The 72,089-nt window shown below is 43.9% G+C and overlaps 1 protein-coding gene across 3 annotated transcripts; it reads left to right on the top strand.

The window, feature by feature from the left end:
* The first annotated feature begins 43,932 nt into the window (after positions 1-43,932).
* e2f6 (E2F transcription factor 6) lies at positions 43,933-66,353 on the top strand. 3 transcript variants are annotated; one of them, XM_078213159.1, is made up of 6 exons: positions 43,933-44,243; positions 49,997-50,201; positions 55,279-55,437; positions 60,089-60,203; positions 61,379-61,547; positions 64,559-66,353. In XM_078213159.1, exons 1-6 carry the CDS (start codon positions 44,201-44,203, stop codon positions 64,570-64,572), a joined length of 705 nt encoding a protein of 234 aa, XP_078069285.1. In that variant the 5' UTR covers positions 43,933-44,200; the 3' UTR covers positions 64,573-66,353. The 3 variants fall into 3 exon arrangements, with proteins under 3 accessions (XP_078069285.1, XP_078069284.1, XP_078069283.1); XM_078213158.1 differs by having other exon boundaries at positions 64,556-66,353; XM_078213157.1 differs by lacking the exon at positions 64,559-66,353 and having other exon boundaries at positions 61,379-62,456.
* The last annotated feature ends 5,736 nt before the right edge of the window (positions 66,354-72,089 follow it).

Raw genomic sequence — 72,089 nt, 5'->3', positions numbered from 1 at the left:
GGTAGCATCTGTTGTTGTTTGGCTGGCTTCCCACCTCTCAATGGATTTATAACTGATGGTATTTCTCATCTCAAATAGCTTTATAAGATGCAAGGTGGAGCGTGATACCAGAGGATATTGTGATTCAAGTGTAGGCAATCTAATAGTATTGGGGTATGGCTAACACATCAGGAAATTATACTTACCAGTAGAAACTTGTCTTTACATTACTTTGGTGTAACATTATACACCTTAAAATATGAAAAAACACATTGTTCTACTATTCCTCAAAAACTAGGGCCAATTTATACATTAGAGATATGAAAAATTAAGGTTTTTTGGCCAAATGTCAGGGTTGACTCTTACACAAGGTGAACTATTACTTGAGTATATTTATCCATACTGAAATTCATCCGTTATTTCTTAGCCTATCTCTTGAGTCGAATCAAGCTCATTTGAATGTCAGCAGCCTCACTTATATTTCTCACTCAGTTACATAGCTTCCTGCAATTAATGCTTCTTATTTTGCTGGAAATACAGTTCTTTGCGCTGTTTCCCAAATAGTTTCAGCAGTAGACATTGATATGGACTCACAAAATGTCACTTATCCTGATGGAATTTTAAAACATTTTCCTTTTATCATTATTTTCTGAGTTTTTTGCTAAGTTCATTTTTAAACCAGCTAGGTAATTTGGAACTAATTTCATGAAACCTAACTTCAAAAAAAGCCATGCAGTTCGAATAGTTCGAATAGTTCAAATAATTTCTGAAAATAGAACCAGTTTCAGGGCTTGTACATACTGCAAAAGCATTACCGTGAATCACGACTATAGAAGTGGCAGAAACCAAACAGCATGCGAATAAATCTAACAGGGAGACAGCAAACAGAAGTTTTTCACACATTCCACATAGCTCTTTCCAAAGGAGCATGTCATAATTTTTACTTTTCAAAATACAAAAAGCAGATTTATTTATTGTATTTTTTTCACCTTGTAGTGTTTAAATCTCGGCCCCAAAATAAATTAATTCCAGAAAACAACAAACATGCAGACACCTAACTTAATGAGGAGCAGACTATGGCCTTAAATTTACCCAGTTACTGTGTCCACTCAAGATCTCCACGAGAACACTAACACAAACACACAAGGCAATATTTTAAGAAATAAATTGAAAGGCACCAATCGAATTTCTCCTGACATTGATCTTTCATGTTCAATTTCTAAAGTCACGCTCAAGACATTGTTTGATAACATAAATAATTGGGAATCCCACCCACCAGAGTTCTGGTTAAATTTATTATCTTTTTTTCATTCTTCCATAGGATGTGGGCATCATTGGCTGGGCCAGCATTTACTTCCCATCTTTAATCGTCCTTCAGAAGGTGGTAGTGAGCTGCCTTCCTGAACCACTGCAGTCCATGTAGTGTAGGTAAACCCACAGTGCTGTTAGGGTGGGACTTCCAGGATTTTGACCCAGCAACCATGCAGGAACGGTGATATATTCCCAAATCAAGATGGTGGGTGACTTGAAGGGGAACTTCCTGGTGGTGGAGTTCCCAAGCATCTTCTGCCCTTGTCCTTCTAGATGATAGCAGTTGTGGTTTGAAAGGTGCTGTCTAAGGAGGCTTCCTGCAGTGCATCTGTAGGTGGCACACACTGCTGCCACTGTGCGGCAGCAAAGGAGTGAATGTTTGTGAAAGGAATGCCAATCAAGCAGGCTGCTTTGTCCTGGATGGTGTCAAGCTTCTTGAGTGTTGTTGACACTGCACACACTCCTGACTTGTGCCTTGTAGGTGGTGGACAGGCTTTGAGGAGTGAGGAAATGAGATACATGCTGTAGAATTCCCAGCCTCTGACCTGCTCATGTAGCCATGGTATTTATGTGGCTAGTCCTGTTCAGTTCCTGGGCAATGGTCCTCCAGGATGTTGATAGTGGGGGATTCAGTGATGGTAATGCCGTTGAATGTCAAGAGGCAATGGTCAGATTCTCTCTTGTTGCATATGGTCCTTGCCTGGCACTTGTGTGGCGCTAATGTTAATTGTCACTTGTCAAACCAAGCCTAGAAATTGTCTGGGTCTTGCTACATTTGGACCTGGACTGCCTCAGTATCTCAGGAGCCCCAAATTATGCTGAATGTTGTGCAATCATCAGCCAACATCCCCACTTCTGACCTTATGATGGAAAGAAGGTCAGATGAAGCAGTTGAAGATGGTTGGGGCCAGGACACTACCCTGAGGAAATCCTGCAGAGATGTCCAGGAGCTGAGATGATTAACCTCCAACAACCACAACTGTCTTCTTTTGTGTTGGGTATGATCCAATCAATGGAGAGTTTTCCCCAGATTTCCATTGACTCCAGTTTTGTCAGGGCTACTTGATGCCGCGATTGGTCAAATGCTGCCTTGATACCAAGCACAGTCACTCTCATGTGACCTCTGGAGTTCAGCTCTTTTGTCCATATTTGAGTCAAGGCTGTAATGGCATTAGGAGCTAAGTGGGCCTGGAAGAGTCAAAACTGAGCATCAGTGAGTGGGATATTACTGAGCCAGAGCCATTTGATAGCACTGATGGTGATTCCTTCCATTGCTTTACTGATGATCAAGAGTAGACTGATGGGGCAGTAAGTGATCAGGTTGGATTCATCCTGTATTTTGTGTACAGGACATATCTGGGCAATTTTCCATATTGCCGGATTGATGCCAGTGTTGTAGCACTACTGGAAAACTTGGCTAAGGATCCCGCAAGTTCTGGAGCACAAGTTTTCAGTGCAATTGCCAGAATATTGTCAGGGCCCATAACCTTTGCAATATCCAGCACCTTCAGCCATTACTTGATATCACACAGAGTGAATCAAATTGGCTGAAGACTGATATCTGTGATGCTGGGGACCTCCAGAGGAGGCTGAGATGGATCATACACTCAGCACTTCTGGCTGAAGATTGTTGCAAATGCTCCAGCCTTATTTTTGCACTGATCTACTGGGCTCCCCCATTATTGAGGATGGGGATCTTTGTGGAGCCTCCTCCTCCAATGGGTTAGACCTTAAGACCATAAGAAATAGCGAAGTTCAACGTAGGCCATTCAGTCCCTTGAGCCTGCTCCACCATTCAATGGGATCATGGCTGATCCGACATTCCTTACATCCACTTTCCTGCCCTTTCCCCATAACTCTTGAATCATTTACTGATCAAAAATCTATCTGCCTGAGCCTTAAATATACACAAGGATCTGCCTCCATGGCTCTCTGTGGCAAGGAGTTCCAAAGACTCACAACTTTCTGGGAGAAGAAATTCCTCCTCATCTCAGTCTTAAATTAGTGCCCCATTACTCTGAGATATGCCATCTGGTCCTAGACTCTCGCATGAGGGGAAATGTTTCCGCATTTATTTTGTTCTATGTTCTATGTTGTAATAATGCACTTGGAAAAATTCAAGGGAACCAGGCAGAGTCTTGATCTTGGTTTCAGATGAAGGTCGGCACAACATCGTGGGCCGAAGGGCCTGTTCTGTGCTGTACTGTTCTATGTTCTATGTTCTTATCCTGTCAAGCTCTTTAAGAATCCTATATGCTTCAATGAGATCACCTCTCATTCTTCTAAATTCCAATGAATAGAGTCCCAGCCTGTTTAACCTTTCCTCATAAGACAATCCTTCCATACCGGGGGTCATCCTAGTGAACCTTCTCTGAACTGCCTCCAGTGAAATAATATCTTTCCTTAAAATAAGGGGACCAAAACTGCTCACAGTGCTCCAGATGTGGTCTCTCCAGTACCTTGTACAGTTGCAGCAACACTTCCCTACTCTTATACTCCAACCCCCTTGAAATAAGGACCAACATTCTATTAGGCTTCCTGATTACCTGCTGCACCTGTGTGTTAGCTTTCTGTGCTTCGTGCATAAGTCCCCCCACATCCCTTTGTGTTGCAGCTTTCTGCAGTTTTTCTCCTTTTAAATAATATTCTGTTATTTTGTTCTCCCTTCCAAAATGAACAACTTCACATTTTCCCCCATCTTCTCCATTGCCAAATTTTTGCCCACTTCCTTTGCCTACCAATATCTCTTTGTAAACTGTACGTATCCCTCTCACAAGGTGCCTTTCCACCTATTTTTGTATCGTCTTCAAATTTGGCTACAGTACATTCACTTCCTTTCTCCAAGGCATTAATATATACTGTAAACAGCACAGTCCCAGCACTGATCCCTGTGGAATCCCACTGGTTACAGGTCAGCAACCTGAAAAAGAACCTCTTATCCCCAGTGGCTGTTACCTGCCCATTAACCAATTCTCGATCCATGCCTATATACTACCTCCCACACTATGGGTTCTTATCTTATAAGATAAGAAGGTACCAAGAAAGAGATAGCTTGTCAAACACCTTCTGGAAGTCCAAGTACAACACATCTAATAGTTCCCCTTTTTCCACTCTGGTTGGGACTTCCTTGAGAAACTCCAATAAATTAGTCAGACACGATTTCACTTTCATGAAGCCATGCTGACTCGGTTCGATTAGATTACAGTTGTTTCCTATCCAAATTTCTCACTCTCAAACTGAATATTAAATTCAATCATGTTATATTCATTGCTTCCTAAGAGATCTTTTACTCTGAGGTCATTTATTAAATCTGCCTTATTACCCACTACCAAATTCAAGATTCAAGTTCCCTGATTGGCTCCATGACATATTGCTCGAGGAAACTATCCCTAATGCATGTTATGAATTGTTGTTGCAGCTACCCTTCCCAACTTGATTAACCTAATCAACATGTAGATTAAAGTCACCCATGATTATTGTTCTATTCTTTTATGTGCTCTTATTATTTGCTGAGTTGTACTTTTTCCTACAGTGTGACGACTTTACTGGGGGTCCATACACTACACCTTACTTTCCTTTGCTGTTTTCTACCTCCACCCAAATGGACTCTCCATCAACCGAACCTAGATCATCTAATCTGTTATTAACAGTGCTATCCCACCACCTTTTCCTTCCTGTCTTTCCAAAAGGTCAAATATCCCTGGATATTAAGTTCCCAATTTTGATCTTCTTTTAATCATGTCTCCATAATGGCTATGATGTCATATCCATTTTACTCCATTTGTGCTGTCAGTTCATCTGTCTTTTCCCGAATGCTTCGTGCATTAAGATACAAAGCATTTGGGCTTGTCTTTTTGCCATTTTTAGCCATCCTAATTTTTCTTTGTACGGTTGCCCTATTTGCCACTTGCCTTTGATTACCTTGTCTACCGTTTTTACATTTTACTGTTCTTACTTTTATTACTGTCCTTGTTTCTCTTTCCCTTGTCACCCTGCCTAGGTTCCCATCCCCCTGCCATTCTAGTTTAAACCCTCCACAACCACACTAGCAAATACTTCCCCCAGGACATCAGTCTCAGTCCTGCTCAGGTGTAACCCGTCCAGTTAGTACTGCTCCCCTAGATCCGGCCCCATTGTCCCAGGAATCTGAAACCCTTCCCCTTGCACCATCTTTCCAGCAATGTATTCATCTGATATTTGCTGATGTTACTACTCTGACTAGCACATGGTACTAGTAGTGATCCTGAGATCACTATCTTTGAGGTCCTACTTTTCAGTTTACTTCCTAACTCTCTATAGTCGGATTTTAGGATCTCATCCTTTTTTTTTAACCTATGTCATTGGAACTGATGGGTACCATGATCATTGGCTGTTCACCCTTCACCTACAGAATGTCCTGCAGCTGCTTTGAGACACCCTTGACCCCAACCCCAGGGAGGCAATATACCATCCTGGAGCCTCATTTCATAGAATCATAGAAACCCTACAGTGCAGAAGGAGGCCATTCGGCCCATCGAGTCTGCACCGACCACAATCCCACCCAGGCCCTACCCCCACATATTTACCCGCTAATCCACGCATCCCAGGACTCTAAGGGGCAATTTTTAACCTGGCCAATCAACCTAACCCGCACATCTTTGGACTGTGGGAGGAAACTGGAGCACCCGGAGTAAACCCACGCAGACACGAGGAGAATGTGCAAACTCCACACAGACAGTGACCCGAGCCGGGAATCGAACCCGGGACCCTGGAGCTGTGAAGCAGCAGTGCTAACCACTGTGCTACTGTGCTGCCCCTTTTGCGGCCATTCATTTGCGGCCACATGAATGCCTATCCATTCCCCTTATGATTGAATCCCCTATAACTATTCCTCCTCTCCTGTGCAGCAGAGCTAACCATTGTGCCACGAATTCAGCCATTTCTGCGATCTCCTGAGAGACCATTCCCCCCAACAGTATCCACAGTGGTATATCTCTTCTGCAGGGGAATGTCCAAAGGGGATTCCTGGACTGCCTCTCTAATCCTCTCATTCTGCCTAGTGGTTACTCATTCCCTTTCTGATTGTGGAGTGTTGGCCTATGGTGTGACCACCTCTCTATACATGCTATCCATAATATTCTCAGCTTCATGGATGCTCCACAGTGTCTCCAGCCACTGCTCCAGCTCTGTAACTCAGGCCTCCAGGAGATGCAGCTGGAGATACTTCCTGCACACATGCTGGCCCTGGGTACTGGAAATGTTCCTGGCTTCCCCACATGGAGCAAGAGGAGTACACCACGGCGTTGAACTCTCCTGCCATGGCTTACCCCTTCAAATTAAACCTTTTAAATCAGTGACTCTCGACCCTTCTTTCCTGACCCTTATTACTATTGAATATACAAATATAAACCACAAAAAGACCTTACAAACTATAAGTGCTAAAAGTAGTAAATACTTACCCAACCTTACCCATTACTCTCCAATTAGCTCACTCCCTTGTAGTCTCTGATACTGCAGCAGGGCAAGACCACTCCCTGAAGACTTAAGAAGTTGGAAAGCAAAGGAAAAAGATGTAAAATGCACCTCTTCCCCTCTACACCGAATTCCCATTGTGCTCCAAATTCCTGATACCCACATTCACTCCGGCTCTGTCTCGATCAGAACGTGTTCTCTCCTGTGCTTGTCTGCAAGCTCACTGATGTTTAATTGTCCACCACCATTCATGGCTGGATGTGGCAGGACTGCAGACTTTAGATCTGATCCATTGGTTATAAGATCACTTGGCTGTCACCGAAATATAAGATGCGTCCAAACTGTTTTCCTTGATGATTGAGAACTCCCGGCCTTACATTAGGATTTCCTTTCACCTATAGGCAAGCCTCAGTATCAAGCTGTGAAAAAAGGAAGCCAACACCACCTGTCACTGAGCATCGAAGAGCTGAAGCCATCCTCTAGACAGGCATATCTGTTTGCCAAAGGCCTTCAAATGAGGATCCAGATTAAGCAGTTGGTGACAAAGAAACCTGGCATACAGCACTGGATTTGGATATTTCAAATGCCAAGCAGCTTGCATGTCACAAGCTGTCCTGTTCAGATCCTTCCACAATGCTGTATGCAGCTTTAATATTGTATATAGTTGATCATGTTGTAGGTGCGTGAATGTGTTACCTGTAAGCCACTTATGTGAATATGTACCCATATAAACAGGGGCCAATATATAGAAGCATCAGCACAAAAGTCAACTGATTATTCAGCACCTCAAGCTCATCCCTCCGTTCAATTAGATTATAGCTGAGCTGCAACTGAACCATTTTCTGCTACCCTTTTGTATGAGAAAATGCTTCCTGATTTCACTCCTGAATGGCCTAGCTGTAATTTTAAGCTATGTCACCTTCTTCTCAATCTCCCCGTTTCACAGTTAAGGATAGCAGTGCTTCCTCAGTACTTTTTAAATGTTCCTCTTTATTGAACATCTTAAGATGCCACACTCCAGAGAGGTTGCCTCATGACATAGTCACATGACTATGGCAAGCCAGATGTTACATTTTAAAACCCAAATATCCTCCTTTTCATAACAAACAATAGATCCAAACATTCCCTCTTCCAAACAAACAGAAGACATACTTGCATGCACGATCATGTGTAACTGTGAGTTACCCAAGTTACCCACCATATGCCCACGGTTCTCATGCATTAACAACTATTTGTTCTGCTAGTCCATCTTTGCAGCTGATTCCACACATAGGGCAGGATTTTCTGGCCGTGCTTGCCCCAGGGCCAGAAAATCCCGCCCGAGGTCAATGGACCTTTGCATGGTCCATGTCCCGCCCGCTACGATTCCCATGGTGGGATGGGAAATTTCCACCCCAGTGCAGGTTTCTTAATGATACATATGTACATTGTCATTGGCTGTTTGTCCGGGTAATGTTCCTTGACCAGAGAGTGTCATTCCCGTGGCTCTTGTTGCCTTGGTAACTGTTGCTGTTTCATTGCAGTTGTTGGGGTCATGTGGACCTCTGGGATTGTTGGCAGCTCTGTACCCCATACAGCTGGTGAGATCCTTTCTTCCTGACCAGCCAATTGCTGTGAAGGAACAGCTTTGCACTGTGCAGGAACAGCTTCACTAGATGTTCATGCATGCCTGCAGTTGTACCAGTATTTGGCCATTCACTTCCACCACGTACGACTGAGGTGACAATTTTTCTACTCATGTCTGAAGTTTCCACATGGGCTGACTCTTGTTGAGAGGGTTAAAGGTTTGTACCCAGACCAGCTGTCCAGTACTGATCTCTTGCAATGGTTTAGCAGTCTTGTCAAGATGAAATTTGGCTTTCTGCCATTTCACCTTGATTTTTTTCACTCACACCTTTTATTACCTCTGGCTTCAGTAGCTTTTTTGCTATTGGAAAAGTAGTTTGTGTGTGGCATGACATTAGCCTTTGGACTGGACTACTTTCCATGCTTTCAGTCACTGCATTTCTCCACTCAAGGGTTGCCTTGTTTATGTCTGTGCTAGATTTGCTCAATTTCTTGATGATTCCTTTGATGATTTTCATTGCCACCTCAGCCTTTCCATTCCACTGGGGATAGTGCAGAGATGGTGTGCAGTATTGAATTTCCCAATCCTTTGTGCATCAGCTAAACTCTTCACTCATGAACCGAGGGCCACTGTCACTCATTATAATGTCTGGAATGTTCTATTGAATGAAGTGTGCTTTCGGGCATTCTACTATTTCTGCTGTCTTCATTGAAGTCTAACTCCTAGTAGTCACAATAGTAATCTACAGTGACAAGATAACCAGTTCCTGCTATGGTGACAAGATCTACTCCCAGATTCATCGATGATCTTTCTGGGATATCATGCATCATCACCTGCTCTTTAACTTGTTTCACTCTCTAGTTTATTCTCCTTCTGCATTCATCATTCTAACCATCACAAATCATTTGTCACCTCTAGACTTGATGGAACCAACCTGCTGTAACATATATAGTTCTTGATCAGATTCTTGTGCTGGGATTCCAGGTGCAAAGGAAACTATAAATCAGTATGTGACTGCTGTAACACAGTTCGCAGAATTATGTGAATTTGGACAACTAAAAGATGGCCTGATTAAAAGTGGATTAGGCTTAGGCATTCGAGACCCCTCAATGGGAACAAATCTACTGAAAGAGGAGAAACCTATGCTCATGAAAGCCACAGACTTTGTGTAAAAATGTGGACATTGTAAAAGGTCACCTAGTGCATATGTATGGCAAAGCAGACCAGAAGACATACCATGCTGAGAGACATTACAGGCTGAAAGAGCAGAGCAACCGCAGACAAAGGGCGCAATGCAAATACTGTGGAGGACATTATGTAAAGGAAAATAAGAATTGTCCAGTGTGGGGATAACAGTGTTCTAGCTGCAAGGAGCCAAATCATTCCTCACACAATCATAAAAGGCCTACTGTGCAGAGAGGCCATTCGGCCCATTGACTCAGCACTGACTCTCTGACAGAGGGAGTGATTCTCCCATTCCAACTGCTAATTGTTTGGTGGGTCGGGTTGGGAGACACATGCATGCGCCAATTTGCTGGATTCGCGCATGCGTTCCCGATGCATGCATGTCTCCCACTGCCGGGGAGCAGGCGCGGTCAGGACCACGCTGGAAACCGGCGGTAAGAGCAGGTAAATCTATTTTGAATGTAATTTAAATGTGATTATCGGGCCCGGGACTGAATTCTCCGGCCCCGATGGCATCCCCTTCAATTCCCTTAGTCTCCCTCTGTCACTGAGCACCCTTTCCTGCTGTGCCTCCATTCCCCAATTTCTCCCTCCCCTGCAGGCCCTCATTCCCCAGTCACTCACTTTTACCTGCAATAATTGCAGAACCCTTCCCCCTCATTTCAGAGAGCTCCTCCACCCCCAACCAATTTCAAAGCTCTTCCCCCACTGACTTCAGGGGCCTCCCGACATTTCTGTTGCCTGTGCTCCTACCTATCAGAGATTTTCTAAATGGTGAGAAACTAAGTACTATGAAAGATTTTGGATATCCTGATAAACATATCACAAAAAACTGGTACACAGGTAGGTACAAAAGTTAGTAAAAATGACAATGGAATGTGGAACTTTATCTCAAGAGGGTTGGATTACAAAGAGGAGGAAATTATGCTTCGGTTGTACAGTTTCTTGGTCAAGTGGAGTTAAGATTTGAGTTTTGGGCACGGCGCCTAAGGAAGGATATATTAGCCTTTTAAGAAGTACACATTCACCAGAATGTTTTGGGGGTTTAGAGACTTAAATGATGAGTTTACTTTGCATAAGTGTGGCTTGTATTCCATTGAGTACAGGAACTTGGGGATTATAATCTGATCAAGGTGTCTAAAGGGTTAGAAGAGCGGCACAGTGGCGCAGTGGTTAGTAATGCTGCCTCAAATCTCCAAGGACCCAGGTTCAATTTGGTCTTGGGTGACGGTGTGGAGTTTGTACGTTCTCCACTTGTCTGCGTGGGTTTCCTCCGGGTGCTCCGGTTTCCTCCCACACTCTAAGGCTGTGCAGGTTAGATGAATTAGCCCTCAGTGTCCCAAGATGTCTAGGTTTGATGGATTAGCCATGGTAAATGTGTACGGTTACAGGATAAGGTGGGGGAGAGGGCCTGGATAAGATACTCTGGGCGACTCTCCCAAACAAATTCTAAGTGCTGAATTGGTGGGAAAAATGTTGTAATTCATGATTGTTTTTTCAGTGGGAGTTCAGTCTCGAATCTCCCACTCTGTGCAATGCAGAGGTCACAATTGTGAATATCATTAAAAGCTCGGGGGGCGGGGCCTATTCACGCCAGAGTGTGACAGTCCCGGAACTCTGCACATGCGCAGTGGCCCCAAACTGTCAGCCTGCACTTTGCTGGCCAGCTTGATCACTGGCCAGCCTGGGACCCCAGCCATGCTGCCCCTCCAACAGACGACCCCCCCCCCTACCCCATGGCCCGATCGCGTCTCACGCAAGCATTCCCAGGCCAGCCCCGACAACCCCCCCCGTCCTGGAGCAGCCCGATCTCCAGCACGCCCCCACCCCAGCAGTGATGATTCCCCCATATCTCCCCACTCCGGCAAACCCCACCCAGAGGAGGCAGACCCCACCGGGAGGCAGACCCCACCGGGAGGCAGACCCCACCGGGAGGCAGACCCGCCCACAGACCACCCCCTAACCCACCCCGATTGCTGGCCTCCCTCCAGCCCTGAACGATCCCCATGCAGAGTGGCAGCGGGACCCCCACCACTCCCACCGATCGCCCCCTAGGCCCCTGCCCACAATTGGCCCCACCCTTCTGGCACTGCCCGGTGCCCGATGGGGAGATAGGTAAGATGATGGTTCTCAAACTGAGATCTTTCACTACATGTGGCTATTAAGGTAGACATTAAAACTGAATTTCAAAGGGAATAGGCTAATTATTTGAAAATATAAAAAGATCTCAGCCATGGGAGGGGCGGTGGTGAATAAAGTTACAAGAGTGAATACCAGAGCCCATGGTCAAACAGCCTGCTGAGCTGTAATTTCCATAATTCTAGTAAAACTTTGCTTTCTTGTGTTTAAGTTCATGAAGTGGTTTAATGATGTTTGTGCTGAGCTGAGATTAGGATGGCAGGTAGTTGAGAAGTGCCTCAAATACTGAACCCTTGGCGTTTGTATGATCTCTTGGTTGGTCAACCCGTGCCATGCCAACTTGACATGTGAAGCCCATATACCAATCAGGAAGATAGGAACAAGAACATAGGAACAGGAGACAGCCAGTTAGCGCCTCAAACCCAGCATAACCTCAGACTCAAAAGTAACATTTCATCTAGCATCAATTGCCAATTGTGGAAGAGAGTTCCAAACTTCCACCTTGTTTTGTGTAGAGTTGTTTCCTAAATTTCCCACCAATGCCTCTACTTTCTCAGAAGACTAAGGAAATTTGGCATGTCAGCTACGACTCTCAGCAACTTTTACAGATGCACCATAAAAAGCATTCTTTCTGGTTGTATCACAGCTTGGTATGGCTCCTGCTCTGCCCAAGACCGCAAGAAACTACAAAAGATTGTGAATGTAGCCCAATCCATCACGCAAACCAGCCTCCCATCCATTGACTCTGTCTAAACTTCTCGCTGCCTCGGCAAAGCAGCCAGCATAATTAAGGATCCCACGCACCCTAGACATTCTCTCTTCCACCTTCTTCCATCGGGAAAAAGATACAAAAGTCTGAGATCACGTACCAACCGACTCAAAAACAGCTTCTTTCCTGCTGCCAGCAAACCTTTGAATGGTCTTATCTTGCATTAAGTTGATCTTTCTCTACACCCTAGCTATGACTATAACACTACATTCTGCACTCTCTCATTTCCTTCTCTATGAACGGTATGCTTTGTCTGTACAGTGCGCAAGAAACAATACTTTTCACTGTATGTTAATACACGTGACAATAATAAATCAAATCAAATCAAATGAATTCAGTTCTGAAAGGTCTGGCTCTAATTTTTAGGCAATTCACCCTAGTCCTAGATTCACTTTAACAATTCTATCTGTCTTACTTGTTTTCCTTAATATCTTGAAAACTTAAAGAAAATCACACTTTAAACTTTTAAATTCCAGGGGATACAACTCCAACTTGTGCAATCTCTCTTCATAATTTAATCCTTGGAGTACAGGTATCATTCTGGTAAATCTAAGCTGTACTCCAAGGTTGTTATATTCTTCCTAAGGTGTGCTGCCCAGATTGCTCATTGTATTCCAGGTATAACCTAGCCAGGGCATTATAAAACTGTACACCCTTGTATTCTGGTGTTCTCGATAGGAAGGTTTGATTCCATTAGTTTTTCTGATCCTTTTCTGCACCCATTCATGACAGTTAATGATCTGTGCGTCTGGACCAACACAAGTCTCTTTGGGTCTCCGCTGCTTGTAGCTTTTGATGCAGAACATACCCTCTTCTCTGCTTTTTAGTTCCAAAATGGATGACCTGATATTTGCCTACACTGAAATCCAGTTTTGCCAATCAACTTCATTAATATCTCTTTGTAGTTCTATGCTTCCATCTACATTTCATACAATGCTGCCCATCTTTGAGTTATCAGTTCTGATTGTGGCTCCCAGTTCAGGGATGTCACATTCACATAAAAGCAGAATCCAAGAAGGTAAGGAGAGAGATCAGACCTGTTAAAAGTGACATTAACTTGGGAGCCTGGCTGCATCTTGTGCAACACAGGAGGTTTCTAGCCATTCAAGGTGACTATCAGCAGGTTATAGGCTACTAGTTACTAAGATTACTACTGGACAGGATGTCAGAGGCTCAAGCTCATTGAAAAACCCATTATTTTGGGCATTACACTCACAAAGTTACACTATAGACTGTAGGAGAGTTGTATTACTGTTGATTAAGGGCCGGTTGTGAGTTATTATTTATCAGTGCAATCTCAGTGAGTTACCATTAGTTGTTACTGGAGAAATTTAATTTCCTCCCATCTCTAGTTCCCTGTCTGAAAACCATTTTCCTGCCCTCAGTTCCCACCTTCCTCATTGTGATGTGAATGTGAGAAATCAACTGAAATTCTTGGCATCTACTGCCACCTGCAGGGAGAGATGATCAGTTCCTTCCAGGCTCTTCATTGAAAATGAACAGGCTGATAGAGGTACCAGCTCCTCTGCATTGCTTGAGGTTCTGTTCAGTGCTTGTTTAACCACTGAGAGGTCAAAGGGAGTAAATGGACATAGACATAAATGATAATGGAGAATGAGAGGCAGAGATGTTGATGTGTGAATCCTAAGAAATAAAGCAAGGAGCAAAAGCAAGTAATCAGGGACAATGGAGTGCTTATGATAGGGACCAAAGGGAACTGACAAAACTAAAACTGAATAGGGGGAACGGGCTAAGGTTCATTTTTATAAAAAGTGTGTGTGTGTATTTCAGGCCTCAATGGTTGAAAGAATATTTAGCATGGCAGTTAAGTGAACTCCCCACAATTAATCAACATTAATCAGTTTATCACCCAAATAGATTATAGGTCGCTTTTCTCTATGAAATCTACAGATTGATCTTTCCTCATCTTCAGGACCATACAATGATATTTACCATTTGTGGTGAACCATCGTTGGTTCCCACCAGGTAGTACTGAGCCAGGGTCTGGCCAGTACTATGAGTCTGTATATATGTTACTGTTGGGGTTAGGGTTGGGCTGTTCTACATGTTACTGTTGGGGTTAGGGTTGGGCTGTTCTACCTGTAATATAGTTATTATGGTACATCCCAGTCGGGCTCCGCCTCCTGGGAGAGGTATAAAGGTCACTGCTCTGTCTGGGACCCCTCAGTCTGGGATCGTGTATTATATATGGTAGCTCTATTGTAGTAGTCAATAAAAGCCTTTATTTCCTCGAGCATCTCTAGCCTCGTGAGTTATATCGCGCATCACCATTTCAGTCCTTCATTGAGCAAGACTTGGGATATTTTGAGAATGGCAAGATTTCCAATTGTTTTGGAATTCAAGAATCTGCGGCAAGAATTTTATTGGACACTGAAAAGCCTCGAATGTCGATTTTCTGGTTTACATTCTCTTCCATTATGAAGTCAGAAAAACCCTTGGTAGGCTGGATCCACACTGCAGACTTTACTGATACAATGACTGTCGAGAGACTGATCACTGTGCCCACCCAGACAAGGAGGAGTACATCTGACAAAGTTCAATCAAGAACCTTTTCGTTCTTGTGGGAGGATGTAAAATTAACAAACGCGAACAAATCTGTAACCTTCTTTTGAACAGTTTCTAATAAAGATTGTGTGATAAGAGGCACAGTACGTTTTAACCTGCACTTGAAGGGAAGAATTGTGTAAGCATAAAGCATTAAATGAAGCGAGAGGTTAACAGCTGGCTGGAGACAATTATCAATTTCAATAAAGGGTGAAAGGGAGTCAGTAAAATTGATTATTTTTGCTTCAGCTGGCCCACCACCAGTTTACGGGCTATTTTAGGGACTGGATGTACAATCAGTTAAATACTATTGGGTTCAAACTGAGTTCAGAAAGATGGGAAAAAATATTTCTTCTGACTGTAAAGGTCTCACATCAAATGTGCCAGGGCAGGCTCATTACAAATGTTAGTGGACATTTGTGGCTGCTTTGCCATCAATAGCGGCTCACCCATGCTGCACAAAGGAGAAGGTGGTGTTTTTTTGGAAGAAATTTCATCTGAGGCTTAGTTAGACCTTAATCCAGTAAAGTTATCACATTTAGAGAGAAAATAGAATACAGAGCATGGAAGAAGCAACATGAATGTATGTCAGCAGCTTTGTATGTATTTAAGAAATATTCTAAGATACGTCTAGTGAATTAATTTTCAGTCCAATTGTCCAACATATCATTTTCTCAACCCAAAACATCAGTGGCATGAATGACCATTTAATCTATTTTTGTGGTGTTTGCTCAGAGATGAATGTTGGTTATCACTGACTGAACACTCTGGTTTGTTCAGTCAGTGCTAAAGGCTCCTCAGCAGCTATCTAAACAAGCAGACTAGATAACTAAGCCTCAGATGAAATTTCTTCCAAAAAAACACCACCTTCTCCTTTGTGCAGATGGGTGAGCCGCTATTGATGGTAAAGCAGCTACAAGCAAACAGATGAAAAAGAACAAGGCCTGCAGTCCTGATGGACTCCAGCTGAGGTCTTCAAAGCTGATTACTGTGGACTTCTGCTCACTTTAAGACTCCATGCACTCGTCCCACTCCCAGTACAGACTTACATATGCAATAAAGAGGAGCTCTGTACCAAATCTGAGCAGCACTGATCCCTTGTCCGGATGGGGCAGAGGAAATGATAAAGTTTTATACCACATGCAGTGGCAGTTTATTTCACAGTGCTACCTCTCACGAGGGTGTGATCTCCATTAGCTGACAGTTCACTGTCACGTTGCAAAATGGCACTAAGAAAAAAGCAGGACAGAACACAGAGCTGATTTAAATAACTAACCACATTACCAGCTTCATGAAGAAAAGCATTCATGTAGTTTTGGATGATTCCAGAATTTGAAACAAGTTTGTGTAAGAATACACTGCCCATGTATTTGCTATTCAGATACGTATTCGGTGAAGGAAATCAAAACAAAAACTATAAAGTGTTTTTGGGAATGTTCAAACTGAATCTCAACAATTTTCATTCAGAACAGGTCTTCTTATTGAGGTCTGGTGGCACAGTGGGTAGCACCCCTACCTCTGAGTCAGAAGCTCTGGCTGCGAGTCTCACCTCAGGACACGATGGCTGTGAAGGTGCGTTCATAAATGGACAAACAGGTTGATTGTCAACCTGCAAATCCTTCCAACGCCTCAATGGCTGATGGTAAGAGTGGGAGAGACAACTGGTCAGCCATGCTTGATGTGGAATGGGGCCCCTCCAGCTATAAGCCTCAGGCTAGCAAATTGTTCCAGGTGTTGTAGGTAAAATGATACCTCGGTACAAGTTAGTGAGTCAAAGTACAGTGGCTTTATTACAAAAGCTTTTGGGAGAATCCTGGCACCTAAAAGTGATTCAACAGACTTCTCATCGAGTACAAGTAAAAGCAGATATTTATACATTTATTGTTCCTGCCCTTCGTCACGTCTGCAGTTCTCCAGGTTGTCTGTCATTATTCGCCATCCGCCATGTGATTACTGCTGCCTCAGCGGTTTCTCCCTCTTTCGCAGCAGTCTCAAGGTCGTGGCTGTCTCCGTGTTGTTCCTCTGTTGTCTCAATATTGTTCCTCCTCTCTCAACAGCTGCAGTCTGTTTAGCTAGCACACAAGGTTGCACAAACAAGTTGCCATGCTCTTTGCAATGCTTTTGTACAGGTTCTAAGTATAAGGTTTAATATCATTAACCCATTCCCTTCTTCACAGGAATAACTAGCTATAGAAATGGATGAAAGTCTGCCTTAGTGCACCACTAGATGCGGGAAAAAAATTGGACAGATGGACAATTCTTGTTTTGGTGTCAGAAATCCATTCATGTCAGCAGAATGTGCTCATCTGTTTTGAGGTGATGAGCCTTTCAGTTTTTCTATACATCTATATTCCAAACAGCAAGCTGAAAATTAATTTTAGCAAAACATTTCTTGGTTAGAAAATCTAGTTCCTCCCCATTGAAGAGTAAGCTAGTAACTATTCTGATGGCTCAGAGATTTAAAACAAGCAGTCTGTTTCAGAGCAAGAAAATTATAACTTGGGGAGTGCACGGGAGTGTGGTGTTGAGATGGAGGATCAGCCATTTGAATGGCGGAGCAGGCTCGAAGGGCCAAATGGCCTACTCTTGCTCCTATTTTCTATGTTTCTTTGTAACTAATCTCTGCAAGTGCAGCTATAACACTACCGCAATTGGCCTTCATTAGTTGCCCTTGAAAAGGTGGCTGTGGGTCCACTGATTGAAATCATCTGGTGAAGGTACTGCCACATTGCTGCTTTTAGGTAGTGAACTGTATGATTTTGACTCAGTGCTGAAGAATAAAAGGTGGTATGTGACCAGGTCAGGATGTTGTGTGACATTAATGGGGAACTTGGGGGTGATGGTGATCCCATATAACTGTTGCCCTTGTCCTTTCAGGTGGTGGAGGTTGCAGATTTTTGGAAGTGCTGTCAAAGAAACCTTGGTGACTTGCTGCAGTGCATTTGTATATAATGCACCCTACAGCAACTGCGATTGAGGGAGTGGATGGTTCCCGCTGCCTCGGCAAAGCAGCCAGCATAATCAAGTACCCCACCCGGACATTCTCTCTTCCACCTTCTTCCATCAGGAAAAAGAAACAAAAGCTTGAGGTCATATACCAATCGACTCAAGAACAGCAGGGGCGATTCTCCCAAAAATAATTCTAAATATCGAATTCACGTAAAAACTGGGGTAAATCCCACTGGTTTTTAAAGTGAATCTCCCACATTCTATGCACTGCAGAGGGCTCCAGCGTGAATCTCGCAAAAAATCAGTGGGCGGGGCCATTTCCCACTGGAGATGCTGCACACGCACATCTCTGGGAGATCACTAAACAAGTCCTCCCAACACGGAGATCACTGGCCTCTCACACCCCCATAGACATTGCTGGCCTCATTGCTGACCTCTCACCCCCCTCATCCCCACAAGAACATCGCTGGCCTCCTGGCCTCCACATCCCCCACTGACCCAGACATCGCTGACCTCCACATGGCCCACTGACCCGGACATTGCTGGCTTCCCCATCTCCCACTGATCTGGACATGGCTGGTCTCCCCATCCCCTACTGACCCAGACATTAACAAGGCAGAGCTGTATATAAGCTGCAAAATAGACACACAGGCAGTCACACCAGGAAGATGGCACAGAGGAGAAATGCATCCAGATTTTCGGAAGGTGAGCAGGCACACCTGCTGGATGCAGTGGAGGAAAGGTGCCAGTTGCTCTACCCCACTCAGGGCCGTCAACTACTGAGTCACACCACAAGTGCATTATGGGAGGCAGTGGTTGCAGCTTTAAATGCCCGGACATTGGCACCTCGGTCCGGAGACCAGTGCCGGAAAAAGATGAACGACCTTCTTCAGGCTGCAAGGATGAGTGTACATCCCATTCTGAAACCAGTACATGTGCTCTGCTTACAATGTGAAACCATCCCCAGACACCTCAAGGGCAGTGAGATAGAGAATCTGGTGAACTGGTGCGGCAACAATAATCTCTCCCTCAATGTCAACAAAACGAAGGAGATTGTCATCGACTTCAGGAAGCGTAAAGGAGAACATGGCCCTGTCTACATCAACAGGGATGAAGTAGAAAGGGTCGAGAGCTTCACGTTTTTAGGTGTCCAGATCACCAACAACCTGTCCTGGTCCCCCCATGCCGACACTATAGTTAAGAAAGCCCACCAACGCCTCTACTTTCTCAGAAGATGAAGGAAATTTGACATGTCAGCTACGACTCTCACCAACTTTTACAGATGCACCATAGAAAACATTCTTTCTGGTTGTATCACAGCTTGGTATGGCTCCTGCTCTACCCAAGACTGCAAGAAACTACAAGCAGTCGTGAATGTAGCCCAATCCATCACACAAACCAGCCTCCCATCCATTGACTCTGTCTACACTTCCCGCTGCCTCGGCAAAGCAGCCAGCATAATTAAGGACCCCCCGCCCGCCCCACCAGATATTCTCTCTTCCAACTTCTTCCGTCGGGAAAAAGATACAAAAGTCTGAGGTCACGTACCAACCAACTTAAGAACAGCTTCTTCCCTGCTGCTGTCAGACTTTTGAATGGACTTATCTTGCATTAAGTTGATCTTTCTCTACACCCTAGCTATGACTGTAACACTACATTCTGCATCTCTCATTTCCTTCTCTATGAACGGTATGTTTTGTCTGTATAGCGCGCAAGAAACAATACTTTTCACTGCATGTTAATACATGTGACAATAATAAATCAAATCAAATCAAATCAATCGCCCCCTGCCCCCAGCATGGCCTTCAACCCCTGTGGCACCCCCCCAATCAGCTCACTCCAGTGGCGACTCATTTCCCCGAAATGGCCAACATGAGCTCCCCAACTCAGACACATATTGCAGCCCATGCCCTTCCATACATCATGCTTTCAATCCCCCCTCTGTCCCCACAGGAGAAAACTGCACTTAATCACCATGAGAGGGAAAAAACTGATGGGATGTTCCTGAGCTGCAGCTGCCGACGGGGTCTGAGCAGCGTGTCCTGGATTTGGCGGGGTGGGTGGGGTACAAGCCTAGAATGGTCACCAACAGCCAGATCGGACTCCGGCATGCAAGTGAGCATCAGTTGAGCCCTATTCTTCAGGTCTTCTATGAAGTAAGTGCCATGCTGTGTAGGCTGATTTCCTCCCTTCCGCTAACGTGTCCTTTCTTACTGGGGTGGTCACCGGGCCCTTCTGGTGTCGCCACCCCCCTGGTGCTCCTGAAGAAACTCCCCTATGGACACTTCTGACGACACCTCGCAGGGAGGACCTGGAGAATCCTCCGAGGACAGCACCAGTGAATCGGCACAGGCATCAACCACACAACCCACCAACACAGAGACTGCCACCACGGTGGGTCATGTTAGTGCTGAGGCTTCTGGGTCACTTACTGGTGAGCACATCACAGCCGCTGATGCACATCGGGTGGAGGCGGGCACATCCGAGGACTCTACCGGAGGTGTGCCGGAGGTGAGAATTCAGCTGACCCCAAGCCAGATGTGGAGATGCCGGCGTTGGACTGGGGTAAGCACAGTAAGAAGTCTAACAACACCAGGTTAAAGTCCAACAGGTTTATCTGGTAGCACAAGTCACAAGCTTTCGGAGCACTGCCCCTTCATCAGGTGAGTGGGAGTTCTGTTCACAAACAGGGCATATAAAGACACAAACTCAATTTACAAAATAATGGTTGGAATGCGAGTCTTTACAGATAATCAAGTCTTAAAGGTACAGACAATGTAAGTGGAGAGAGGGTTAAGCACAGGTTAAAGAGATGTGTATTGTCTCCAGCCAGGACAGTTAGTGAGATTTTGCAAGCCCAGGCAAGTCGTGGAGAGTTACAGCTAGTGTGACATGAACCCAAGATCCCGGTTGAGGCCATCCTCAAGGGACGGGGAAGGGTGGGAGAGGGTGGGGGAGCAGAAGGGTCATGTGGGTTGAGGGGGCAGCCTTGGGTTGGGGGGGTGTGGCTGCAGTGGCTCCTGGGGAAGGGTTTTGGAAGCAGCCCCATACTGTACGGCACCAACTAGGTGAAGCGGGCTACTAACAGGGCCTCCATTGCTGCCCTGCCTTGCTGGACACCCGCCATCGCCGCCTGCACTCCATCCTCTGGCTTCGCGTGTGGCACCTCCTCCACATCTGGTTGGTGCCGATCCTCTTCCTCTTCCTCCAGCTGGTCTCCCCGCTGCTGCGCGATGTTATGCAGGGTGGAGCACACGATGATGATGCGGGAGGCACGCACCGGGTTGTATTGGAGGGCACCCCCAGAGCGGTCCAGGCAGTGGAACCACATCTTCAGCAGCGCTATGCAACAATCTACTACGGACCAGGTGGCAGCGTGGCCCTCATTATAACGGGTCTCCTCCTCGGTCTCGGACCTCCTGGCATCATCAGCCATGACCTCAGCCCTTGTCCCCCACGAGACATCCCGGCAGCCTGGGCTGGTCTTCAAATAGCCCAGGGATGTCCGACCACCTCAGCACATACCTGTCATGGACACTCCCTGGGTGGTGTGCACTGACCTGCATGATGATCATCTGGTGGTCACATGCGATTTGTACATTGAGGGAGTGGAACCCCATTCTTTTAATAAAAGGTTGCCCCTCACCTCGCGGGGACCGCAGGGTGATGTGTGTCCCATCCACTCCCCCTGCACATGGGGCATCCCGGCAATGGCGGTGAAGCCTGCAGCCCAGGCCTCCTGCTGAGCCTGCCCAACGCCAGAATGGATGTATTGGCTTGCCAGGGTGCACAAGGCATCTGTCGCCAGGCGAACACCAGTCTGTGGACTGAGGCCTGAGAGATTCCACAGAGGTCGCCACTGGATGCCTGGAATGATCCTGTGGCGTAGAAGTTGAGTGCCCAACGTCAACTTAACTTTTACTGGGAGTGGGTGGCTTCCCCTCCCCTGAGGTGCCAGGTGTGCTAGGCCCTCACATAAGTGCTGGGCTATATCCTTGGACAGGCAGAGTCGGCGACGGCACATGGCCTCCGATAGGCCCTCAAAAGACCTCCTGGTCCGGTACTGCCTCAGCCTCCTCCTGCTCCTGGCCACCCTTTCGGGAGACTGCTCTTCCACTTCATGGCCATCAGCGGCAGCCCCCTGCTCTCATCCCTCCAAGTCTGCCATTGGTTGCTCCTGGAGTGATCTAGCTATTCTCTCCACCTCCTGAGCCGCCTCTTCCTCCTCAGCCGCCACATGATGGCCAGCTCTAAATCAATAAGACCAAAATCCATTCTGCACGGTGGGGGTTAGAGAGAGAGCGTGATTGATAGATATATGTCATTGCTTGCAGCTATCCCAGCACCACTCCTCCTCCCTAAAACCCCAGCACTCAGTGCAGTCCCTCACCACACCCCACAGCCAGTACAAAGGAACAGCCCAGTAGCTGCAGACAGCAGCCTGCCCAGCACTCAGTAAAGGACCCCACCCCACCCTGCAGAGACTACATGAAACATTCCTGGGCCTGGGGACAGCACTTCCAGCTCTCCAGGAACTTCCCCACTGCAAGCAGAAATTTTCCAGCCCCTGCCTCCAATCTCTCCCGCACTCCGGAGGCTGCAGCTCCATAACACTTACCTACTTACTCCTCTTCAATGCTGCCACGTCAGGTCCTGGCTTTTATAGAGCTGTTTTAAAGTCTGCCAGCGTCGCGTCACGCCGGAGAGGTGAAGGACGCTAGCGGTGGGGAGAATTTAGTCGCAGACCCACTAATGATATAACCTCGGTAACACATGCAGATCGCCGCCACGCTGATTTTCAGCGCGAATCGGATGACGCTGAAAAACTTTGGCTGGGAGACGTGCAGAGGCCCAGCCACCCAGTGGGAAGCCCGTGAAACAGCCACCGCTGGTGTCTCCCGGCCCGCTGCGCTATTCGAGCAGTGCAGCGGATGGGAGAATCGCCCCCAGCTTCTTCCCAGCTTCTTCCCTGCTACCATTAGACTTTTGAATGGACTTACCTTGCATTAAGTTGATCTTTCTCTACACCCTAGCAATGACTGTAACACTACATTCTGCACTCACTCCTTTCCTTCTCTATGTATGGTATGCTCTGTCTGTATAGCGCGCAAGAAACAATACTTTTCACTGTATGCTAATACATGTGACAATAAATAAATCAAATCAAAATGCGTAAATTGAAAGTGACTGGTCTGGTGCAGTTGGGAACATTCTCAGGCTGTCTTGGGTTGCAGAGCAGAGGCAATCTTAGTTTATGGAAATTCTGGTGCATAGCATGAAAATACTTAAGAGTAACAGGTCTCATTCTACAGTTTACATCAATGTGGACAATACAAACTCAATGTTGATTCTTGAAGGCATGTTTAAATGAAAATCTGCTAAAAAAAAGTCAGAATAATAATGCAATCAAATATGTTGATATCATAAAAAGGTTAGAAATATACATCTAAAATGGAAGAATAAGTACTTCTTAAAATATCTTATGCAGAAGCTAAAGTTTTACTAAACGTTTATAAACTGCATTTTATCCTTCAAACCTAATGGAGATAAGGACACAGAAATCAGGGATGTTCATTTGTATATTGCCTTCTTGAATTACATCATTTGGAGCTGATGTCTTCTTAAGTTTATTATGAAGTAAATTCCTTGCTAAAATATATTAAAGCAGAGTGTGGGGCTGACCAGCTGGATAAATAATGGATAAGCAACTGTAGCTTTATTAATCTGTCTGCAACTCCGCTAAATTGGATAGCTCCCAAAAACAAATGCCAGGATCACGAGGCACAGTTACTCCATTCTGTTCAGTGTGATGCAGGCAGCAGATTAACTTTGTGCTGCCTGCTCATTATAGTGACTGCTCAGTGCAGCCAGCATTGACTGTTCTGTTTATTGGCTTCTGGAATAAGTCTTCAGAGGCAGAAGTCCCTTTACCAAAATCCCTTTATTTACAAACTCTAACGGCAGCACACAGAGAAATATCAGTCAGCAGTCTACCTCCGGCGGGTGTCAGAGGAACTGACACTCCCAGTTAAGTACAAGGTAAAGACTCCCTGATTAGCCTATCAATTGACTCCTTAATCAGGGAGTCCAATCTGAATGGTCTGATTGAAATCATTACAGCTACAAGCATTAGCAAAGGGCTCAATACTATTCTTTGCTATCATTCTTCAGGCAAAGCTCGCATCATTTAAAGCTGGTTTGTACCTCTTAAAGTGGAGGAACAGTCTGGCTGCAACAGATGCTGGAAGTGGCTGGGCAAGAGGATCTGACCTACAAGAAGAGTGAATATAGCATAATAGGATAGAGAGCATGTCCTAAAGTTCTCAGATACAGCACTGGAGGTTTTGATACATGAGGTGCATGGAAAGAGAGAGGTGTTCTTCTCTCAAAGGGCCCAGAAGCCCTCCAGACGTACACTCAAAAGAAAACGGGAGCAGATAGCCAGCTCTGTCAATGCAACCAGCGTAAGCCCTGTGGACCAGGATGCAGGAAAAAGTTTAATGACCTCATACGAGTTGTCAAGGTGTAAGGATTCATCTCCAGAAACCTTATCCTTACAAATGAACCACTAGCCTGACACACTTCCCAATTCACCACACCCCCTTTACTCACCCACTAATATTCTCTTCAATCCTGACTCATACCTAATATTCATAAACCTCACCCTCACACACTTAACAATGCTGCAAGCCTTACAAACACATCTATGAGCTTACACGCACTGCCAGCTATTCAACCATGACAAGCATATCACCAATACAAATTCCACTGCTTCACCTAAAAAAGGCGAATGCCTGGATGCTTTTCCTTATTGGACACCTATGTTGCATCAGGAGAAAGTGAAGAGTTGGTCATGGACATCTTGCTGGGTATCACTCTTGCTCTGCGTAAGGAATTGAAGACAGAGATGAAGCCAGGCAGAGCAGCACCAACTACTGCAGGAAAGGTACCTATCCATGGCCAGGAAGTGCTGAATACAACAGAAAAAAAGCATGAGAGCAAAGATTGTCAACCTTCTGGTGCCTAGTAGAGTTGTGGGGCTAACAGAAGTGACTGTTGGTCTATCTTTCACCATGCATGATTAAGGTTGAATGTCTCCATTTAATGTTATTATATTGTTTCAAATGTATGTCTTTCAATACTAGGGTTTTTACACAAACAATCGAAGAAAATTGTTTCCTTTACTACTTCTCAATCTTATCCACCAACAGCTCCTGGTTAGCATAGCTGACTTTACCTAAGACTCTTAATTGATAAGCATCAACTACTTTTATTGAGTCATTTTCTGCTTTAGTCTGTGTTTCATTTGGTCAACACTATTAATCATGATACAGATAAAAAATTATAATATATTAGAGGAGGTGTTAAGGCCCAGGCCGGAAACTCCAAGGTGTTTTGTGAAGGTAGTCTAGACCCTAAGTTTTGCATTTGATTTTGGCATTGGTGAGCATAAGGTCTTTCACTCCAGGTATGATTCAAGTGACCCACTAGGAAACTATTATAAAACAAAGTTTATTTAAGAACACAGTTAGAATACAACAAAAAGAATTAGCATAACTTTTACCAATTACAAGACTTGAACATGACACAGTATAATTCTTAACAGCTAGCTATCTCTGTTGTTCCAATTTAAAACAATATCCCACAGATATACACCCTTCTTCATAATTAGTTAGCATAAACACAAGTATGCTCACATACCTTTCCCACACATACTTGTCTGAGAATAGAGAGAGACTGCTCTCTCTTAGCTCAAAATCAGCATCAAAAACAACAACACTTAGACTGCAAAAACTCCAACTCCAGAGAGAGGGAAAAACACTGCTGTCTCCCTTAGCTCCAAGTAGCTTCTGGAAAATGAAACTAAAACTGGACTTCTCTGTGAAAACATAGCTGTCCCCAGTCATATGATCTACTTGTCAATCACCTCCAATCACGTTCTACTCTGCCATCCCAGCGGAACACTAAAACAACAGAACACTGCATCAGTTCAGATTCGAACAACCATGATACCAATTATGCTGCTTCAGTAACAATAAAGGACACTGTCGGCAGACAACATGGCTCTGACAAAACCCCAGGGACTGCTAAAGCATCCTGCAGAGAAACATGATTAAAATACATTTCTTAAAGGCACAGTATCGTCACAGAAGCAACAGTTGTCAAGAAATCAAGGACTCAATCTCCAGCCCTTCTTTTACCCTCATCCACCTGACATAACACTACAGAAACAGGCCATTCAACCCAACCTGTGCTGATATTTATACTTCACATGAGTCTCCTCATATTCCATCTACCTCATTTGCCTTTCAGGAATTTATAAAGGACAAACTTACACCGGCACAGGCTTAACCACAAACATTTTTATTAACAGAAATATCACTCTTAACTCTGAATATAAAAGCTTTAAACTAGGGTAATGATGCCACAGAACACTTGAATCAGTTGACTTATTAATAAAAGCCTCCACGAAAAACCTCATATTTCTGTCCAAATCTCAACTCAAACTCCCCCTGGAGTTTATTTATCTTTAAACCTCAGCCCCAATATCCATCGGATCTGACTGATACAACTCCCCACACAGTTGGTCCTTCCACGAGGAACTATAGGCTGTGAGGTAGGGTGACCATTCCTGAGCCTCCTTTGTGACTGCAAGCCAAGACTCAACTGCCTTGCCCTTTTTGTTACAAAACTTAATCAAAGATATCAAAGCATATTCTGGAGACGCCCTGTTTGGATGGTCAGCGTTTAGTGCCTTTTAATTACTTTTAACCTCGCTCTTGCCTTAGTCCAGACAAATCATTCACCATGATGTTGTTTCCACATGGACCCCATTCAGGTGTAATGTCTCTGGCTCCCAAGTTGATATGCATGTCATAAAGTCTAATTCTCCTTCCTGTTGTTAATGCTTGGTTGTATGGCCATTGTCTGGGGCTATCAGTTCTAACGGTCTCCCAGTTTCTTTAATTGGATTTTCTGATGGCCACTGTTTTGTCTTTGAAGTGGTAATTATCCAGTGGCTTGGTTTTGGTATTAATGTGTTTTGAAGATCAACCCCTTACAGTACAGTTGAGGTTTGGCCTGTTTGCAGTATTCATGTTGATGAAGCTTTTGGCCATTTTAGATTTAATAAAAATCCAGTTGGAGGAGATTCCAATCCTGCATCTCCCCGGATCACTGCACCTGACACAACCAAATAAAACAGTGTGGTCTCCTTTGTGTGTGCATATCAGAGGCATAGAGAAAATGCAAAAAGACAAAGTCCTGAGCCAGCATCTCAACCAACACTCAATCATCTGCAGTAGAATCTTCCGGGTGAAGATCGGCCTTAGCGGTCGCCTACATACCAATCAGAACTCTACCAAACACTGCAGATGATGAGCAGGTTCATTTTCACTATAAAGGATGAACAAGAGAGCGTTATCACCTCAAAAAACGAAAATAGGTTCATTAAACATAACTTATCCTTTACAAATTCATGTTGGCTCTCAGTCTGATCAGTTCATATTTGTCCAATTGTTCCATCACTCTGGTCCTTGTATTAAGTTCTGGTAAATTCCCCACAACAGAAATTAGTTGACTAGGCTCATAATTTTGAAGCTTATCTGTCTTACCTTTCTTGAATAGTGGCAGGACAATGGCAATGTTACAATTCAATTCCTCAATCAAGAATGTTTGGGAGGACTATGACAATACAATTTCCCCATCAACTTCTTTAATGCCCTAGGATGGAAACCATCAAGGTCGTGAAATTTGCCTATTAAATCTTGCCTACTAAAACTTATAAATAAGTTATTTTTATTTTCCATCATATCTTTGGTACTTTGTCCTCATCCATTGTTGTGAAGATGAATACAAAGCATCTAATATGCTTGCCATTTTCTAATTTTCAATTACAATTTCACCCATCGCTGTCTTCAAGGGATCCAGAATATGCTCAGCCACCACCCTTCTCATAATTGTTCACTTCTCTTTTTGTTCAATTAATTGACTGGGGAGCTGGATATCTACTCAGAGAGGAGAAGGCTAAGAGGAGGTTGGATGGAGATACTTAAAATCATGGAGGGCTTAGAAAGAAAACTGTTTTCAATAGCTGGAGGGTCAATAACTAAAGGGCAGAGATTTAAAATGATTGACAAAGACAACCAGCGACAAAACATGAGGAAAAACGTTTTTAGGCAAAGGGTGGTTAAGATTTACAATGCACTGCAGTGGAAACAGATTCAATAGTAGCATTCAAAGGAGAATTGGATAGATGCTCTAAGGAGACAAAAATTGCAGGAATAAGGGGAAAGAACAGGAATTGGGACTAACTGGATTGCTCTTTGGAAGAGTGGACTCGGTGGACTGAATGGCCTCCAATGCAGTACCATTCTTTGATTCTACAAGGTACGCAAGTAGATCTCTTGCTTTTAGGGGTATTAATATGTCTTGTATTATACCAAAACTCCTTTGAACACCTCTAATCGTTCATGGATAGTTCTATCCATTAGTAGTACAGAGGGATCTAGGTGTTCTAGCGCATGAATCACAAAAAGCTAGCAGGCAGGTTCAACAAATAGTTAAGAAGGCAAATGGCATTTTGGCCTTTATTGTAAAATGGATTGGAGTTTAAAAATAGGTAGATTTTATTGCAATTGTACAGGGTGTTGGTAAGGCCTGGAATACTGCGTGCAGTTTTGGTCCCTTATCTCAAAAAATATATAGTACCTTAGAAGGCAGACCAAAGGAGATTCACCTGGCTAAATCCTGGGATGAGAGGGCTGCCCTGGATAAGTAATGGAAAAGTAACAAAGACTAAATACAGACCCAGATTAAATAGTTTGGGTCTATATTCCTTGGAGTTTAGAAGTGTGAGAGGTGACCTTATTCAAACATATAAGATCCTGAGGCAGCTTACCAGGGTAGATAATAAGTTGTTTTCACTAGTGGGAGAGTCTTGAACAAGAGGATATACAAGATAAAAAAGGCCTATCATTTAAAACTGAGGTGTATAGAAATTTCTTCTCGCAAAGGGTGGCGAATCTCTGGAATTCTCTGCCCGAAAGGGTAGTGAAGGCTGGTTCATTAGAATATTTAAAGTGGAGGTGGATAAATATTTAATAGATCAAGGAATAGAGAGCTATGGGGAAATGGTACCGAAAAGGAGTTAGAATGATAGAATCATACATTGCAGAAGAGGCCCTTCAGCCCATCGAGTCTGTACTGGCATTCAAGAAAGACCTGAATGCCCATGTAATACCATTTACCAGCGCTTGGCCCAAAGTCTTGAATGCTATGATGTGCCAAGTGCTCATCCAGATACTTTTTAAAAGATGTGAGGCAACTCGTCTCTACCATCCTCCCAGGCAGCGCATTCCAGACCATCACCACCCTCTGGGTAAAAAACGTTTTTCCTCACATCCCCCCTGAACCTCCTGCCCCTCACCTTGAACCTATATTCCCTTGTGACTGACCCTTCAATTTTGGAGAACAGCTGCTCCCTATTCACTCTATCCATGCCCCTCTGTGGTGAACCATCGTTGGTTCCCACTGTGGGGTTGTTCTAATGTTATTGTTGGGCTAGGGTGTTCACACTGTGGGATTGTTCTAATGTTGTTGTTGGGCTAGGGTGGGATTAATACACCTGTGGTTGTTACTGTTGTGGCACATCCCAGTCGGGCTCCGCCTCCTGGGAGAGGTATAAGACCCCCTGCTCGGGCGGGACCTCATCAGTCTGGGGTGGTGTACTTACGTTCTAGTAGTTCCATTGTTAGGCAATAAAAGCCTTCAGTTACCGAAGCCTTGTGTCTTGAGTTCGATTGACGTGCATCAATTTTATTGCCTAACACTAAGCTCTCGACGGAAAGGAGAGTATGGAACAAATCTTAAAGCCAGAGCGTCTGACGCTGGATCCACGTGCGGTGGGCGCCTCTAACACCTTCGACCACTGGCTGAAGTGTTTTGAGGACTACCTGGCAGCCTCTGCAGCGGTCATCACAGATGACGACAGACTCCGGGTCCTCCATGCGAGGGTAAGCGACACTGTCTACCTCGCGATCCGTGCGGCCACCACCTACCCGAGGGCCCTCGAGCTTTTAAAAAAGCGCTACACGAGACCTCCCAACGAGATCCACGCTCGTTACCTCCTCGCTACACGACGTCGGCAGTCGGGCGAAACCATGGAGGATTACGCCAATGAGCTCTTGCAGCTTGCCAGGGGCTGTGACTGCAAAGCTGTGTCGGCTGAGCAGTATATGTATGACCTCGCCCGAGATGCGTTTGTGGCAGGGGTAGGGTCTTCGTACATCCGTCTCAAGCTGCTGGAAAAGGGGAATCTCAACCTGACCCAAGCGATGGAGATGGCTGAAATGCTTGAGGCGGCTTCGAAGAGCTTGGTCCTGTATCCGGAGGACCACGTGGAGATAATGTGGCAGGAGCAGTCACAAATCCCTCCTCGCCCCACAGGCTCGAAGTGCAGTGTTATGGCGTGCTCCCATGTAGACCCGACGACGGCGGCAGCCCCATGCGGCCCGCGGTGCTACTTCTGCGGAGGAGCCAAGCATCCACGACAAAAGTGTCCTGCTAAAGCGGTGGTCTGTAATCAATGCGGTAAAAAGGGGCACTACGCGAAGGTGTGCAGATCAAAGCCCAAGAATGGCAGTGCAGCCTGTGACCCTTCAGAACGGGGATCATCACCATCGACGTCGAAGTACCCATGGGGTTCGTCCACGTGCGAGTCCAGGACGACGCCATTGTGGTCGACGGAGTCGGAGGAGGATGACCACCAGGAGTCGCTACGCTTGGCGCCCTCAACCATGTGCGATTCATGGGGGCGGCCATTTTGGTCGACGACGACCAGGAGCGACCAGCAGGGGTCCTCAGCATCGACCTCAGCTGCCTGCAGTGACGTTCAAGGGCCAACGGTGGCGTCGATCACCCTGAACCAGGCTAAGCACCACAGGCTTGACTGTTCAATGATGGACATAAAGGTAAATGGTCGTACAATTTATTGTCTGTTTGACAGCGGGAGCACTGAGAGCTTTATTCACCCTGACACTGTAAAGAGGTGTGGACTCCAGGTTCAACCTGCCAAACAGACAATCTCTATGGCATCACGGTCCCGGTCTGTCCCTGTTCAAGGACGTTGTGTGGTAACTCTGAAAGTGCAGGGCACAATTTACGAGCGATTCAGGCTCCTTGTGTTGCCGCATCTTTGCGCACCAATTCTCCTCGGACTAAACTTTATGGTCCACATGAAGAGTGTGATCCTACAGTGGCCCACTCCCTTCGCTGACAGTAGGGGACCAGCTGCAGTCTCCAAATTGTCCAAAGCGCCCCGCATGCAATCTTTCTACATTAAAGACCACCACACCCTCTTTATTCAAGAATCTGGTACCAGGCTGCAAGCCCATCGCTACTAAAAGTAGGCGTTACAGCGCTGAAGATCGGATCTTCATCAGATCTGAGGTTCAGCGGCTCCTCAAAGAAGGGATCATACAGCCCAGTGTTAGTCCGTGGAGAGCACAGGTCGTGGTGGTTAAGAGCGGGAACAAACCCCGGATGGTCATTGATTACAGTCAGACCATTAATCGATATACGCAGCTGGATGCGTATCCTCTCCCGCGCATATCTGATATGGTCAATCAGATTGCGCAATACCGGGTGTTCTCCACCATAGACCTTAAGTCCGCCTACCACCAACTCCCCATCCGCCCAGAGGACCGACACTACACGGCTTTTGAGGCGGATGGTCGTCTGTATCAGTTTCTTAGGGTTCCATTTGGTGTCACCAATGGGGTCTCGGTCTTCCAGCGTGCTATGGACCGAATGGTGGACCAGAACGGGCTGCGGGCTACCTTCCCGTACCTGGATAATGTCACCATCTGCGGCCGTGATCAGCAGGACCATGACACAAATCTCCAGAACTTTTTACGCACTGCATCTCGCCTGAATTTGACCTACAACAGGGAGAAGTGTGTATTCCGTACGCGCCGGTTAGCCATCCTGGGATACGTAGTGGAAAACGGGGTCATTGGCCCTGATCCCGACCGTATGCGCCCCCTTACTGAACTTCCCTTGCCCGCTAGCGCAAAAGCACTGAGAAGGTGCCTAGGCTTCTTCACCTATTATGCGCAGTGGGTCCCCAACTACGCGGACAAAGCCTGTCCGCTTATTAAGTCCACGACTTTTCCACTCACGCCAGAGGCCCAATTGGCCTTCAAGGCATTGAAACACGACATTGCGAAAGCCACGATGCACGCGGTAGACGAATCCATCCCTTTTCAGGTAGAAAGCGATGCATCTGATTTCGCCCTGGCCGCCACACTAAACCAAGCAGGCAGGCCCGTCGCGTTTTTTTCCCGCACCCTCCAAGGTCCCGAAATTCGGCATTCAGCGGTGGAAAAGGAGGCCCAGGCCATTGTGGAGGCCGTCAGACACTGGCGCCATTACCTGGCGGGGAAGCGGTTCACCCTGATCACGGACCAGCGATCCGTGGCGTTCATGTTCAATAACACGCAGAGGGGCAAGATCAAGAATGACAAGATCTTGCGGTGGAGAATTGAGCTCTCCACCTATAATTACGATATCATGTATCGTCCAGGGAAACTCAATGAGCCCTCGGATGCCCTCTCACGCGGAACATGCGCTACTATGCAGGAGGATCGCTTGAACGCCCTCCATAATGACCTGTGCCATCCTGGGGTCACTCGGCTCTACCACTTTATCAAAGCCCGCAACCTGCCTTACTCGGTGGAGGACGTCAGGTCAATGACAAGGAGCTGTCGGATTTGCGCGGAATGCAAACCGCACTTTTACCGACCTGACCGGGCACATTTGGTCAAGGCCACTCGCCCCTTCGAGAGGCTGAGTGTGGATTTTAAGGGCCCCCTTCCCTCAACAGATCGGAACGTGTACTTTCTGAACATAATAGACGAGTACTCCCGGTTCCCGTTTGTTGTCCCCTGCGCGGACACGTCGACTGCCACGGTGATCAAGGCATTCCGTGATCTTTTTACCCTGTTCAGGTACCCCAGCTATATACATAGCGACAGGGGCTCGTCGTTCATGAGTAATGACTTGAGGCAATTCCTGCTCTCATACGGGGTTGCCTCTAGTAGGACCACGAGTTACAACCCTAGGGGCAATGGACAGGTGGAAAGAGAGAATGCTACAGTCTGGAAGGCTGTCCTATTGGCGCTGAAGTCCAAAGGCCTTCCAGTCTCCCATTGGCAGGAGGTCCTCCCAAATGCGCTTCACTCCATTCGCTCCCTCCTGTGTACGGCAACCAATGCTACTCCCCACGAGAGGATGTTCTCATTCCCTCGGAAGTCATCCTCGGGGATATCTTTACCAGCCTGGTTGACGTACCCAGGACCCGTCCTTCTGCGGCGACATGTAAGGGCCCGCAAGTCCGACCCCTTGGTCGAACAGGTCCACCTCCTCCACGCCAACCCTCAGTATGCCTATGTGGCATATCCTGATGGGCGAGAGGACACAGTCTCGATCCGAGACCTGGCGCCCGCAGGGGACGTAGCAACTCCTGTCGCTCCCATACCCCCAGTGACGAATCCCTTATCCCTTATTTCTCCCCCGGACGTGGCGCGGACAGCACCGGGACCAGTGCATAACAGTTATACTCCAATGTACAGCTTGCCTGAGACCCGGAGATCGGCGCCATCGCAGAATGTACCGGGATCCCCTGCACTACCGCTTCATCAGGGTCAACCGGCCTGTGAGTCCACGAGAGGACAGCCGGACGCTGTTTTGGGGAGAACGCCACCGCAAGCACCTACTCCAGTGTCACCGCCGGTATTGAGGAGGTCACAACGACGGTGCGGTCCTCCAGACCGTCTGGACTTATAATCTGTTGACTTTTTTTTAGTCTGTTTTCGTACCCCGCCGGCCTTTGTTCTCAAAGGAGGGGTGAATGTGGTGAACCATCGTTGGTTCCCACTGTGGGGTTGTTCTAATGTTATTGTTGGGCTAGGGTGTTCACACTGTGGGATTGTTCTAATGTTGTTGTTGGGCTAGGGTGGGATTAATACACCTGTGGTTGTTACTGTTGTGGCACATCCCAGTTGGGCTCCGCCTCCTGGGAGAGGTATAAGACCCCCTGCTCGGGCGGGACCTCGTCAGTCTGGGGTGGTGTACTTACGTTCTAGTAGTTCCATTGTTAGGCAATAAAAGCCTTCAGTTACCGAAGCCTTGTGTCTTGAGTTCGATTGACGTGCATCACCCTCATAATCTTGTACACCTCAATCAGGTCACCCCTCAGTCTTTGTTTTACAAAAACAACCCAAGTCTATCCAACCTCTCTTCATAACTTAAATGTTCCATCCCAGGCAGCATCCTGGTGAGTCTCCTCTGCACCTGTTCCAGTGTAATCACATCCTTCCTGTAATGACGTGACCAGAACTACACACAGTACTCTAGCTGTGATCTCACCAAAGTTCTATACAACTCCAACATGGCTTCCCTGTTATGCCTTGTGTCCCTTTTCCTTTTTTGACCACCCCACTGACATGCCCTTCCATTTTCAGGGATCTATGGACAAACACACCAAGGTCCCTTTGTTCCATAGTTCCTGGTGTCATGCCACTCATTGAATATTTTCTTGTCAAATTACTACTTCCAAAATGTATCACCTCACCCTTTTCAGGGTTAAATTCCATCTGCCACTTATTGCTCATTTGACCATTCCATCTATATCTTCTTGTAGCCCAAGACACTCCGCCTCACTGTTAACCACCCGGCCAATCTTTGTGTCATCTACAAACTTACTAATCCAACCCCCCACATAGTCATTTATGTCATTTATATAAATGACAAATAATAGGGGATCCAACATAGATCCCTATGGTGCGCCACTGAACACTGGCTTCCAGTCATTAAACCAGCCTTCTGTCATCCTCCATCTCCTACAACTGAACCAATTTTGAATCCACTTCATCAAGTTACCCTGTATCCCCTGTGCATTTACCTCCTTTACAAGTCTCCCATGAGGGACCTTGTCAAAGGCTTTGCTGAAATCCATGTTGAGTTGAGGCCAGCATAGATCAGCCATGATCATATTGAATGGTGGGGCAGGCCTGAAGGGCCTGGTGGCCTACTCCTGCTTCTATTTCTTGTGTTTTTGTGTGTTGTGTAGGGAAAAGGGCCCCATTGTGGAGAGGGTAGGAAAGGCCTGGTGCGTTGCGCGGTGAGATGATCAGGGTCTCAGGGAAGAGCCAATGGGAGAGGGAGGTCTGAAGGTCAATGAGCTTTAAGGGGAGTGTGTCCTTAGATGGGAGATCGACAGGAGATGTTCCCACCACCTCCCCACATACCCCCCAACCTCTCTGCTTGAGATATAACTTTGATTACTACCAGCCTTCCCACCTGGAGGTTTGATGTTCCCATCAGTCTACAAATTGAGGGTTTATGGGAAATGGCCCTTAGGTGGGGATTAATTGGCCATTTAAGGGCTTCAATTGGGGCCAGGACTGGTTTATCATTCGAGGCCTTGCCCAAGGCAGCATAAAATAACAAGGGAATCTCATCACTGCAGTGTTAAGTTCCTCAGTTTGATTGTGGTGGCAGAGGCTACTATCCCTCAATTAATGAATATTCTATAACAATTTTGATTCTGTTCTTCTGCCCTTTGTGCAGCTTCCTGCTCCACAGTGCCGAGAGTAGCACTGAGGCGGTCCTAAACCACAACATCCCCCCTCAGCTTCACAGCATTAAGTATGTTGTACCTGTTGGACAGTATCAGTGTCTAGTAGAGAAGCATAACATTTGAGCCCACGTTTCTTCCTTGTCAGTCCTGTTGTAACTAATTAAGTTATTTTAGTATTTTCTTCACCTGGCATATCTATAATCACTGTTTGTTGAACTCTGCTCTTAACCTTCTTTAAAAATTTTAACTATAGTTTTTACTTATGTTTCAGTCAGTTTGTTTCTGACCGTGCCAACTCCCCATATCACCATTATCTTCCATTTATCAAAGGTCTTTTTCCCATTCTATTTATCCTTTCATGAGAGATTTGGACCCAGCTCGGTTCTGACCCAGAACTGTTGCCAGTGTCCCATGAAACGGAACCCTTCCTTCTCAGATCACTCCCTTAGCTACATGTCTATCTTTCTGATCTGTTTGTTTTGATCTGTTTGTCCAAAGATGTGCGGGTTAGGTTGATTGGCCATGCTAAAAATTGCCCTTAGTGTCCTGAGATGCGTAGGTTAGAGGGATAAGTGGGTAAATATGTAGGGATGTGGGGGTAGGGCCTGGGTGGGATTGTGGTCAGTGCAGACTCGATGGGCCGAATGGCCTCTTTCTGTACTATAGGGTTTCTATGTATGCCAATTTACACATGGTTTGGATAATAATCCTGAGACTCCCACCCTAGAGGACCTGCTTTGTAATTTAGTTCCTAACTCCTGATATTCCAAAGCAGAACCTCCTCAATTTCCTTCCCTACATCATTGGTCCTAACATGAAATACGGCAACTTGATCTTCACCGTACATATCTAAATTCCTTTCCAGTCACTTTGTGATATCCCTTACTCTGGCACTAGGTGGGCAACACATCCTTCAGGACCCTTGATTGTGGTGGCAACTACCCTCAATTAATGAATACTCAAGGTGGTGGAGGCGGACACACTGGGAACGTTTAAGACTTATCTAGATAGCCATATGAACGGAGTGGGAATAGAGGGATACAAAAGAATGGTCTAGTTTGGACCAGGGAGTGGCACGGGCTTGGAGGGCCGAAGGGCCTGTTCCTGTGCTGTATTGTTCTTTGTTCTCCATAACAATTTCAATTCTGTTCTTCTGCCCTTTGTGCAGCTTCCTGCTCCACAGTGCCTAGATTAGCACTGAGGCGGTCCTAACCCACAACTTTCCCCCCTTAGCTTCACAGCATGTTACACCTGCTGGACAGTATCAGTGTCTATTGGATCTTCTCTATCTCACCTGGTTTCCTCCTATTCTGTTTGCTGACAGTCATACTGCCCATTTCATACACCTGTACTTTCCTCTGGAAAAAACGAGCCAGAATCCTCCCCTTCCCTTATGTGTCAGAATTTCCCTCATATCTCACATTCCAACTCAAATGACTCCGTTGGAATGTCTCAAGGTGGACATTTCACACAAATGAGACAATCTGGGACTCTCATAGTTCACACATATCACAATCCAGATGCTGCCATTTAGAGATTTTATGCATTTGATTATGAATGTCTTTCTTTTATTTTCCTATTTATTACTGATTTATATGTGATTTTTATTCAATGCAACTCGAATCAATTTAATGTTAGTATCCACTACTTAATTCATGGAGGATTTGAAGATGAAGTTAGCGCTCCCTAATGTTCAGTGCTAGTATAACAGCTCTAATATCAAGTTTTTCAGTGCAATAAAACGACTGAGCAGCAGAGAGCAGTAACGAAGAGCCATTTAAACAAGTTTGAATGCAGGCTGAAACACTGCAATTTTACAAGTTTTTAAAAAGTGAATGAAATGATTATTCCGAACACTGAATGGTAATATAAAATATAAAAAGGAGCAATGCGGTGATCATGATATCCTCCAGAAACAGGTGGGAGGGAAAGTTTTAATGTAAATTATACACAAAGGATCTCTTTGCATTTATGCAGGATGCTAGTTCTGTAAATCTGTATAGTTGAATTGGTATAATGTAATGGTAATATTCTCTCAATAAAAAAATTAAAACGTCTTTTTTAAGAAAAGACTATGTTTCACTGTGTCAACCAGGCTGCACTGCAACGTCTATTCACAGGCGCGATCCGACTACTGATGGGCACGGGGGCTTTGACCTGCTCCGTTACCCGACCTGGGCCGATTCACCCCTCTTTACACGACCTGGTGATCCCGGATTCCTCCGGGGACACCATATCGATGCCCAGCTTAGTGAGGACACCTGATCGGCATAGTCCGCAGCAGCCCAGAACTCCTGATCTCAAGCAATCCGATAGCCTCAGCCTCCGAGTCGCCGGATTACAGGCGCGCGCCACCGCGCCCGGCGAGGATTCCAGCTCCCAGAAAGGATACTTCAACCTAACGTCACAGGGGCTGTGCGCATGATGTCAGCACGTCTGTCTCAGCGTCATCGGAGGGGCGGGGCTCCGGCGCGCCACGCTCATCAATATTAATGTAGGGGGCGGGGCTCCGGTGGCAGACCCGCGTTCCACTCATCAATATTAATGTAGGGGGCGGGACTGCAAAGACAAGTTTCTCAAAGGGGAGGGATATTGTCCTGACATTACTTACAGATTTTATATGTTCACTGGAGCAAAATGAATGTCGTCGGATCACGGAGGAGACACAAACTGTTTCCTTTCTTTTACGGCTGTGATTGTTATTTACAAAATATATTGTGAGAAAATACCTTTGAAGGGATCAACAGTGGGGAGAATTATTCAATCCCTACTAAATTATGAAAGGTTAGGCATGGCACGAGTATAGCTCGCAAGAAACAATACCTTTCACTGTACATGTGACAATAATATATCAAATCAAATAAAGCCAAGATGTGTAGAAGTTATCTTGATAATCTTTCTCTTTTACTTCGTCAGTTCCATGAAATGAAAATACAACCTCTGCTTCAATAGCCACTTGTATTAAAGTACTCCATGTCCTAATGACCCTTTGTGGGGGCAAAATCTTCAAACATTTCCTTCTGTTCTTCAAATGATAACCCTCAGCTTTTTGTTTCCAATCCAGCAATAATATTTCACTCCTTGAAAACCTGACAACATTTTGAAAACCTCTATCAAGTTACGCATTTTTTACAACTTCAATATTTTGAATATTTCACGATTATTTGACTGAGATATCTTGACGAAGGAAATTTGGCATATCAGCTACGATTCTCACCAACTTTTATAGATGAACAATAGAAAGCATTCTTTCTGGTTGTATCACAGCTTGGTATGGCTCCTGCTCTGCCCAAGGCCGCAAAAGACGACAAAAGATCGTGAACGTAGCCCAATCCATCATGCAAACCAGCCTCCTATCCATTGGCTCTGTCTACACTTCCCGCTGCCTCGGCAAAGCAGCCAGCATAATCAAGGACCCCACGCACCCCGGACATTCTCTCTTCCACCTTCTTCTGTCAGGAAAAAGATACAAAAGTCTGAGGTCACATACCAACCGACTCAAGATCAGCTTTTTCCCTGCTGCTGTCAGACTTTTGAATGGACTTACCTTGCATTAAGTTGATCTTTCTCTACACCCTAGCTATGACTGTAACACTACATTCTGCACTCTCTCATTTCCTTCTCTATTAACCATATGCTCTTCTGTATAGCGCGCAAGAGACAATACGTTTCACTGTATGTTAATACATGTGACAATAATAAATCAAATTAAATCAAATATTTTTCATTCCTGGTATCAATCGAGTCATGACTATCATGATTATCGTATGTTTCTCAGGGTATGAGTATGTTTCTCATGAGTATGACATCAGCACTCCAACCGTGCCCTAACCATAAAATAACCATAAAACTATGCCCTAACTATGCTGTATACAAAGTTCGCATCACTGTGTATAAAACTCAGAATCTCATTTGCCGTTTTGTTGTCTTTTCTAGTTGCAATCCCACCTTTAACAATCCCATAAAATCCCGTACCTCAACATTGTTTTGCTACAAAATCCAGTAACTGGCAATTTTAAACAGGAATTGTGCAATTAAATGTGTAAATTCACAAAAAATTGTTTTTGTATTGAGTAGTGTCTCTGAAATTCACCCTCATATTGTCCAGAGCAATTACTATCTAACATTTAGCATTATTTATTCTCACTTAATTTTAAAACATACCTTTGAAAGCTTATTTTAAGTTTAAATTTCAAATTTAACATTAAACAAAGGAAAATTGTAGAACTGCAGTTTGAAAATTAGATCCCCAATCAAACAAGTCACTTCCAGTGTTCATAATCTTAGCAAAAAAGTTACTCTATATCAGTCTGACCTGTAAAAAGATAAATCTACACATTTAAAACTCATTTTCAAAATATTTTCCCCTGCAGTTTGAATTAGCACTAAAACAAATTATAACCTCTACCTTTGCCAAAAGTAAAAATGCAGTAGATATTGGGAATCTGAAATAATAACAGGAGATGCTGGAAAAGATCGAAAAGATCAGGCAGCATCTATGAAGAGGAATGGGGTAAATGAGTTGCCTGACTTGAGTTTTCCCAACATTTACTGTCTCTACCTACATCAGCCTGTCCCTTAAAAAAAATTCATAGAATCATGGAATTGTTATGGCACAGCAGGAGGATATTTGGCCATGGCTGAGTGCCATTCCCCTGCTTTTTCCCTGTACTCCTACATATTGGGCCCGATTTCACCATCGTGTTGCGCCCATTCTCAGGCACGAAAGCTTGGTAAAGTTGGGCGTGAGGTGAGTAGTGCGATCTGCGCCCACCTTCGGGCCGGTTCCCCCTTTACCAAAGCCCGAAAATGGATGCGATCAGGACCGCGCCCTAAACAGGTGCGACGGCCATTTAAAAGCATTTGCATGATTTAAATTGACATAATGGGCTGCACGCCCAACTTTACCGACACTGTCCACTTTACCACCGCGTTCGCCAATCCAGAATTGCTAACTCTGGGCTCAACCTCATCTGTAATTTTGCAACGTGAAATAAATTTGTTATTCACTCTTACTACATTTACAGATGCAGATGAAATGTGAGCAATCATCCACTTAAGTTCCATTTAAGTCCAATTCGGGCGCTCCATGAAGTGAGGGTTAGTGAAGAGGTAAGTGCTTAGCGTCCGACCGCTCTGTGCTGCATACGGGGGTCCTTTTGTTGCGGCCATTTTCTTTCTTGGGTCAGTGAGGGCTCTGCAAGTGTGTGGGGGGTGAGGGGCTGTTTCTCAGCAGGGTGTCCTATGTCCAATTTGCAGCACGGACCCGGATCTCAGCACTGACCTCAGGTCTTGTGGATGCTGCTAGGGCCTAGTGCACCCAGCACTCTGTCAGCTGAAGGATATGCACAAAGTTCTTCCAAATTGCACTGCTCTAGCCTCTCAACTTTTCAAGGAGCTGTGATTCTGGGGAGCATGTGTCTGGGGGAATGGGGGGGGGGCTCTGTGATTTTGAGGAGCATGTGGCTGGGAGAATGCGCAGTATGGACAGTGACTGTTGATGGGCTAGGGGCAAGCAGCACTCCTTAACCTCTACATGTGTTCCTCTCCATCTCCAACCGTAGCCTCCCCACCCCCTCTCCCCCACTCCTTCAGAGTGATGAGATGGCTTTTGTGATGCAACCGATTGATCTTGCTGCTCTTTTGGTTACTGCTGGAGCTGAGGAGGAGGAGTTGGAGGAAGAATTGTGGGCACAGGAGGCCCAGGCCTTACCACTTCCAAGAGTAGAGGGCGATGACCACCAGAGGCTGGAGGTGGCCACCATTCACCTGGGGGGGGGGGGGGGGGCAGGAGAAGGAGGGAGCGGAGACCCCGGCAGTTGTGTGCATGAGTGTCATTTGAACAGGTCGCATTGCCATCAGCCCCTCTGGGTCTGCATCCTCCTGGGAAGAAGAGAATGTCCCGCCTTGCCTCTGCCGCATCTAGCAGCCTCCTGAGGTCACCCTCAGTAAATGGTCGTGTGCCCATTTTGTTCCTGCACTGCCTGCCTGTCCATTCCTGGGGTTATTATGGAGCTTGTTAGGGCAGATCAGCTACAGACAGTTTGGCAGAGCAATCCAACAAGTTACATGCAGTTTGTTAGCATTAAGGGGAAGGCAAGTGAGCACTTGCAGGTGTGCTGATTGGGGCGGGTGGTGGATCAGTGCCTCAATGATTGGGGACAGCGGAGAGAGAGGGAGGTGTCACAGAGCCATTGGAGTCCGGAGGAGATGGGGGCCTTGTGCGGGAGGGTCTGGGGTAGGGGGGGGATCACTCTGCCTAATATCAGTAGGGGGGAGGGGGGATATCTCTGCCTGAGATCAGTGGGGGGGAGGGTGGGGAAGGGGAGTCTGCTGCCATTCTGCCTGAGATCGGTGGGGGGAAAAGGGGTCCGCTGCCACTATGCCTGAGATCGGTGGGGGGAAGAGGGGTCCGCTGCCACTCTGCCTGAGATCGGTGGGGGGAAGGGGGTCTGCTGCCACTATGCCCGAGATCAGTGGGCGGGTGGGGGTCTGCTGTCACTCTGCCTGAGATCGGTGGGACAAGGGGGGTCCGCTGCCAGCATGCCTAAGCTCAGTGGTGGGGAAGGGGGGTCTGCTGCCACTGTGCCTGAGATCGGTGGGGGAAAAGAGGGAGGATGGATCACTTTGTCTGAGATCAGTGGGGGTGAAAGGTGGTCCACTGCCACTCTGCCTGAGATCGGTGAGGGGGGAAGGAGGGTGGGGGCCATGATCGGTCTGGGTGGCAGCGAGGATAAGGCAGTCAGTAATGTTGTGGGGTGGGGCAATGTCTATGGGGACCAGGGCAAGGCATTATCCAGCTTGGGAGAGATGTGGCAGGGGAGCAGCATTCTATCATTTCTTTAATCTGCGCATGTGCAGTTGGAGGCACCGATCGGAGCTGTAGGGTTTCGGGTGTGTTAAGGCTTGTGCAGCTTGATTCGGACTCGCTGATTTTTTTTCAGGCAGAGTGCATGTGGGCGCCTCAGAATGGGACTAAAAGTTGGATCTGAAACACTTCCAGTTTCAAGACCACCCAGCACTTAGAACCAAAATGGTAAAATAGGGCCCATTATTTCTATTCAAGGTGGCAGGGTGGCACAGTGGCACTGCTGTCTCACAGTGCCAGAGACCCAGGTTCAATTCCGGCCTTGGGTGACCATGTGGAGTTTGCATGTTCTCCCCATGCCTGCGTGGGTTTTCTCTGGGTGCTCTGGTTTCCTCCCACAGTCCAAAGATGTAGGGATTAGGTTGATTGGCCATAATATATTGCCCCTTAGTGTCAGGGGGATTAGCAGGGTAAACACATGGGCTTATGGGGATATGGCCTGGGTGGGATTGTTGCTGGTGCAGGCTCAATAGGCTGAATGGCCTCCTTCTGCATTGTAGGGATTCTAAGTAATCATCTAGTGTCCTTGTGAATGACTCAGTTGAAGCTGCCTCCACCACGCTTGCACAAGTGCATTTCTATACCCGAACCACTCATTGTGTGAAAACGTTTTTTTCATTCACATTTGCTTCTTCTGCAAATCACCTTAAATCTGCACTCTCTCAAACTTGATCCTTTTTATGAGGGGAAAGTTTCTCCCTATCTATTCTGTCCAGCCCCCTCATGATTTTGATCTTTCAAATTTCCTCCCAGCCTTCTTCTCTCCAAGTAGTGTGTAGTGTGACATGAACCCAAGATCCCAGTTGAGGCCGACCTCATGCGTGCGGAACTTGGCTATCAGTTTCTGCTCAGCGATTCTGCATTGTCGTGTGTCTTGGTGGACAGGAAAGGGTGTCTCAAGGCGTGGTACATCGGCGAGACCATGCAGGCGCTACGACAATGGATGAACGGACACCGAGCGACAAGGGAACACTCAGCAGTCAAGGGCATTCAGCCTCCGATCTTTGGGTAAGCATTCTCCAAGGCGGCCTTCAAGACTGGCCCTGCACACCAAGATACTTCCCCCACACTTTGAATCAGTAGTGCAGCAAGAACGTAAAACTATGGAGAATAAAGACATAAAAATAGATCATATTTCATAATCGAAGTAGTTGAAAAATGAACTCTTCAATATTTCCCATTCAGAATTACTGGTCTAGAGTAGTTAAGGCTGGTTGGCCATATTCTTCGACCTTTCCTTACTCTCCTGCCTCCAACCTATAATACTTTCTGAAGTTAAGAAACGAATGTTTAAAGAAAGTGGGATGGGGACACATTTTTAAATTCTCCGAGGTTTCTCGCAACGATATCCAGGAGATTGGACTTTCAGCTCTAGGACAATCCCTCCAGTCAAAGACAGGCCAAAGAAAGCAGGAAAACGCCACTGGCCCAGAGTGCCGGCAACGGGCCTAGAGCGCATGCGGACCCAGAGCGCCGGCAACCAGCCCAGAGCGCATGCGCTGGGACTTAGGGCGGGCGCGGCGAGTCTGCTGAGCATGCGCGGCACCATATTGCCGTTTGCGGCGGAGGGAACGGGAGGCACGGATAGAGAGAAATAAATAAGAGAGGAAGGCAGAGCGAGGGAGTGTGTGGGTGTGGGGGCAAGGCAGGCGGCGGGGACTCGCGGTGAGTGCCGGAACCAGGCCTCAGGCTAGGGGGAGGCTCGAGCCGTGGCTGGCGGTTGTCGCCGGCCTGAGTGAGTGGCCGAGCTCGGTTGGATCACAACACAAGGCCAGCATGGAGGAAGAGGGCAGACCGGTAATCATACCGGCCAGTCACCGTGAGTCTTACTGAGCCCTGGCAACAGCCGCACTGTCTGTATAATCTCCATCCTCTGTGTATTAAACCTGACTAATAACACTTGGTCCATCCCCAACACCAAAATGGCACTGCCCCCACCCCCCAATCCCTCAGTTTTAACCTGATTTTTTAACACGGCCGATCTCCTATTTTTAAAAAAATGGTTATCCTGCTTTGCTTGAAAAGACGAATCCACGTGCACGTGTAACACGCTGGCATTGTTTACCTTCACTACAGTGTTTACTCCACCGTGTAATCAAATCGTGGCAAGAGTAGATTTCCATTGAATTACACGCGAAAGGGAAGTAATCTGAAGTCCCAGATATGGGGAGTAGGGCTGGGTTGTAGGGATGTGTACAATACATGGATAGATAACGTTTATTTGGATCTATGAGTTCTGGACTTGGCCGTGGTAGTACACACTGAGTTCCCACCAATGTGTTTACAGAGTAGCAATTGCCTCCACTTACGGTTTAGTAGTTTTTTTTTGATTCACGGATCTACTGTGAATTGGTGAGGCTTTCAAATGCTGGAATTTACTTCGGTTATTTGGGTGCAAACAAATCATATCTGAATACACAAAACAAATGTGCCTACTGTTAATTTTGCAGCCACTTTTTTAAAAAAATCAAACAACAATACAGCACAGGAACAGGCCCTTCGGCCTCCAAGCCCGTGCCGCTCCCTGGTCCAAACTAGACCATTCTTTTTTATCCCTCCATTCCCACTCTGTTCATGTGGCTATCTAGATAAGTCTTAAACGTTACCAGTGTGTCTGCCTCCACCACCTTGCCTGGCAGCGCATTCCAGGCCCCCACCACCCTCTGTGTAAAATAAGTCCTTCTGATATCCGTGTTAAACCTCTTCTCTTCCCCCCCCCCCGCCCCTTGAATCTATGGCCCCTCGTGAACGTCACCACCAACCTGGGAAAAAGCTTCCCACCGTTCACCCTATCTATGCCTTTCATAATTTTATACACCTCTATTAGGTCACCCCTCATCCTCCGTCTTTCCAGTGAGAACAATCCCAGTTTACCCAATCTCTCCTCATAACTAAGCCCTTCCATACCAGGCAACATTCTGGTAAACCTCCTCTGCACTCTCTCTAAAGCCTCCACGTCCTTCTGGTAGTGTGGCGACCAGAACTGGGCGCAGTATTCCAAATGCGGCCGAACCAACGTTCTATACAACTGCAACATCAGACCCCAACTTTTATACTCTATGCCCCGTCCTATAAAGGCAAGCATGTCATATGCCTTATTCACTACCTTCTCCACCTGTGATGTCACCTTCAAGGATCTGTGGACTTGCACACCCAGGTTCCTCTGCGTATCTACACCCTTTATGGTTCTGCCATTTATCGTATAGCTCCCCCCTACGTTAGTTCTACCAAAATGCATCACTTCGCATTTATCTGGATTGAACTCCATCTGCCATTTCTTGGCCCAAATTTCCAGCCTATCTATATCCATCTGTAGCCTCTGACAATGTTCCTCACTATCTGCAAGTCCAGCCATTTTCGTGTCGTCCGCAAACTTACTGATCACCCCAGTTACACCTTCTTCCAGGTCGTTTATATAAATCACAAACAGCAGAGGTCCCAATACAGAGCCCTGCGGAACACCACTAGTCACAGGCATCTAGCCGGAAAAAGACCCTTCCACTACCACCCTCTGTCTTCTGTGACCAAGCCAGTTCTCCACCCATCTAGCCACCTCCCCCTTTATCCCATGAGATCCAACCTTTTGCTCCAACCTACCATGAGGGGCTTTGTCAAACGCTTTACTAAAGTCCATATAGACAACATCCACGGCCCTTCCCTCGTCAACCATTCTAGTCACTTCTTCAAAAAATTCCACCAGGTTAGTGAGGCATGGCCTCCCTCTCACAAAACCATGCTGACTATCGTTAATGAGTTTATTCCTTTCTAAATGCGCATACATCCTATCTCTAAGAATCCTCTCCAACCACAACTTCCCGACCACGGACGTCAAGCTCACCGGCCTATAATTTCCCGGGTTATCCTTCCTACCCTTCTTAAATAACGGACCACATTAGCTATCCTCCAGGACCTCACCTATGTCCAGTGACATTCAAGGGATGTGGGCTTTGCTAGTTAGGCCAGCACTTATTGGCCATGCCTAACTGCCCCTGAGAAGGTGGTGAGCTGCTGCTTTCAACTGCTGCAGTCCATGTGCTGTCGGTACACCCAAAGTGCTGTTAGGAGAGGGAGTTCCAGGATTTTGACCCAGCACCAGTGAAGGACTGGCACAATGTATTTCCAAGTCAGGATGGGAAGTGGCTTGTAGGGGAACTTGCAGACAGTGGTGTTCCCATGTATCTACTACCCCTGTCCTTCTAGTTGGTAGTGTTAATGGGTTTGGAAGGTGCTGTCTAAGCATCCTTTTTTTTGTTTCCTGCAGTAATCTTATAGATGATACACACTGCTTCTGCTGCTGTGCATCTGTAGTGGTGGGAGTTCTTGGATTTGGATGAGGTGCCAGTCAAGTGGGTTGTATTATCCTGGATGGTGTCAAGCCCCTTGTGCCTTGTAGATTGTTGACAGGTTTTGGCGATTCAGCAGATGAGTTACTCACCGCAGTATCCCTAGCTTTTAACTTCCGACTTGCTCTTGTAGCCACAGCATTTATATGATTAGTCCATTTCAGTTTCTGGTCAATGGTAAACCCCCAACCCCCCTCTCCCCCAAAGTGTTGCTAGTGGGAAATTAATGTCCTGCTAAATCAAACTCAACTTTGCGATAAATGTTGGCATTGGATGCAAAAAGATAACTTAAAGCTAACGTTACTACCAATCCTTTGAAGGATAGTTATTGACAGCCACTTACTGTTTTGAATTGATCTTACAGCACTTTTTTTGTTCTATGGATACCTTTTCTTATAAAATAAGGAGACACTAGAATCTGAGTTACTCTTGGCCCTGCAGGATCACGTGGGTATGGGCAAAGTAACAGAAGGGAGACAAGCAACCATTCCAATTTTGCAGCACCTAACCTGAACCTGTGGATAGTCATTTTTGCTAGCCCCAGGAGCATCTCTGAATTCTAACTGACCTGTTCTGTGTTTACAACATTCTTAATTTTGGCATTGATCACTATCCATTGTCAGGTTTTAAAGTAGGATAATTAGGAGTGGTGTTCCTTTCGGTATAAAGCACTTGCCTCAAAATCTGTAATTTTGAAAAGTAAAGATCGTAAGATAGCTGAGATGTAACTGTTATTTGAGACACCTGATTTGCTGACCTCTTCTCTGTAATTACTGAAGCAAACTCATTATTCAGCATGGTCACCATTTCCTTATTTTCATTGACAGTGTGTTTCGAAGCTGCTTAAATTACTCCTGACCGCTCTCTTTTCATTTAATTGATAAAAATGTTGCTTTTGAGTTTCCTTGCAAATTTCATTCATACTCTCTTAATAACTGTTTTGCCACACTTTGCTGTTCTTGGTATCTTCCCATTCACCAGAATCTGTGTGGGATTTTATTTTGCATTTTTATATTCTTTTTTCGTCTTGTGTTGTCCCTTTTGGTGCCCATGGCTGTCTTTTTTGACAAGTAGAACTCTTCTTGCCCTCTGGGGGTATAAGCTGGTTCTGTATCTCTCATTCCTTTTTGAACACTTCTCATTAATCTTCTGTCATTTTTCACATCAATATATTTGTCCAGTTAATTGTGGACAGCATCTCATCCAATCAAAGTAACCCATACCTAAATCTGTTTTGCATTTTTCTCTTTCAACCACTACATTGAATTATCCTGTTATGATCACTATTCAACAAATATTCACATGCTGTTAACTAAATCTGGCTCAATATCTTTACAAAATTTAATATGGAATGTCACTTTGTGTCTGAGGCATTTTGCTGCAGAAGACTTTCCCAACACACACAAAAAAATCGCTTACTTTCTGACATGCTGGTCAACTTAACCCAGTAGAAATTTAAAGAAAAAATCCCAAATTAAAATTACTCTTGAACTCCTCACATACTGATGATCAGCCATGATCTTACTGAATGGTGATGCAAGCTCAAGGGACCAAACGACCTGCTTCTGCTCTTATTTCTTATGTTTGTATGCCTTTGTCACATTGTCTGATCCCTGCATATATACAATCTACCATTTCGTAGCTGTTATCAGGAGGCATTTATATAACGGCTACAACAGTTTTAAATCCATTTATAGTTAGTTTAGCGCTCTTCATTATCCCCAGACATCTCAAAGCCCTTAACAATCAATTCACTACTTTCAAAATGTAATTACTGTTGTAATGCCGGAAGCACGGCAGCCAATTTGTCCACAGCAAACTCTCTCAAACAGCAATGTGACAATAACTAGATGATCTGTTTTTGTGACATTGAGGGATAAATATTGGCCAGGACACTGGTGATTACTCCCTCTTTAAAATAGTGCGATTGGATCATTTTAATCTATCCAAGCAGGCAAATGGGGTCTTGGTTTAACATCCCATCCAAAAGATGGTACTCCTTCAGTATTTCACTGGAATGTCAGCATTTCTTTTGTGCTCAAACCCTGGAGTGATGGAGGCGAGAGTACTCCCAACTGAGCCATGGCTGCACTTCTCTACCTTTAAAGTCATTACCACCCGCTTACCGCATTATATCCTATCTAATCATTGAAGTGATTTCACCTTTAATTACTATAGCTTCTCAATCTCTACCATCCTCTATCACTCGTGTAAACCTTATAGTTCAGTATATTTAGTTCCTGGTTCTGATAGTCTTGCAACTCTGACTCAGTAATTGCCACCAGGTCATATCCTTGGAAGTTGAATTTGCAGTTGCAATTCATTCCATTTGCTCCGTATACTCTGTGCTTGTATATAGAACACTGTTCAATCACATTTCTTATTTCTATCCCATGATTTAATTATTTCTTATCTTTCTAAGTTTCCCTCTACCTGCAGTGCCTAAACCACAATTTATACTCAGCTCCTCTTACTTTTGTTTGCTTTTCAATTATTACTTTTACTACCTTTTCCTCCTGAGCCCTCCTCCCAGCCCACTTACAGTTTCAAGTCCTTGTGACCGCCATGTTTATCCTTTCGGCTAAGAGCTTAATCCCAGCCCAGTTCTGTTGGTTCCTGCCCAACAGCACAATGTCTTCCTATCTCAATACTGGAGCAGATTTCACATGAAAATTTATCGATTTATCTCATTGCCAGTTTGCACCTGACTTGGGTAATAATTCAGAGATTATAGCCCTTGAGGACCAATTTTAATTTCTAGGTCCCAATACTCTGAATAAAATCTCTCACTCTCACACTCATTGGTCACAATGTGGATCACAGTGACTGGATCCTGCTCCTGCACCTACAATATATTTTTCAGTCAGTTCAAAATACCCCTTTAAAAATTCTCTCCTTGTTTTTAAATTGCACTGTTACCTCCCCCCTTTTATCATTGTGACCTACTTCAATTGTACAACGTTGAGAACTGTGCGCTCGACCAATTCTGGTTTCTTCTGCATCCCCAGTTTTGATAACTCCACCATTGGCAGCCATGCCTTCAGTTGCGTAGACCTTAACACTAGAATTCCCTCCTATAACTTTAAGATCCTACTGCCTGTCTCCTCTAAGATGCTCCTTTTAAAAACTACCTCTCTGATCTGTTGTTATGTGGCTGTTCATTAACTTGTATTTAAATATTTTAGTTTTGAAAATTGAAGGTTGATCTCTTTTCCTCTTTTTGTAACAGCAAAAAAGCCACGTTTTGATGTATCCCTAGTACGTCTAACGCAACAGTTTATGGAACTTGTTAAGGCAGCTCCTGATGGTGTTCTTGACATGAATGATGTTGCAAGAGTCCTTGGGGTGCGAAAGAGAAGGGTTTATGATATCACCAATGTACTGGATGGGATTCGTCTCGTGAGAAAAAAATCCAAAAACTTAATTGAGTGGATGTAAGTTCCTTTTTACAATAAATTGGTTTCTTGTGTAAAATTCAACAGTATTCATTGGATATACCTAGAATCATACAGTGCAGAAGAGGTCCTTTGGCCCATCGAGTTCGCACCGACACATTAGAAGCACCTGAGCTCCCACCTAATCCCAACTTGCCAGCACTTGGCCCATAGCCCTGAATGTTATGATGTGCCAAGTGCTCACCCAGATACTCTTTAAAGGATGTGAGACAACCTGCCTCCAACGCCCTCCCAGGTAGCACATTCCAAACCGTCACCACCCTCTGGGTAAAAATGTTTTTCCTCAAAACCCCCTTATGCTCCTGCCCTTCACTTTGAACCTATGTCCCCTTGTGACTGACTCTTCAACTAAGGGAACAGCTGCTCCTTATCCACCCTGTACATGTCTCTCATAATCTTGTACATCTCTACTTCACATTTTATCCATTGAAAAGCTCATGATATGTGATGCTTTTCAGGGCCCCCTGACTCTTTTTTTTATTCTGAACTAATCTTAGCTAGAAGTTCACTTTCCTTTTACTTTAAGGGAAATGAGGCTTACAAGTGGAAGCATATTATTATGGCAATGTTTTTACAATTTTATTTGCTCTGAATCCAAGTTTAAATCAGCTATACATGCTGTAAGAGTCCCCAAAAATGTAATAAATACAGATTGAACACTAAAAGAAGGGTAAAGCTGAATTTAAGAAGTATATTAGAATTACAAACCAGTATTTAGGAGCTGGAGTAGACCTTTGAGCCTGCTCCACCATTTAGTAAGATCATGGCTGAACTGCACTTTCAATGACCCAGCTTCCACTTCTTCCTGGTGAAGAGAATTCCATAGGTTTAACAACCCTTTGAGAGCAAAAAATTTGTATCTCCATCTTAAATGGTAGTCTCTTTTTCTTAAACTGTACTCCTGAGTCCAATCTCTCCCACAAGTTGAAGCATTGTACTAGCCATCATACTAACCATATCAAATTTCTTCTCAACTCCAATGGGTATAGGCCCAATCTGTTCAATCTTTCCTCATAAGATTAAACCCTTCATCTAAGGAATTGAGTTAAGTGAACCTTCTCTGTATTGCTTCTAATGCAATTATATGTTTCTTTTCAAATAAGGGAGGAAAACTAAACACGGTATTCCAGATGTGGTCTCACCTAGATTCTATGAAGCTGCAGCGTAACTTCCCTACTTTTATATTTCACTCCCCTTGCAATAAATGACAACATCCAATTTACTTGCTAATCACTTCCTGCATCTGCACACTAACTTATTGAGATTCATGTACCAGGACACCCAGATCCCTATACCTCCGAGTTTTGCAATCTCTCCATTTAAATAATATGCTGCTTTTCTATTCTTCCTCCCAAAGCAGACTTGTTCACATTTTCCTACAATATGCTTCATCTGCCAAATTTTTGCACTCACTTAACCTGTTTATAGCCCTTTGTAGACTCCCTACCTCCCCATAACAACTTACTTTCCTAACTATCTTGGTGTCATTGACAAATTTAATTACCGTACATTCCATCATTCCTACATTACAAAGCAATGGAGTGCATATACATTTCATCACTTAAATACTATATTCAGGAACCAAGGCTGAAACCCTGAGCTCTGGATGTCCCTCCCTAAATCTCCTTGCCTTTCCACCTTGTTTCCTTTAAGACACTCCATAATTACTTTAATCAAACTTGTGGCCAACTGCAATAATACTGTAGATTATGGCATATTGAATCACCCTTTTGAAGCCTCCAAAAGTCCTTTTTTTAAAAAACAAACCTCAGGTCGGCATGTATGCCAAGTATAAAATGCCGAATGTGAACTGCCAGTGTGAACGGTCGCAATTTTGAAATTGAAAAAAACACTAATACATATTAAAATAATGTTGTACAGTGAATTAATTGTACAAATACACCAATAACATCAATTACAGCATTTTAAAATAATTAAATTCATTGTTGTCATTATCTTGGGCATCTGCCATAAAGCATTCATCAAATTAATTTGAAGTCACTTTAGCTGTAGCATCACTGTAATGATCCCACTCTGGATCAGATGTGACTATTTCACTTTCAGAATCACCGCTCTGCACCAAATCACAACAGTTCCGAAGAGTCATATTGAACTGAAAATGTTAACTTTGATTCCTGTTCCACTGGTGGTGCTAGACCTACTGAGTTTTTCCAGCATTTTCTATTTTTATTTTATCTTCAGCACTGTAGGTGGAAGTTGTTTAGTTTTTGCTGTGTTCCATGCACAATGGCATTTCTTAATACTGTATGAAGTGAATCAAATTTTAAATTCACAGGATAGATGTGGAGAAACTGGTTCTCTTAGTTGGGGAGACCATAGTATAACACGTAGACCTTTTCAGTGAAATTAGAAAATACTTAGACACATGATACAAGTTTGGAAAACTCTTCCACAAATGGCAATTGTAAATTTAAAATCTGATATTGATGGATGTTTGTAATCCAAGATACTGATGGATATGGGATAAAGGTTATGGACTTAAATAACATCAGCCTCAATCTCGTTGAATAGAACAGGCTGGATGGTCTGAATAGCCTATGGTTTCTTCGCTCCTATGAATTGACTAAAGACTGTTACCTGTGACGGTGGGAAACAGTGTTCCCTCTAAGCTGCACGCTATGCAACAAAGCAGCCACGTACATCCTGGGTTAAATGAGATTTTCTGGCACTCTAGCCCACATGCAAAGAACTGGTAGACTCCCCCACAACAGGAAATTAACAGGTGAGAGCCAGGCCTGACATGATTAATCAGGTGGATTTAACAGCCAAAATTCACCCATGTCACTTCCTGGAGCCCAAAGCTACACGAGCACTTGTCTTCCCTGCGACCCAACCATGAACCTCCTGTTTGTCACTTTCCTTCCAACTTTCCCACTCCCAGCTCCTCTGACTCAGTTCCTCTTCCGAGCCCTTGCTCGGATTTGCAGGAGGTTTGCAGGAGGGAGATGGCAAGCAGAAGGGTCGGGGAGAGGCATGAGCTGGAATTAAGTTTAAAAGCTATTAGAAAGCAGAAGATTTTTGGGACGGTTAATGTCACTGTTCTAATCATTCTGTTGAAGCCGGTTATGTAGAATTATTAAAGGAAGATTGGTCCAAAAGAAATTTGACATGTTAAAAACACACGGATATTTCTAGGGAGTTTGTTGAAAGTTTTGAATTCCTAACACAGATCTCCAGTAATAATGCAAAGGTTCTTGTGAGGTTATCTCATGGGACATTTTAAATTCTGTACTTCTGAATACTATTGCTTCCTCCAGTTCACTTCTATCTGCATTGTGAGAGACAGTTTACTTTAAAAATGGTGAACTAGTTTATTACTTAACAATTCATAGATTTTTAATTTTTAGAAACTGTAGATGGAATAAATGTCATTACTTCCCCCAAAAACTACCACAAAAGTCATTCTCCCATCTGAGATTCCATTGCTCTTCACCACAACTCTCTCCCCAGTTACTAGAGAGAGTTCCTCCCATCAAGATTAACTTAATTTACAGGGACAGCAGCCCTCTGACCTTCTAGTTCACAAGAACCATCCTCTCTCCAAATTCAAACCCTTTACCTCTGCCTGATCACGTGTCGTTGAGAGAAATTACTGTACTTGCTATGCAAAGCAGCTTTAAGTAAACAAAAAATAAAAAGTTGCCTTTTCCATATTTTCTGTCAATTCAAAATTCTATTTTGAGCTTGTCAGTTTGGAACAAAGAATACTAAAAACCACACCTCGTTCATGTATGGTGGTGCAGTGGTTATGGTGGAGAATCTAAAACCAAACAGTCTTGAGTTCAAATGTCGCCATGGTAAATTTAAAATTGAGTTCAGTAAGTCTGATAATTTGTGGATTCGCATGTTACCTTGTCAGTGGCTAGGGGTGGTACACTTCTTCCATACCCATTGTAACTTTAAAAAATATATAGTTTTTTTATTTCTACTGCTGGTGCACATTACCTTGATATTAGTGCTTAAAGCAAAATTCATTCCGCATGTAAATTGAGAAAGTTAAGGAGAACATTATTGGAGACCTCAGGAGGAGACCAATTAGGTCCATGCTTATAACTGAAAATAGTGGGGGATACTTCATTTTGACTGAAGATGGTTGGAAATGTATCAACCTTTTGCATTTGAATGCTGAACTCTGTCATCTTTTAAGGGTGGGAGTGAACATATGGCCTCTTGTTCCATAAATCGATTGATTATCCTGCACCACTCAGCTGGATTTGCCTTTCAGCTTCATGTGGGTATGCAGGACCATCAGGTTACAGATTCTGATGCAGCACAATTCTGCTTCTGCGCCAATGGCCCACAGTGTCTCAGGTACACCCAATTTTAAACTGAGAGATCTGGTAACCTTATCCCTTAGCTCAGTGGTAGAGCTACATGGCATGTTACTGGCATGTTGGAGGGTGTCCATAGAATAAAGAGAGCATTCAATCTTCACAAGATCTGTGCACAGTCACTTCTGTCATGAACAGATGCATCTGTAACAGGTGAATTATTGAGGACGAGATCAAATAAGTTATTCCCTCTTACTGGTTCTTGCCTCCTGCCACAGATCTGGTCTGATGGCTATTTCCTTCAGCTCTTGACTAGTTCAGTCGGTGGCACTACTGAGTCACTCATGGTGATGGACAGTGAAGTCCCTTATCCAGAGTATATTTGCTCTTGCTATCTCTATTTTTTTTAGTAAGTGTTCAAAATGGAAGAGTACTGATAAATCCTTTCTCTGATAATTGTCCATTGCAAAATTGTACTAACTTGCAAAGCAACTTATTCCTCTTTATGTTGTTTTATTTGTGCTTAATTCTAGCCTGTAAAATATATATAACTACTCTACCAGCTAACTTCCCTTTTTCAGTGGCTATTTGAGCTTGGGCTTTGAGTTTTAAAAGCTATTTAACTTTGGTGATAATTATAACTAGCCCAGTTTGTCCTTTGTCATCCTTCCTCTTCCAGTGATGTCGCTGTTCATGGTTGATGTCATAAATACTGCTGCTCTTATTCTAAAAAGCAGTGTAGAATTGTATTTTTCTGATTCCAGAGGCAAAAATCCAGAGGAGAAACTAGGATATGAAGCTCAGTCTCGAAAACTGAAAAAAGAACTGGCTGAGCTGACAACAATAGAGAATTCATTAGATGAATTAATCAAAGACTGTGCTCATCAGTTATACACATTAACAGAAGACAAAGAAAATGCAAGATATCCTTTTGATTCTTAAGGAAGTTGCTTCTGCATGTCTGCCTTTTTGTTGAAAGCTTTGTTTGGATAATGCTATTTTACAAAAATATGTTTTATAACTGTGCAATTGAAGCCTCGATGTGATGAGTATGACAAATGTAGTTTTTGTCCATAAATATTTGACTGGGATTCTTTATGGTCAGAAACTGCATGAAGGATTTGAATCCGACAGTTTTTTCTCAAAAATAGAAACCACAGCACATTGGATAACTTTGTTGCAGGAGTCTTCACAAAGGTAATGTGTTGGACAAAATGTAGCATAGCGTCATATTTGAGTAGAAGCATTTCATTCAATTAGACTTATTGGCACTGCCAAGACTAGCCGCCTAGTCATTATTGACAAGGGAATGGGCATCTTTTGTTCAGACATGTTTCAGGAGATACTTCTAAGTCACCTCTACACTTATCAATGAATAGGGCTGAGAGTGGATTTGATGTACCTATCACCTTTGAAAAAGGAATAAGGTCATTGGCTTCTTTGGACAGTTTGTAGTCAGGGTTATTCAATGACTGGAATACACTGGGCTTCGTGGCTCGAAACGTCTCACTTTTCCAGCCAGCAGGACAGTTGTGTTTAAAGCCGCACCAACCAGCTGCGAAATAAAGTTAGTTTAAAGGTTGTAACCTGTTTCATAGTGGAGGATGTGAACTTCTTTTTTAAGGTATAGAGTCATAGAGGTTTACAGCATGGAAACAGGTCCTTTGGCCCAACTTGTCCATGCCACCTTTTTTTTAAACTCCTAAGCTAATCCCAATTGCCCGCATTTGGCCCATATCCCTCTATACCCATCTTACCCATGTAACTATCTAAATGCTTTTTAAAAGACAAAATTGTACCCGCCTCTACTACTATCTCTGGCAGCTTGTTCCAGACACTCACCATCCTCTGTGTGAAAAAATTGCCCCTCTGGGCATTTTTGTATCTCTCCTCTCTCACCTTAAACCTATGCCCTCTAGTTTTAGACTCCCCTACCTTTGGGAAAAGATATTGACTAGCGGTTTTATAGACCTCCATAAGATCACCCCTCAGCCTCCTACGATCCAGAGGAAAAAGTCCCAGTCTATCAAGCATCTCCTTATAACTCAAACCATCAAGTCCCGGTAGCATCCTAGTAAATCTTTTCTGCACTCTCTCTAGTTTAATAATATCCTTTCTATAATAGGGTGACCAAGTGTGGCCTTACCAATGTTTTGTACAACTTCAACAAGACGTCCCAACTCCTGTATTCAGTGTTCTGACCAATGAAACCAAGCATGCCGAATGCCTTCTTCATCACTCTGTCCACCTGTGACCCACTTTCAAGGAGCTATGAACCTGTACCCCTAGATCTCTTTGTTCTGTAACTCTCCCCAACACCCTACCATTGACTAAGTCCTGCCCTTGTTCAATCTACCAAAATGCATCACCTCGCATTTGTCTAAATTAAACTCCATCTGCCATTCACAGCCCACTGGCCCAATTGATCAAGATCCCGTTGCAATTGGAGATAACTTTCTTCACTGTCCACTATGCCACCAATCTTGGTGTCATCTGCAAACTTACTAACCATGCCTCCTATATTCTCATCCAAATCATTAATATAAATGACAAATAACAGCGGACCCAGCACCAATCCCTGAGGCACACCGCTGGTCACAGGCCTCCAGTTTGAAAAACAACCCTCGACAACAACCCTCTGACTTCTGTCAAGAAGCCAATTTTCTATGCATTTAGATACCTTACCCTGGATCCTGTGAGATTTAACTTTATGCAGTACCTTGTCAAAGGCCTTGCTAAAGTCCATGTAGACAACATCAACTGCACTGCCCTCATCTACTTTCTTGGTTACCCCTTCAAAAAACTTAATTAAATTTGTGAGACATGATTTTCCACTCACAAAGCCATACTAACTGTCCCTAATCAGTCCTTGCGTCTCTAAATGCCTGTAGATCCTGTCTCTCAAAATACCTTCCAACAACTTACCCACCACAGATGTGAGGCTCACTGGCCTGTAGTTCCCAAGCTTTTCCCTACACCCTTTTTAAACAAAGGCACAACATTTGCCACTCTCCAATCTTCAGGCACCTCACCCGTGACTATCGATGATTCAAATATCTCTGCTAGGGGACCCGCAATTTCCTCCCTAGCCTCCCACAATGTCCTGGGGTACACTTCATCAGGTCCCGGGGATTTATCTACCTTGATGTGCTTTAAGACTTCCAGCACCACCTCCTCTGTAATATGTACACTCCTCAAGACATCACTATTTATTTCCCCAAGTTCCCTAACATCCATGCTTTTCTCAACAGTGAATACTGATGAGAAATATTCAGTGTACATATAAAAAGAAAGTGAATAATGCCTTTATTATGTTATACAGTTTTATACTGATGCTTTGGTTTTGAGGCTCTGTCAGTCTGCCAGTAGTGTCAAATTAGTCTGCTTTTCAAAGTGAGGACAATCTTGTGGAATCTTGTACATTTCAATTGTCGTTTTGTATCCACCTAGATAATTGACCAGATTAAAGCATGCTCCATGATGTCCATTTATCATAATGCATAGAAACACGCCTAGGCCATTCAGCTCCTTAAAGCCTGCTCCAACAATCAAAACGGTCATGGCTGATCTACTTGTGGCCTTAACTCCACTTTGCTGCCTGTCTCCTCATTACCCTTGACTCCCTGTAGCTATTTATGAGAAATATCTAAAATTTGAGATAGACCCTGTGATTTTGCCACTGGTTTAGATTGCAGAAATGTTGAAATTAATGGTGGAGTGAGGGGGATGGGAACTATAGGTACAGTACCAATGTAAGAATTGTAACTCCTGATGTTTTCTGTTTTTATTATCCATCTGTGTTTTGAATCTAAGGGGCAGATTTTCAGGTGGCCACTGTTTCTCAGAATAGTACCACAAGTAGGATTGACTTTTTGACTGCACTTCTGTGTAGTTTTATGGGGTGGGGTGGGAATGAAATCTTGTAGTGCTGTTGTATCAGCTAATGCGTTCCTATCTTGAGTATTAGCAGCTCTTGTATTATTCCAGTGAACTCCAGTGCCAAGTGCTGAAGGGGTTTTGTTGTAGAGTGTGAAAACTAGCACAAGAATGATTATTAGCAGTCTATTATTCTCGGCGATGTTCTTCTAATACTGCATATTGGATCAGATATGAAACAGATGGAGCTCACCATTAGATAATGTATTTGGCCTTTCACCATTGGTGCTGGTTTAATATCCAGCCCATTGTGATGGGATGAAAGTTTCTGCCTTCTGAATACAGATTAGGAAATGAATTTGAAAAGTTTTAATCCATTTCTTGTTTCAGTATGTCAACAGAACAAATACTCTAATAATGCACAAAGATGATAGGCCACAGGAATGCCGATGTAAGAAATGGAAAATGTTATGTAATCCATTCTGGGTGCTTGTAAGGTTGAAGCAAAGGCACATTATTGGACACCTTCACTGTGTATCTGGCTGCATTATACCATAAGATAGAATCTCTATAGTGTGGGCCATTCGGCCCATCGAGCCTGCACCGACAACAATCCCACTCGGGTTCTATCCTCGTAACCCCACCCTGCTTATTTACCCTGACACTAAGGGGCAATTTACCATAGCCAATCAACCTAACCTGCACATCTTTGGACAATGGGAGGAAACTGGAGCACCCGGAGGAAACCCATGCAAACTCCATATAGTCACCCGAGGCCGGAGTTGAACCCGGGTCCCTGGAGCTGTGAGGCAGCAGTACTAACCACTGTGCCACCATGCTGCCCATCTGGGAGTGTTTGCTGACTGTTCCATCCCTAGCACAAACAATAGCAAACTATACTTTTTCTTAGTGCAGTAAAATGCATGAAATATATTTTGAGAAAGCTGGCATGGGGAAAACAGAAACGGTAGCCAAAAGTGAAGAGATGGGTTTTAATGAGGCCATTTTGTTATGAGGAGTGATGAAGCAAGATTGGGAATTCTTTTGGTACAATCCCCAATGTTGAAAGACACTCCTATTCCATCAGCATGACATTTTCTATTCCCCACACTAAGCCATAATTTGGCCTCTTAGTAAAATTGACAACAGTGGTGACTGAAGACTTCGCACTGAAATTGCAGTGGGGCAAGGGCCATGCAGTGGCCCAGACATGGTGAGTGGAGAGTGTGAGCTGGCTTGTGGGAGTGGAGTGAGGCCATGGGGAAATTTATTCATGAGGAGCAGTCCTCAGCTTGGTGAGCACAATCCCACTAAATGGTTGTGTTTTTAAGTGTATTTAAGTTGTCTCAGCATCTAAAGGTATTGGTATAATTAGCTTTAAAACCTGTTGTGGTATTAATTCATTGTTTTGCAATAAACCTGCATATAATTAGTATGATTAAACTTGAAAAAGGAACAAAATGCTGGAATGTTAATACTGTTTTTCCCTCCACAGATGCTATCAGACCTCTGTTTTTATTTCAGATTTCCAATGGCCACAGTATTTTGCCCGTGATGAAATTTGAATTTATCTTTAATTGTAGAAGATTTCAATATGTGCTTTCACATAGAATTTGGAAACAAAATATCCATCAGTGTATCATTAACGTCCCTGTATTTTCCATATATTGCAATCAGTTTAACTTAACAAAGGAATACGCTAGCATACGTAACTTATCAGGACGTACAGAGCCTGCAAGCCTTCGAAGACCAGATTGTAATTGCAATCAAAGCTCCCCAAGAAACCAAGTTGGAAGTACCGATTCCTAAAAAGGTAAGATGCAAGTTAACTGTTTATTTCTGGCATATCTGTTGTTGGAGATCTCTGACTACATTTGTAAGCTAATTGTTGAATTAGCATCTTAAAATGGAGCGTTGCCACTGACTGCTGTCCTGCATATAATATTGGCTGGCTAAGAGAAACATTTTGCAACAAACTGCTAACCCTAACTTTTCAAACGGATAGAGATATGAGGCCCAGGGAATGGATTTTTTTTTAAATTAATGAACATCTCTCTCAGATTCTAAAAATTAACATTAAGTACCTTTTATGAAATTGGAGTTCAAGTATGTTGATGGGCTGGTGCGGGTGCCTAGAATGGAGATGTGTTGTTTTCAGAGGATAATGCAAACTTACTAAAAGTTGCTGATCCAGTGTTTGATATTTTTCCTGTGATTTATAAGACTTTGTGTAGAAATATCATAAATGTGTTGCTGTCTTTAACGTTTTTCTTTTTAAATAACAACTGAAAAAGTAAATAGGCCGGTTAAGTTTCTGATCCTGAAATTTGCCAAAGCATCTTAAGAGTTATTGAGTTTTAAGTGCAGGGTATGTCGAGCATAACTTAAATGTCTACAATCTTTAACATTTTTTTAATATAAAATTGTGCTGGAAGCCAGTTCCACCCGCACACCCCCACCCACTGAAGTAATGAATACAGAGTTTCTGTCAATTGCGCCTATTTGCAACTGCATAAACCTCACTAAATTACTACAGAAGTGACTAGTATAAAATGAAACTAATAAATGGTCCAGTATAGTTTATTGAAATTTTCAAGTGATGTAAAATCAGGTTCACCTCAGCTGGTGGACTAGATGTTTTACTAAATGCATATATTTTTATGATATTCTCACTTGCATCTGTATTAATGAAACTGCAACAGGTTACCACTCTTAAATACACCAAATTATATTTTTAATACAGGGAAGTAGAAAAAAAACAATTACCGTCTTATCATTCTGGTTCATGGAAGATTTTATATTTGCAATTGAGCGGAAACTTGAACATGACTTCATTTCAGAAAACCAGCAGTTTTTCAAGTGCAATTTGCACCCAAATTCTTGAATGTGCATTAAGTGGAACTCTACTCCACAATCTCTGTATTTCGTTAATATTTGAACCTTTATTCCTTTTCAGAATTCTTTAAAAAAGCTTTTCTGTTTGTATAGGAAACTATCCAGGTTCATATAAAAAGTACTGAAGGGCCAATTGATGTCTTTGTGTGTGATGTGAAAAACCTTGAAGAACCTCTTAAAAAGGGTACAGATGACAAATCCAGTGAAAATAAAGAGATCTCTGCAGCTACAGGTGACACAGTGGCATTGCCACCCGATAAAGGTGAAGCTGCTTTATGTGTGACTTATTGGATGGAATGAACAAAATTTTACCATTGGTGCTGGTTTAAATTTGATTGCTAGGTTTTGTGGTGATGGTAGAAAACTTGTTTTGAAATGCTAAGTATATTTTATGAATTTTGACCAAGTTAGATATAGTAGATGAGATGAGAATATAAGCAGAGATTAGCAAGTCATTTAGTATTGCCATTTAAAACAACACAGCCAGTGTCATAATTCATGCCTATCATTTTTTTCTTCATGGAACAAAAGATTGATTCCACTGGAAATGTTTTAATTTGATCAATTTTAGTAACACTTTCTCCATGCAGTTTGCCTCCGATGCAATTTGATCTATGCCATAACAGCCAGTTTCTTGAAGGAAAAGGTAATTGTCTGCAATGTACATACCTGGGAATCATCCAGCTTACAAATTGTCATGCAACTGTACCACAGTCCAGCAATTTGGTCTATTATACCTTCCATTCCCTGTGCTGAATATCTGTAGAATGCAGGAATTTTATTTTACTGGAATACAGTTATACACATGTTTAATAGTGCTCTTGCTGAAGTAAGCATGATTAAATTGAAGTAGAATGGGTTGGCAGGCAATTTTATTATGTCAACACAGCCAAGCCTGATGCACCCTTTATTCAACATCAATAAAAATCTGCAATTAAAAATATAAAGATGACCATGTCAATTGTTGTATAAACCTATCTGGTTCACTAATGGCATTTAGGGAAGGAAACCTGCCTTCCTAATCTGGTCTGGCCTATATGTGACTCCGGACCCACAGCAATGTGGTTGACTCTTGACAGCCCTTTGAAATGGCCTAATAAGCCACTCAGTTCAAGGGCAATTAAGGATGGGCAACAAATGCTGGCCTTGTCAGTGATGCCCACATCCCACGAAAGAATTTAAAAAAAATTATGTATGCAATTCGAACCGGAATCAACAGTGATTAGGAGCAGGAAGCATGGCTGATGTTAGACCTCAGTGGTTTCCATTTGAAAACTCTATATGCTCCAGTTATTTTGAGTTTTTTTTAATTTTAAGTTTCTTTTTGTCTATCATATTGTGGAACAATGTCATTTCACCTTAGTTTCTTCCAAAATTGATTTTTAAACTTGATATGGTGACTGGCTGCCCACTTTATCTGCCATTTTCAAGACTGAACCATTCAGTACTGGTTCCTTTGCTAGTTCTCCCTGCTCATTACCTTTCCAAAATTAGATACTTGACAGTTTTTAAATAAGGCCATTATAGAGCTTAATCGTTTTATGCTCCATTAATATTTATTGGGTTTTAAGTATTTTTTTTATTCCAGAGCAACGACTTGCAGAATTATTGTTTCAGGGTATTTTGTTACAATTTAGTAGATCTGAAGAAGTCTTCATTGTCATACATAGATTAACTGTAAGTTTTTATTGACTCTTTGAACTATTTGCAAATATGCAGTGTAGTGTTCAAGCTAGGAGCTACCTCCATGCTTGCTGGTACACATGGCTTTGTCCAAAACTAGACTTCCCCTAGGTGCAGATCATGTTCCCTCTTACATCACTGTGGGCGGTACTGTTCTAAGTCGCACATGAACCCAAGTGTGCCAGACCCTTGCAATACAGTGCTATAACATGCTAAAGAGCAGAACCTTCAGTGTTCAGTTATAGCATATCTTGCTGATCATTGGTCAAACCCTGCTTATAAGAAAAGTAAAGGTGTCTTATGAAGACATATCAACTGATATATCACTGATTTGTCTTTATGAATTACGTAAAAACAGTTACAATAAAACTGGATTGCATGTTACCAAGAATTAATAATGTGGATTTGCACAGGTCAAAAATATATTAATATGAAGGATTGACAGATCTGGTGAGTTTAGTCTTGGAAAAAAATTGAATTACCAGAATAGCTGGCTTAAATTAGTCTTTGTAAATATTTTAATAGATGAAAAGTGCATCATGAAAAATATCAACAAACTTCGATTATTTTTTGTGGATGTGTACAGTAAGCATTTTCATTTGCTGTAAAAACTGCAGACAAAACGATATGATTTTTTAAAAACGTAACTATAAAAGGTTATATTTTTTCACCCCACCACTACAGAAAGCATCTTTCCATATATAATCTAAAAAAGCTACAGTTAGTTTGTTAGAATGAAATCTATTTCCCATTCTTTATGCAGGCTTAGGTTGCCTATCTCTGTCACTTTACCTTTTTTCTAGACTGAGGATTTTCTTTACCCTGCACTGAAACGCCAAAATAGCTCTGTTGCAAACATAAGTCTGTTCTATTATATGCATTGTTATGCCATTTTTAATTTGGGTGTTTTTGTTCTTAGCATTTTTTTAAATTTCCTGTGTTAACTGTGATTAGTTTTTTTAAAAAGCTGAAAGATATAAGAAAATCATTGGAATCTTTCCTTGTTCAAATCTCATATGAAAATTGACTCCACTAAATGGCTGCTTTTTAAAAAAAATAATATTTACCTTGTAGGAAGTCCTTGTTTTATGTTAATTGATTCCCAGAAAAACACGTGATGTAATATTACGTTATCCAGTTATGCGAAATGAATGTCATAAGCAGGGTTGTGTTCCTGGGGAAAGCACTTGTTTATACCTTGCAAGCCACTCATGACTAGCATTAACTGGTTCTATGTTTGAACTTCATCAGTCTTTCTTAAGATCATCCTACAAACTCCTAGGCTTTTGCTGAATAAACATTAAATTAAGAGGCATGTGTTGTTGAGTTTGATGTTCAATTCGAATAGTTAGCAGTCTTTCCATGTCCATCATAATTCCATTCTGATTATTTCTACTTAACCTAATAGCAGCTAAAGGAGGAGTTAGCTTACCAACTTCTCTTATTTTATTGGTGTTTTTAATCATTGCCCTCACCGTTGTTGCTGAAACGTCAGAAGCTCTAGTGATATCCCCTGCATGTTTACTTGTTTCAGAGTGCTTTATAATTGCACTTGAAGTGTAACTTGTTTTCTCTGTTTTTTTTCAGCAGAAAGCACTTCATAATCACTGCCTCTTTTTTGGCTCATTATGAATGAATTTTATGGGTAAAATTAAATAATATCACAACAATTCAAGACATCCAAGATGGTGAAGGGAGGGAGCTACATGGGACTTAGATGGGACTGCCCAGGCATACGGCGATATCACTGCGAATCAGCGACTACATAGTGCAAGTGCAGGGAATGTTAATGTGAGGACATCCTGTCTTATCCCAACGTTGCCAAAACTACCATCTTGGAATATGTTTTTTAAATGGAAAGGTTATTCAGTTGATAGGTTAATGAGTGCTGCATTAAACCACCGTGTTTTAATGTTTATTTTGCTCAAAACAAAGGATAACTGTTCAGAGAATATCTTTAATTTAGAGAAAGCCTAAAGAATATCACACTGTCGGTGCAGCACATTGGGACACCAACATGCTGTTGCTTTGAAATGCCCTCCCTCTTTCCTATCATCCCTCCCCCTTTTATATTGACTATTTATGAATTCATCTGCAATTCTGAAGTGAGGTGCCAATCCGAGAACAGGCAATCTCCCAAGAGGGAGTGAAAATAGACAAATTACCACTATGCAACTAGTCTACTTTTTCGTGGTTGAGTCAGTAATGAAGGCTAACTTTAGGTTGAAACCCCCAGTCATAGTTGGCATTGACCATGGTTAACCAATAAGGAATGGGAAACAGGAGGGATATTACTTGAAATTTTAAAAACATTTTGACAATGTTAAAATCAAATATATGACTAGATCTCCATGTTATGTCGGGTACATTCCCTTCATCCAGTACCTCATTTTGTAGTCTGAATAGCTTCCCTCGTGAGGCTCAAAGCCCTGTTGTTTCTGTAATTAGTAGAGTTAAGGCCAGAGGAAATTCGTGCATGATTGCTTTTGTGGCTGCTACTGAACAGATTAGCACTGCCAATTTGGCCTTAAATATTCAATTCCTCAAATGGACAAAACTCAGAAGCAGTCTGTCGTAGGAGGTTATTCAGGTTTCCCAAACTTTCAAGTGTAGCAATCATCCTTGCTGCTAAAACTCTTCCCATGGAACTCCAGTCAGCATTGGTGTCATTCAGATTCACAAGGCTGCACCACCCATCTTCCCTTATCTTATTCTGTACAAATTGATGACTTTTCCAAAACCCATAACTTTGAAGGCTTAAATCGTTGTATGTAATACAACTGGGGGGCAGATCTGATTTATATGCATTTGCCTCAGGTTTTTGCCCAGAGAGATACCAGAGTTTCACACGACAAAGGAGGTAATTTTATGCACACTTTAAATATTTTCTCCTCTTGTGAAGATATTAGGTTTCTCCATTGCTAATGCCACAGATAGTTGATGAGAGTTGTGTCTGGCTCCCTTGTGGTTTAAACCTCAAAAAGGGCAAAAATTGCATGGTTTTACCTCCAACGTTCCTCCTGTTGTAACACTACCTTTTTTACAAACTGGGATGCTTCTTTTGCAGATGTTAACCTGTGTTGTGCTTATAATAAGCAGAATTTCTGTCACATTACAAAATAGGCAAGTTACAGTATTGTGCATAAAACCTCAAGACATTTTATATTTTGTCCATCAAATGAATTGTAATTATGCCAACCTAATTTATCTGGATGAACTTTCTCATTTTTAAATTTGATTGACTTACGACCCAGCCTGCTGTTAGGTGATGCAAGTATAATTTAATGGTTTTTTGAGTCTGTTTTTTGTACTGATATATCAATACAAGTAATATGTAATATGTTTTTTATCATTTCTGAATTGTGTAATAAAATCATGTACTTGGTATCTGCTGTTTTTCTGTGAAGTAACATTATTTAGGATTTGATTGACAGTAAGAGCTATATAGTAATTGCTGACATCAGGATAGCTGCTAGCAATAAAATGACATACATTTGTTCATTCACTCATATATGCTGTGCCCAAAGGCAAATGTTTGGCTATTGCCTGCTGAGCAGTGTCCTTGGCAGTTTGTGTCAGTGGTGGTTTGCCATTGCTTTCCATTCTCGGGGCAGGGTAAGGAGGTAGGTTCGAAGTCTACCTCAACTGGAATAGGAATTGAAGCTGCGCTGTTGTTTATCCTGAACCATAAGCTAGCCTTCAAGCTAAGTGAACTAAATCCACCCCACCCCCAAACTCCCCATAGTCACATAGAATAGAAAAAAATTGAGACACTTAAATGTTGATATTTCAAGGAAGGAGAGGGTTGGTTGATGGATATAAAGCCTGGGAGAGGCAATAACAGATACACTCAAGCTTGAGAGTCATTTAACAAGAGAAGTTGGGAGCCTCTAGGTGAAAGGATGTAAAGTCACTGACTAGAAATAACCAGTTATTTGCCCAATTACATTCTTTTTCCATGCAGTATCTTATCTTGTAATTTTTGATTGAATTTTTGAAATGCTATCTCCTTTATTCACACCTATATTTTCAAAATAAATTGGAACTTGTACAATTAACTAATAAATGCAGGAATGGAAATTAAATTAGAAAATGATTTTTTTTGTTAAATTGTCATACAGTCCTAAGGTTACTGTATTTTTGTCCAGGGGCTAACTGGTTTCCGCTTTTTAAAAACTATCATTGCCTTCATGTAATTACAATATCACTGAATTAGGGGTTATTAAAGTTGCCCACTTGGAGTTCCATGCATAGTGTCTGTTGGCATCACTGATTTTAAAAGTTTTTAATATCAAATTACATGCAAGTTATCTGCACAACTAATTAGCTTGGGGACAATGATCTTCTGTTACTGTCATGCGGACTTAGTGTCAGAATCTTAATACACGAGCTCATCATTTCTCTTCAATCCCCATGTTTTTATGATGCCATTCCTATCATGAACTTGACATTGTGTTTGCCTTTCATCAACACATAGGAAAGCTGCGGAAGACATTGGAGAGGGTGGAGAAAAGGTAGATAAGAACAGGCATAATTTTAATCTGCATATACATTGGGCAAATAAAATTAGTACCACAGAAGAAGAATTCCTGGAGTGTGCATGGGATGGTTTTCTGGACTAATATGAGAACAGGCTCTCCTATACTGAGTACTGGGTAATGAGAAAGGAATAATTGGCAAATATAATCTAGTTGTGCAAGACCCCTTGGGGATGAGTGACCATAATATATAATTTTCCATCAAGATGGAGAGTGACGTAGTTGATTCCAGGACTAGGGTCCTGAATCTAAATAAAGGAAACTACCGTGGTATGAGGTATGAGTTGACTATGATGGACTGGGGAACATTACTTAGCGATGATGGTGGATAGGCAATGGCAAACATCGAAAGAGCACATGGGTGAACCAACAATTGTTCATTCCTGTCTGGCACAAAAATAAACCAGGAAATGTGGCCAAATCATGGTTTACACGGGAAGTTAAGAGAGAGTATTCGATCCAAGGAAGAGACATGCAAATTGACTAGAAAAAAACAACAGACCACCGTTTAGAATTCAGCAAAGGAGGACAAAGGGATTGATTAAAAAGGGAAAAATAGAATACCTAAGCTTGCGGAGAACATAAAAACTGACTGTAAAAGCTTTTGTAGGTATGCGAAGAGAAAAGAATCGGTGAAGACATGTAGGTTCCTTAAAGTCAGAAACAGGGCAATTTATAATGGGGAACAAAGGAATGGCTGACCAAATAAGCCATGATGTGGAGATGCCGGCGTTGGACTGGGGTAAGCACAGTAAGAAGTCTCACAACACCAAGTTAAAGTTATTTGGCAACACTAGTTTCGGAGTGCTGCTCCTTCATCAGGTGAGTGAGGACTTGTGTTCACAAACAGGGTATATACAGACACAAACTCATTACAAGATAATGATTGGAATGTGAGTCTTTACAGGTAATCAAGTCTTAAAAGTACAGACAATGTGAGTGGAGAGAGGGCCAAGCACAAGTTAAAGAGATGTGTATTGTTTCCAGCCAGGACAGTTAGTGAGATTTTGCAAGCCCAGGCAAGTCGTGGGGTTCCTGATAGTGTGACATGAACCCAAGATTCCAGTTGAGGCCGTCCTCGTGTGCAGAATTTGGCTATCAGTTTCTGCTCAGCAATTCTGCGTTGTCATGTGTCGTGAAGGCCACCTTGGAGAATGCTAACCCGAAGATCTGGGGCGGCACGGTAGCACAGTGGTTAGCGGGATTCCCGGTTTGGGTCACTGTCTGTGGAGTTTGCACATTCTCCTCGTGTCTGCGTGGGTTTCCTCCGGGTGCTCCGGTTTCCTCCCACAGTCCAAAGATGTGCGGCTTAGGTTGATTGGCCATGCTAAAAATTGCCCTTAGTGTCCTGAGATGCGTACGTTAGAGGAATTGGTGGGTAAATATATAGGGATATGGGTGGGATTGTGGTCGGTGCAGATTCGATGGACCGAATGGCCTCTTTCTGTACTGGAATTCTATGATTCTATGATCTGAGGCTGAATGCCCGTGACTGCTGAAGTGTTCCCCGACTGGAAGGGAACACTCCTGCCTGGTGATTGTCGAGTTGAAGGTCCTGTGTGGTGAAGAGGTCTTGTTTGAACCTGTGCATAAAGATGTGGGCAAATTTGGTCCCCATGGCTGTTCCGTGCATCTGGATGAAGAACTGGTTGTTGAAGGTGAAGACGTTGTGGTCCAGGATGAAGCGGATGAGTTGTAGAATTGCATCTGGAAATTGGCAGTTGACCCGCATTGGGGATCTCTACTGCCTCCTGAAGATACACAAGGCAAACACACCTGGCTGTCCCATCGTATCAGGCAATGGGACCCTGTGTGAGAACCTCTCTGGCTACATCGTGGGCATCCTGAAACCCATTGTACAAAGAACCCCCAGCTTTTGTCACGACACTACGGACTTCCTACAGAAACTCAGCACATATGGAGCAGTTGAACCAGGAGCACTCCTCGTCACAATGGATGTCACAGCACTCTACACCAGCATCCCCCACGACGACGGCATTGCTGCAACAGCCTCAGTACTCAATGCCGACAACTGCCAATCTCCAGATGCAATTCTACAACTCATCTGCTTCATCCTGGACCACAACGTCTTCACCTTCAACCAGTTCTTCATCCAGACGCACGGAACAGCATTGAGGACCAAATTTACACCTCAATATGCCAACATCTTTATGCACAGGTTTGAACAAGACCTCTTCACCGCACAGGTCCTTCAACCGACACTATACACTAGACACATCGATGACATTTTCTTCCTTTGGACTCATGGCGAACAATCATTGAAACAACTATATGATGACATCAACACATTCCATCCCACCATCAGACTCACCATGGACTACTCTCCAGAATCGGTTGCATTCTTGGACACACGCATCTCCATCAAGGATGGTCACCTCAGCACTTCACTGTACCACAAGCCCACAGATAACCTCACAATGCTCCACTTCTCCCGCTTCCACCCTAAACACATTAAAGAAGCCATCCCCTATGGACAAGCCTTCCGTATACACAGGATCTGCTCAGATGAGGAGGATCGCAACAGACACCTAGAGACGCTGAAAGACGCCCTCGTAAGAACACGATATGGCGCTTGACTCATTGATCGACAGTTCCAATGTGCCACAGCGAAAAACTGCACCAACCTCTTCAAAAGACAAACACGCGACACGGCAGACAAAGTACCCTTCATCATCCAGTACTTCCCCGGTGCAGAGAAGCAACGACATCTCCGGAGCCTTCAACATGTCATCAATGAAGACTAACATCTTGCCAAGGCCATCCCCACACCCCCACTTCTTGCTTTCAAACAACCGCACAACCTCAAACAGACCATTGTCTGCAGCAAACTACCCAGCCTTCAGAAGAGCAGTGACCACGACACCACACAACCCTGCCACAGCAACCTCTGCAAGACGTGCCGGATCATCAACATGGATGCCATCATCTCACGTGAGAACACCATCCACCAGGTACACGGTACATACTCTTGCGACTCGGCCAACATTGTCTACCTGATACACTGCAGGAAAGGATGTCCTGAGGCATGGTACATTGGGGAGACCATGCAGACGCAACAACAGATGAATGAACACTGCTCGACAATCACCAGGCAGGAGTGTTCCCTTCCAGTCGGGGAACACTTCAGCAGTCACGGGCATTCCACCTCTGATCTTTGGGTAAGCTTTCTCCAAGGCAGCCTTCACGACACACGACAACACAGAATCGCTGAGCAGTAACTGATAACCAAGTTCCGCACACATGAGGACGGCATCATCTGGAATCTTGGGCTCATGTCACACTATCTGTAACCCCCACCGACTTGCCTGGGCTTGCAAAATCTCACTAACTGTCCTGGCTGAAGACAATACACATCTCTTTAACCTGTGCTTAACCCTCTCTCCACTCACATTGTCTGTACTTTTAAGACTTGATTACCTGTAAAGACTCGCATTCCAACCATTATCTTGTAAATTGAGTTTGTGTCTATATGCCCTGTTTGTGAACACAACTCCTCACTTAGCTGATGAAGGAGTAGCGCTCTGAAAGCTTGTGCTGCCAAATAAACCTGTTGGACTTTAACCTGGTGTTCTGAGACTTCTTACTGACCAAATAAGCACAGTAAGAAGTCTCATAACACCAGGTTAAAGTCCAACAGATTTATTTGGTAGCACAAGTTTTCGGAGTGTTACTCCTTCAGGTGAGTGAGGAGCTGTGTTCACAAACAGGGCATATATAGACACAGACTCAATTTACAAGATAATGGTTGGAATGCGAGTCTTTGCAGGTAATCAAGCCTTAAACGTACAGACAATGTGAGTGGAGAGAGGGTTAAGCACAGGTTAAAGAGATGTGTATTGTCTCCAGCCAGGACAGTTAGTGAGATTTTGCAAGCCCAGGCAAGTTGTGGGGGTTACAGATAGTGTGACATGAACCCAAGATCCCGGTTGAGGCCATCCTCGTGTGTGCAGAACTTGGCAATCAGTTTCTGCTCAGCGATTAGAACATAGAACAGTACAGCACAGAACAGGCCCTTCGGCCCACGATGTTGTGCCGAGCTTTATCTGAAACCAAGATCAAGCTATCCCACTCCCTATCATCCTGGTGTGCTCCATGTGCCTATCCAATAACCGCTTATATGTTCCTAAAGTGTCTGACTCCACTATCACTGCAGGCAGTCCATTCCACACCCCAACCACTCTCTCCGTGTTATCATCCTAGGTTCATGTCACACTATTTGTAACCCCCACGACTTGCCTGGGCTTGCAAAATCTCACTAACTGTTCTGGCTGGAGACAATACACACTTCTCTAACCTGTGCTTAACCCTCTCTCCACTCACATTATCTGTACCTTTAAGACTTGATTACCTGTAAAAACTCGCATTCCAACCATTATCTTGTAGATTGAGTTTGTGTTTATATATGCCCTGTTTGTGAACACAACTCCTCACTCACCTGAAGGAGGAGTGACACTCCAAAAGCTTATGCTATCAAGTAAACGTGTTGGACTTTAACCTGGTATTGTGAGACTTCTTACTGTGCTTACTGCAGTCCAACGCCGGCATCCCCACATCATGACCAA

This window comes from Mustelus asterias, chromosome 5, assembly GCF_964213995.1.
Source record: "Mustelus asterias chromosome 5, sMusAst1.hap1.1, whole genome shotgun sequence".
Lineage (NCBI taxonomy): Eukaryota > Metazoa > Chordata > Chondrichthyes > Carcharhiniformes > Triakidae > Mustelus > Mustelus asterias.
The sequence above is the reverse complement of the archived record's forward strand: the minus strand, read 5'-3'. Positions and strand labels throughout refer to the sequence as shown.

What these genes read in the sequence shown, in the direction of transcription:
- e2f6 (XM_078213157.1), top strand. Translation starts at nt 44,201, where the DNA reads ATGGAGGAAGAGGGCAGACCGGTAATCATACCGGCCAGTCACC. An exon ending in AATCATACCGGCCAGTCACC is followed by an intron (nt 44,244 to 49,996) that starts GTGAGTCTTACT and finishes TTTTTGTAACAG; the next exon opens with CAAAAAAGCCACGTTTTGAT. An exon ending in GAAGACAAAGAAAATGCAAG is followed by an intron (nt 55,438 to 60,088) that starts ATATCCTTTTGA and finishes ACAAAGGAATAC; the next exon opens with GCTAGCATACGTAACTTATC.